Here is a 60,085-nt window from a genome sequence, read left to right on the forward strand (position 1 = left end):
TGCCTTTAATATACACATTTACTGAATTCCATAATGCACCAAAAACATGATGACGTTATTTGTTCTACCAAAGATGAGGAGATTAAAAAAAGGGGCCACACAAAATCGCAGTTTAGGTATTTTACGGAACCCCCCGTGTTTAGGGGTACTCGGTCGATTGGTCGCCGGTCTTTTGGTCCCCCGGAAGTTTATTGATAATTACCATTTAAATCGTTGCTCAAATTCCCTAAATACAAACTGCGAATTACTATTTAGTCATACTTAATGCCCTAGTAATTATTAGGCTAAAGAAAAGCTCAAAATTTCCCGGACTTTTATTGTTTTTTGTTGGAGAACTTGTTAAGACCCTGACTGACGTAGCTTCTTAAAGGGACAACGCATGTACATACAAACTCTTATACACTCACACGTTGGCTCAGTGAAACTGCTCATGCTTTTATTGATGCATAGACCGTGTTGTTTTACCTTGTTTTGTCGTCGGTCTTTTGGTCGTCGGTCTTTTGGTCGCCCGTTGTCGCGGTCCGGGCGACCAAAACACCGCGACCAAAAGACCGGCGACCAAAAGACGGCGACCAAAAGACCGGCGACCAAAAGACCGGCAACCAATCGACGGCACACGTATTTAGGGAACCCCCCATATTTACTGCTCTACGTGACAGACTGAGAGAAACACGCAATCTTGTACTTCAGGATTGCATTTTGGCTCAGATGGATAAAATGTGCACGGTTGTGTTGACTGGGAAAACATGCTAACCGAAATGGCATCAATCCAAACAAGTCATTGAAAATGCCTACAAAGACTCGACACTAACAGGCTAAACCTCTCAAATTGCAAATGCTTATTAAATAAACTCGCTAATTTTTCACCCATGCAATTTTGTCAGAATTGTTAATAAAAGTCTTTACTTTTGCCCAATAAAAAAATCATTATTTTCACTTTTTACTTGGGAAGGCCTTTAAAAAATGAGGTAATCACTAAATGTGCAGTGCACAAAATCCTACCCGGGTCCGGGCACAAAGTGCACGTAGTCTCTTCTCCATGCGTGCCACACAAACTGAATGCACGTCTTCTGATGAAAAGCCAATAAAGCCTCAATAATTACTAAGCGCTCTGCATTTGCTGTGGAGACAAAAAAATGTTTGTTGATGTCGCAATTGGAATCTTACTGTAAATACATTGACACTCTTTACGTCTAAAGTTTACTACTGAGCTCCCGAAGGGCTATGGAAACAAAAATTGGATTTAGCTATCACATTTCCAAAGGTTTAATCATACTGTCGATAACTTGACATTCTATTCTCACAATAGAAAAGTTTACTTTCTCTACAATAGCAAATGTTCGATACTGTTAAAAACTATTTAAAAAAAAACAAAATCCACCCCACTTTACTTATGAATCATTGAACTTTGGGCACGTGAAATTTCTGTTCCAGGATGACTGTTTCCCATTACACAAAGAATGATTCATAAAAGCATAATGGAATGAGTTAGAGCAAAAGGAGTTCTACTTTTTACTACTCTCCACTCACAATCCATTTAATTTCCCAACTTTGTGAAAACTTTTTAAAGAGGAATATGTTACTTACTGAAATGAGAGGACAAACGGACAGGCACGATGACTTTTTTCCCGTATTTAGGCCATTTGCATCCTATGTATGTGCACGGGACAGCATTTCTTTGTGAATTTGGGACAATGTCACCGTGTGTCAGAAACATTGCTGTCAAAGAAGAAATGGAAGAAACATGTATAGTGATTACATCAAGTACATTCATTCATTTTCCGTGTCACTTATTACAATCGCAGGGCATAAGGAGACCCAAACACTTGTACCTAGGGGGAATTTAGAATGTTCAACCAATCTATCTTGCGTGTTCAATCAAGTACATATGGTTTGAATTTTGGATAGGGCTTTTACGTGAGGTTAATTACGGAGTTACGGATGCTGAACACCCGAATTAAAGAATAATTCACTCATTCAAGCTATTATGATTGCTCACACTGGCAAAGGATGTGTCTAGTTTTAATATATGAATTAGAAAATTCCTGAATCTATTGACAAAAAGTAGGCGTTCTCGTACTTGAGTTGACGTTTGCCGCTGTAATATTGTCAGTGATGCCAGGGTTGCCTAGAAATACTGAGGAAAAAAAAAGCACTGAATACCGATAATTGACATTAAAATGCCAATGTCTGTGTATTGGAGACATCTACTAATTTCTACATATATTTACATACCTGAGCCATTTATAGCTCTCGTAGCAGTCTGAAACACAGAGTATTATGTGTTAGTATTAGTTTTCAGTAAAAAATACAGAAGGCATAAAAAATATTGGTCTTACTGGACATACACCCATTAGCGACAATAGGATGATAGATAAAATTGAAGTCATGATTGCGTTAATCCTTCTTTCTAGGGGGGAAAAGCAAGCATAGTTAGTTTGGAATGAGTGTATACAAGGTACTCATAGAAAAATGGTTTACCTTTCCTAGTCAGGCTCCAAATTCTTGTTTGATGTGGCTTTGCAGTTTTCTCTTACCCTATTTATTTGCTTCATAAAAGGGTGTGTTTGATTGTTTAATCAAAATCTGCTTCATATCAATGGCAGCTCAATTATTTTCTTTTGATCCTTGGCCACAAAGTTTTTTTTTCACTTTCTAAAAATCATGTAAGTGTAAAAAAAACTTTAAACTGAAATACAATGACGCTGTTTATCTTTAATATAAAAATAAAAACTAGCATCCTTTTACTCAAACATATTTACTTACAGCTGTTTATTATTACCATACTAGGAAGAAGCATTGGAACAAAGACAATGAAATAGCTCAAATGCCAGAAAGTAATCATTGTAGTATTCGTTATTTAATTAGGGCTCAATTTCCTGAAATCTTTCACATTATAATTCATCATCCATTCAGAGGAAAGGTATTTCAAACACTTTAAACTGCCTTTTAGGGCTAATTAACTATGATAGTTAATATACCAAAATTATACAAATATTGTTTGTTGTTGAGAATCAAGTTTCGAGACAATGATCTCAACTTTTAAACACTTTGATCGCATAACTCTCTCTCTGTAATGGAAATCTGTGTGGCAACATATTGTTCATGTGAACAAAAATAAAATGGGTCCTGGTGCACTCAAAAAAATTGATTTAATGTAGAGTCAATAAAGATAGATAATTTGGGCATTTCCCTGGCAGTTTTATGGAATGTGATGAACAGCTGATGTCAAACTGATTCATATCCATCTATTTAAATTATACTTAAATCAGAAACACACGTGTTGTAGTTATTAAAATTTGACATTGCGGTCTTTTTTAACAATATCAGCTGCCTAGATTTATTTTTATAGCAATCCATCATCACACACAATAAACAAAAAACAACAACAAAATTAATTCATTCATTTTCCGTAGCGCTTATCCTTCCAGGGGTAACTCAAGGTACTGGATCCTAACCGTGCAAACTTTGAGCACCAGGCGGGACACCCTGAATTGGTGGCCAGCCAATTGCACAGCACAAGGAAACAACCATATATGCTCACACTCATACCAGTTAGAGTGTTCAACCGGCCTATATGTGTTAGTTTTGGTACTCGGACGTTTTGTCGAAAGACGTTTAGTCCCCGGACGTTTGGTCCCCGGACGTTTGGTCCCCGGACGTTTGGTCCCCGGACGTTTGGTCCCCGGACGTTTGGTCGACCGGACGTTTGGTAGAACGGACGGTTGGTTGCCGGGTTGTTACTGTTGAAACCAGCTCTCAAAATTATAATCATGAGAGAGAGAGAGACAGAGAGAGAGAGAGAGTTTAATATCGAAATATCTAATATCAAAATATCAACAGTAAACTCTGTCATAATTTGACAGCGAGCGAACCCGGCGACCAAACGTCCGTTCTACCAAACATCCGGTCGACCAAACGTCTGGGGACCAAACGTCCGGGGACCAAACGTCTTTCGACGAAACGTCCGGTCACGGTTAGTTTTAGTTGGGGGTTTGGGTGGATGTGTGTGCGTTCCCCTTATATGTTGTCCGAGTAATGTTATATGCGTTTCGCCTATTATGTCCCTCATGGCTTCCTTTCCCGTTTGTGATTAGGTGTGTGTATTTTGTAACCAACCCCTGTCTTTCTGTTTATACCCTGTGTGTTTGGCAGTCTTAGTTGGATCGTCTGCTTGTCTGCGTGACTCTGTGTCATGCCATGTTCCAGGTTCCTCGTTTCCCCATATCTTCCCCGTCAGGTTTGGTTAATTTGTTATTTTCTTGATGCCCCTGTCATGTTTTTTATTATTAAAAGTTTTGTTAGAGCACTCCATGCCCTTGTCCTTAATTGCTCCCCCGGATTCGGGTCCTTTATTCATCCCGCATCCGGAAAATTCAGTTGATAACAGTAACAAGCACAGACACAGGAAAGACAATGTAGACCTAGATAAAACTGGAACCACACACAGGAAGCCCACACAAGGTTGGGAGTTACAAACTTTATTCAAAGGCAATCAAATTAAATGAAAACAGAACATAGAACAATAACATAAATTAAAATACACAGAGACAGAACTTTTAGACAATACAGACCAGTCTGGGCCCCCTCTCTCTGTCCGCCCTTCAGTGGTTTTCGGGTTAGAGAGAGGTCCCGCTCCTAAGACACGTCCACTTTTAAGACTAGTATAAGCAAATGAACAAGTGGCTGTCACTCAAGTCATGTCGTGTAGCAACGAGATGGGTTGAGAACAAAGGGTGCAATCCTCCCTTGCCTATCTTAACAGTCAGGAATAAAGCCACCAATCTTTCCTTTTGGGCCCCCCTGCCTAAGTACTTGAATTAGTTATGTAAAAAAATGTGTTTTACCGACGCATACAATAGAGCAACGTAAATTACACAGAGTTCCTGACTACAAACTAAATGATATGTATAAAAAAACAAATTTCAGGTAAACATTATTTTAAAGCAATGAAATAACGTGTTTATAAGAAATATTTCTATCCAACTTCTTAAACCAATTTACATGGAAGAAATCACCCTGTTTGAGTAAACACACATTGACACAATTTTTAGCTTTTAACAATGTATTGATTTATTGTCTTCTCCTATCACCATTCATATCACCAAAGCAAAGGAGGAAAAATAAAATCAAATGAAAAGCTGACCCTCATCTCTCTTTTCTGGTTATGAAAATATATTTGACGTTACTAAAACTTTAAGTCAGGGCGGCCCGGTGAGTGGTTAGCGCCCGGGCCTCACAGCTCTAGGGTCCTGGGTTCAAATCCAGGTCATGTCCATTTGTGTGGAGTTTGCATATTCTCCCCGGGCCTGCGTGGGTTTCCTCCGGGTACTCCGGTTTCCTCCCACATTCCAAAAACATAGGCTAATTGGACACTCTAAATTGCCCCTAGGTATGGGTGTGAGTGTGCCCTGCGATCGGCTGGCCACCGATTCAGGGTGTTCCCCGCCTTTGCCCCGGAGACAGCTGGGATTGGCTCCAGCACCCCCTGTGACCCTAGAGAGGATAAAGCGGTTGAGAAAATGAGATGAGAAAACTTTAAGCTATGGGTTCAATATTTATTTGTCCATCTTCAAATCCCCCAGAACAGAAAACGGGCAAATTGCCTTATAGGTACGAGGTCAAGACACAACGCTAGCACAACCGATTTCGGTTCATGGTATCCCCTGCCTGGTCCCCGTATTTCGCTGGGATAGGCTCCAGAACCCCCTGCAACCCTTTTGAAGATATGCGGTTCAGAAAATGAATGAATGTATTTGTAATTTTTGAACACGTCATCAACAAGACCAAAGTACAGATCTACCAGCAACAAAACATATTTCTAAACATCACATTGATAGAGAGCATTGATGCGTGCAATGTCATTGGCTGTCATCTCTGTTGAAAGACCAAAAAGGCGGTCAGGATCCGTTTTAGAAACGATGGTTGGTTCTCCATTTTTGGAAAAAGCAAATCTAAAAGAAAAATCACATTATGAATAAAAAAGACTGTGTAATAATGTTAGAGAAATAAGGCCTCAAGACGTTATTCAATTTTAGATTGTTCAAAACACTCACTTGCTATAATGCATGATTGAGTCAAAGTCATACGGAGTATTTAGGTTGTTTGTGTTGACCTTCTGAAAGTTACTTTCCACTCCTGTGCATGAAATAAAAACAAGAGTATTTTTTTTTATCCGCCCAATCGAATGGGCAGTGCATGATCAGGATCTTTGATGTGCACGTCACAATCTCTGATGGGTAAATTCCCTTTGATGAGCTTCAACATTGGCTTGTAGGAGGTTATCCAAGGTGCCCTCACCTGCAATTATGTTCTCAAACAAAATGTTGATATGATCATCTCTGTCTGACCGAACTTGCTCATGGTGAAATCCAAGAGCGTGAAGAACTTCGTGTTGCACAATGCCATGGCGCACACAACCATTTTTCTGCAAAGAGATTGGCTGTCCTCTCGATTGACGCCCAAGGTATGACCAACACCTATCACATACATATGGGGTTTCAAAGATGTAGGAATGGGTAGGAATCTGGTTTAAGCAGTTATGCAACAATAGGTTCTTGGCACTAACACACAACACAAAGTCACATTTTTTTATTTATGCAAATTTGGCAGGTTTGATAAGTTTTTCTTTCTGCCCAATCAAGCAATCTGTTGGTTTTTTTGTTTGGTTTTTTAAATTTTTATTTATTTATTTATTTTACTTTGAAATCATAGTGCCATTAAAACATAATGTAGATGTCATCAATCGTAAATATACAGTGTGAAAAATCTTACCCGGATCCAGGGAAAAAGTGTACATAGTTTCTTTGCCTGCGCCTCCACATAAAGCGAATACACGTGCTCTGATGAAAGCTGACTAAAGCAAGAATTATTGTATTGCGCTCTGCACGGGCTGTGGAGACAAAAAAGGGTCTGTTGACATAGGAACTGGGTTTAATCATACTGTAGATAAATTGACATTCTGTGCGCCTAATTACAAAGTTTACTTTCTCTACAATAGCAGATAGGCTAACTTAAAAACAAAAACAAAAATCCCATCCTAATTTATTTCTGAATCATTTCATCTAGTTAGATGTTGGACTATGGTTTTGTATTTTGTATTGCTAAATTTGTGGGCAGATGTATTTGTCTGTCTCCCATGATACAAAGAATGGTAATGTAAAGCTACTGCTGAAGAATTTCCACTAAACCTTGACCCGAACACTACTCTCTAATTACAATTCCTTTGATTTCCAAACTTTGCACACCATCCATATAGCCTCTGTAAACATTTGTAAAGAAGGATATGTTACTTACTGAAGTCACGGGACATAGTGACAGGCACATAGACGTATGCTCCTTGTTTAGGCCATTTGCATCCACTGATTGTGCAAGGATCTGCATTTCTTAGTAAATTTGAGACAATATCCCCATGGGTCAGAAACGTTGCTGTCAAAGAAGAAATTGAATTAACATGTACGTACATATGGTTTTATTTTTTTTATATTGGGTATGTTTTTTTTCTTGAAGTAAATTACGGAGTTACGGACGATGAACACCCGAATGAATCCATCATTCACATATTCTAACTATCATGATAGATCGCACTGTTAGATGATGTGTCTATAGTTTAAATATGTGAATCGGAAAATCCCTGAATTAATTGAGCAAAACCAGGTGTTGTCGTACTTGTGTCGAGGTTTGCCGTTGCAATGTCGTCACTGACGCCAAGGGTGCCTAGTAAAATAAAAACAAAAGGGCAGTAATTACAGGTAGTTAACATTTAATTCCCACTTGTCTCTATATTCAATACTAATTTCTACATTCATTAACTTACCTGTGTAATTTTTACCCTGTGCCACAATCTGGAACACAATGCGTTATGTTATATTATTATTCAGTCAAAAATAGAGAAGGCATAAAAAAATAGAGATCTTACTGGACAAACACCCATTAGTGACAATACTAGGATGATAGAAACCATTGCAGTCATGATTGTGTTAATCTTCCTTTCTACGGGAGAAAAAAAAGCTACTGTAATCAATTTGTAAGTATATACACGAGGTACTCGTGGGAACTAGGTTTACCTTAGTCAGGCTCCAATTCTTGTATGATGTTGCTTTGCAGTTTTCTTCCGCTTAAATGCATTTTTCTCCTGAAGGGTGTGTGTGTCTGACTTGTTAATCTGCATATGCTCGATGTAAGTGTCAGGGCAATTATTTTCTTTATCATTTTCCATACGCCTTATACTCAGAAGAGTTGCAGCTGGTGCCGTAGCCTATCCCAGCCAACAATGGGCACCAGATGTGGGACACCCTGAATTGGTGTCCTGTTCACCTCAGCTAAATGCTGCCCTTATTAATGATTGCAATACCCCTTATTAAGCGTATTTAAAGATGTAGAAATGCAATGCGGCACATATTTTCACACATAGAGCACATATTTCCTCACATAGGGCACACGTAATAGTCTAAAATTTACTTTTACTCATTTTAAGAAATTAATTAATCATTTTCTTACAATTTTCTCTTGCCGCGACTCGAATTTGGATAAAGCGGGAGATGAGATGAGAGATAATTTTCTCTCATTTTTGTCTTTCTCACATCTCTCATACAAAATTGGGACACTTTGACCAATTTTAAAGGCTTTAGTTGGTAGTTGTGTGAGGACTGTGGAACGAATGAGAGAATTTACATGTAAAGTACTGCTTTACTTCCGAAATTTTCAAGTTACGAAAAAGATTTTGCAAACAATTAATTTCGTAAGTAGAGGTACGACTATACTAGAAAGAAGCATTGCCACAAAGAACAGAAAGAAAAAAAAACATACACACCAGAAAGTAATCATTTTATTACTCATTAATTACCGTAATTACTCGAATATAACACGCATATTTTTGCTATATAATTAATTCCAATAGTTGGGGGTGCGTGTTATAATCAATAACTAAAATAAATTACAAATTTTCGATCGAAAAAAGCATTGTCAAACTCACTTTGACGCACGGACATTGTGCAATTTCCAACTTTGAATTCAAAATACACGCATATTAAAGATCGTCAAGCCTCACAAACATCACAATCCTGCATTAATAAGCTGGAAAGTAGAATACTACATTGTAGTGTAGTACGTACTTGTATTTAGAAATATGTCCAGCGGGGGGCAGTACATTCCCTTGTTACATGTGATAGTCTTTTCCATTGTGCATATCTTCAAATCATTTATTTATTCAATTTGTATGTTCCTTTTCTTGTTTGAGAATGACAATAGATATTTGAATTAAAACATGGTATTGTCAATTGAAATGTAGTCAATGTTCAAGGAAGTCTAAAAGGTATTGCAACATAACATGTCTACATGATATGTTTGTCCACTCTGTGTATCATCTATTGCCCTAAAATTCAAACGCATAACTCCACGACACTCGACACGCTCGTACCTGAAGATTTCTCTATCCGGTTTTGAACAAAACAATCGTGAAACGAAGAAAAAAAGGTAAGATTTCTGATTTTCGTCAGCGGGAAATTTTAGGTGCGCACTATATTCGAGTACTGCGTTTTTCCAGATTTTTTTGGCCCAAAATTACCTGCGTGTTATTTTCGAGTGCGCGTTATATTCGAGTAATTACGGTAATTAAGAATCCTAATCCTGACTACGGTGCGGGCAAGGGTGGGCTCGATTCCCGCTGGTGGCGGTACAATTGTGAGTGTGGATGGTCGTTTGTCTCTGTGTGCACTACCGCTGAATGGCGACCGGTCTAGGGTGAAGTCTGCCTTTTGCCCGGAGTCAGCTGGGCTGGGCTCGGCTCCGGCAACCCCCGCTACCCTTACGAGGATTTACGGTACGGAAGATGAATGAATGAATATGTTGGAAATTTGAACAGTAGATTAACTTTCCGTAATTGTTTGAGATCAGAGCTTCCTCAATCTTAGGGGAATGTTGTATGACAGCATATTATTCCATTCGTGTGAAGCAGGTCCGGAAGCACTGCACAAAAAATCTGGAAGCCGGTAACAATTACTCAAGGGAATGTGTATTTTCAGCAACAATATTTCATGTTAACAAAGTGAGACTGATTTAATAATGATGTTTATACTTAATGATGAACAATCTAAGACTCGCTACATTTGATCATAGTGATATAACAACGTTAACCTGTCCATCCAACTAAATGCAATTGTCTCACAAATTCTCATGAGAATTAACGTCCGGTAGCACTTAATGAAGATAAACAAAGATAATTGTTGTCATTTCCGTGGCATTGGCATGGAAAATGGTAAACAGGTAAGGCCGGACCTAATCATAGTGTTGTATTTAAAGCATTCTAAAATATTAAACATGCATTCATTGTAGTTCTTAACATATAACAGGGATGTTTTTCCCAACAATATTAACTGCCTCTTATTATTTTTAAGCAGAAATTCATCACTATATTCGAACTGCCTCAGTATTTACCAAAACACACACACACACATGGTTAGCTTGTCCGCCTCACAGCTCTGGGGTCCTTTGTTCAAATCAAGGTCGGTCCACCTGTGTGGAGTTTGCATGTTCTCCCCGGCCCTGCGTGGGTTTTCTCTGGGTACTCCGGTTTCCTCCCACATTCCAAAAACGTGCATGGTAGGCTGATTGGACACTCTAAATTGCCCCTAGGCAGTATTGTTAGCAGGGGCTGGAAAATATTAATTTGCGTCAGAAATATATTTGTCTCGCAAAATAAATATATTTTAATCCAGGCCGCAGAAAATAAATATATTGAGATTTTTGCTGCAGGAAAACAACAATTGAAAATTATTGAAATATTTTTCTAAATCCATTTTTAATATTCACATCACAGAGTCAAAGCTTCTCTCAGTCAATGGGAGGCCAACGGACAATTTCAACGACATGTTCAAAATCATATAATGTATATAGGAAAAGTATTTAGATTTCATAGACCTTTATGATTTCGTAACTTGGATTGTTTTTTTTCGTATTTTGGGACAGCATAATTTCGATCAACTGACTTTGAGTGATAGGTAGACTACACCCAAGAACAAAGGTGTGCAAAACATGCATACTTTAAAAGGAGCCAATCTCCTACCATCTTCCTTTATTTTCAGGCCACCGACAAACCTCAGTTTTGTATGTTTTTATACCTCGCAACATTGTATGAGCTAATACAGTGATCCCTCAATACTTTGCGAGCCACGTTTAGTGAATTCAGTGCATTGTGGGGTATTCATCAAATAAAAAAAATATGTATAAAAGTTCTGAAAATTTTATTTTTGATTGCCGATTGAAAATTGAAAAAATAAATGAAACATGGATTCAACATGTATAAAAGAATACACATGATTGTACAATGTACAGTCACTAAAATAGCTTTTAGAAACCTGCAGTCCTCACGTCAAGCTTGACATCTGTATCGGAATAAAATGTTCTTCGTACCACAGGATTGCAGCATAACGACATGTTGTTCTCTTCCCATTCAATAATTACGGTACTTTTTGGAATAAACAGTATGTGCAACACGTGGGTAGATGATGTTAGGTTTCCATGTGTCATGTTTTGTTGGGAGCAGTTCGGCGGGTAAATTTTTAGCGCGTCGGCCTCAAAGCTCTGGGCTCATGGGTTCAATCCCAGGTCAGTCCTCACTATGTGACGTTTGCATGTTCTCCCCGAGCTTGCGTGTGTTTTCTCCGGGTACTCCGGTTTTCTCCCACACAATGTTCCCTCTATTTTTTTGTTTGTCTGGGCAGAAAGACAACCTCCCTGAGCACACTGAATACCAGTGTGAGCAACATCATCATTGCTCGCTATGGGCACACACCAGTATCACACCTGCCATAAGCAGGTGCATGTCTACTACACATAAATTATTTAGTAATAATAAAATGTAATGATTAATATCTATGAATGGGCGGCCCGGCGGAGCGAGTGGTTCGCGTGTTGGCCTCACAGCTCTGGGGTCCTGGGTTCAAATCCAGGTCGGTCCACCTGTGTTGAATTTGCATATTCTCCCTGGGCCTGCGTGGGTTTTCTCTGAGTACAGACGCTCCCCTACTTACGAACATTCAACTTACGAACAACGGTACATACGAACATGTCTGCAAATTGCGTTTAAGTCCAAAAATGTTCGCAAGTCCAATTTTGTATTTCGCCCCTTTTTCGGAGTAGTACTTCTTTCCGCCGCTAATACCGACGCCTGGCGCTGTGAGAGCTCAGCTCACCCAGCATCTACCTTCTTCTTTGTTGCAATGCGGTAGTGCGTGAATGTATCTCCAGTGTGCAAAGAACCTTTTTCATTTGTATCATTAAATATCTCATGCATCCAATATTGAATATGGTTGGTAAAAAGCTAAAGGCTTCTATTGAGGGAGTTGCAAGGAAGAGGCAAGCCATTTCATTTGAAACGAGTGGCAATAATAACGAAGCTTGATGCGTGTGAGAGTGGTGAGCGTTGCACATTCAGTACCATTTATAAACAGAAAGATCGAGCAGCAGGACCCAAATATTGAATGTTGCACAAAGTTTGCAAATCAATTGAATGATGCCATACAGTGCTACCTCATCATTTATGATGAAAAAAAGAAGAAAACTGTGCAATCGTCATTAGGTCGCTTCTTTTGGCCAGTTTCTAATACATAAATCTCTCTCTCTACAGTACTGTACATATTCTCTCCATTTTATTAAATGTTTTTTTTTCAGTAAAAACCAATGCGTGTTACTTATACAAGCCTTAAACATACAAATGCACTTGTATAAACCTTCAATATACTTATATCGGCCTTAAACATAAATTATAATACAAAATATAGCACTAAATCAACTTACAAACAAATTCAACTTATGAACAATCGCTCGGAACCAATTGCGTTCGTAAGTAGGGGAGCGTCTGTACTCCGTTTTCCTCCCACATGCCAAAAATGTACATTGTAAGATGATTGGACACTCTAAAATTTCCCCTAGGTATGGGTCTGAGTGTGCAGGGCTGTCCGTCTCCTTGTGCCCTGCGATCGTCTGGCCACCGATACAGGGTGTCCCCCGCCCCTGGCCCTAAGTCAGCAGGGATAGGCTCCAGCACCCCCCACGAGTGATAAAGTGGATAAAGCGGTTCAGAAAATGAATTAAAAAATATCTATGAATAAAACATCTTCATAAATGTCATTAGAATATGCACAAATTCGACTTAAATTTTACCTTATTTTACACATCTGTCCTTCTCACTTCTCATTCTCGTTCAAATGACTTTTCTGCTGAACGTGTCACTTGAGATAGTCAAGTTTCCATTTATATGCAATATTTTTCCATGATTTTGCTTTGATTTATTTAATAAGGGATAGCACATATTAATGAACATATTTATATTCATGTTAATGAACATATATATGTAAGATTGTAGCCGAGGGCTAATTTCCATTTACTATAGTCCATTGTGTAGGTTGAAGACAAACGATCAGACATACTAGACACACGCACGCACGCACACACAACCACACACACAGTAGATATAGACAGTTCTCACTCGATTTGATAAAAGGGCTGTAAAACATGAAAAACATGAGTGGACAGAGCTACTGCCACTGGCTGCCGCGTAAACGGCGCCATCATGGGGAAAGGGGTAAAAAAAAGTTTGGATTTTATTTACTGCACGCCATATGATTGCTGCTGCGCGAAGAAGACGAGAGTAGTGCGCAATTGCGCACGCGCACAGCTTAGAGGGGACATTGCTCCCACATCCCCAAAACATGCATTGTAGGCTTGTCGAACACTCTAAATTGCCCCTTGGTATGATTGGCTGGCCGCCGATTCAGGGTGTTGTCCCCCGCCTGGTGCCCATAGTTAGCTGAGATAGTGTCCAGCACCCTCTGCGAGGAACTGTGAGGCCTATGCACTAAGCACTCGTCCACTATGTTTTATATATGCAAAGAAATTGTGTGTGCTATAATAAATAACTCATCTCATCTCATTTTCTGAACCGCTTTATCCTCATTAGGGTTGCTGGGGGTGCTGGAGCCTATCCCAGCTGACTCCGGGCCAGAGGCGGGGGACTCCCTGGTTCGGCGGCCAGCCGATCACAGGGCACAAGGAGGCGGACAACCATGCACTCTCACACTCGTACCCAGGGGCAATTTAGAGTGTCCAATCAGCTTACCATGCATGATTTTGGAATGTGGGAGGAAACCGGAGTACCCGGAGGAAACCCACGCAGGCCCCGGGAAAACAATCAAACTCCACACAGGTGGAGTTGAAATGGATTTGAACCCAGGATCCCAGAGCTGTGAGGCCGACGCGCCAACCACTCGCTCCACCGGGCCCCGCTATAATTACTATTCATACACCTGTTTGTCAGTGTTTTTTTTCTATATTTTACAAGGAGACGACAAAAGAGGAATCAATCACTCTGTTCTAAATACATAGGCACTGTCTCGTTTGTAAACTGAAAGGTGTAACAGAGTGCAGCTCAAGCTTCTTGTGCGGTCCATATTTGGTTACATTCTCATACTTTGCTGCAGGGCAATAAAAAGTAGTTTCAACACCCTTGTTCTAGTAGACAATACATCACCGGGCTGCTCCATTATAGTATTACATCACAAAATTAAACTATGAAGAATCCGTTTTATATTTAGAACGATTTTACTCCTTCGATGTGAAATTGAGGATTTAGCGTCTTCTAGTGTTGACTTCTGGAACAAATAGGGAAAGGAGGGGTTGGGGTTTCCGTAAGAGACCTGATGACTGATCAGGTGACAGTCACGTGGTTGTGTCAGCTGATGCTAATGCTAATGCTAAACTGCTAGTCAGACGGTTCTGCTTAGAGGAAAATCTGGACGGCCAGACAGGATGCCTTTCTCGGAGCTTTATTTCAATGTCGATAACGGGTATCTCGAGGGTTTGGTCAGGGGATTCAAAGCTGGGATACTCTCACAAGCCGATTATTTAAACCTCGTACAATGTGAGACTCTCGAAGGTGAGTTTCATCTGATCATTTATCACTGGCCGCTCGAGATTACTAACTAGTACAAGCAATGCTAGCTCTCCTTTGGGAAGCACAAATGATCAAAAATGAAAAGTCGACCTCAAAAAGTACTCTGGTTGATGTGTGGTATTCGTCAGTCGTCAAATGGGAGCAACAGTGTCATTTTTTGTTCGTTCAAAGGCTAGTTAGCAAAATCCTGGCCTCGATTGCCATACTGTAATGACAAAGTCGTACCTTGGCATTCTTGAAAGTTAAGTTTTAAAATGTCAAAGATAATTTTCCTTTTTGATCAATTCGTTCCGAACATTCATCACATTTCTATTAACGGTTGACATGTACAACAATTATAAACTGCTGAATTCCTATGACATTATTATAGAAAGCTATGGTCTCTATGGTTCTTTTATGCTTGAGACTTTTCTGCCATAGCCGCGAGAAAATAGAAATAGTTTTACTGGTCCACGGTGAGAAAAAGGTTGGGGACCGCTGGTGTAAAGATAATCACTCAGCTTTCATGCAGGACTACTGAAATGTATAAATATTTTTCCAAAGATTTTTGACAAATTTGAGTTGAAGAAGGCCAGTAAACAACCGAGTGGGAAAATAGTTAGAAAAATACATAGTAGATTGTTTTTTAATGGCTGATATTTGCGCCTGTAATTTTAGATCTCTCACACTAAAAAGTATACTTGTCATTTCCATGCCCCAGTTTTATTTTTGCTTCTCATGAATTTATTTCATGTTTCATCCATTTTTCTACCCCTTCCAGACCTAAAGCTTCATCTGCAAAGCACTGACTATGGAAGCTTCCTAGCTAACGAGGCTTCACCTCTGACGGTGTCTGTCATTGATGACAAGCTGAAGGAGAAAATGGTCGTGGAGTTTCGCCACATGAGGAACCAGTCTTATGAACCACTGGCCAGCTTCATGGATTTCATCACGTGAGAATCTGTGTAGTAAACCAATTGTTACACAATGTAATGTGGTTCAGAACAACAATAAGAATGAAATACAGCAATATGTGCCTGAGTGTGAGACCAATAAAAAGAGATTCCATTATTAAGTTAGCTAGCCTGGTTTTCATTTGGATTAAAAATTCATATTTATCGTGGAAAATCATGACTGGTGCCTTTTGTTTCTCCGACGGTGTTACAACAGGTACAGTTACATGATCGACAACGTCATTCTGCTCATCACGGGAACTCTTCACCAGCGTGCCATCTCTGAGCTGGTGCCAAAGTGTCACCCGCTGGGAAGCTTTGAGCAGATGGAGGCAGTCAATATCGCTCAGACTCCAGCTGAACTGTACAACGCCATCCTGGTGGACACGCCACTTGGTAATTGTCTCATTTCCTTTAGTCAAGTGGACGCTAAATCATTTGTAGAAAAAAAGCTTGTAAAATCATGAGAAATGATTTTTAAACAATCTTACTAATTTGCTTTCAGCTGCCTTTTTCCAGGATTGTATATCAGAACAGGACCTGGACGAAATGAATATTGAAATCATCCGTAACACCCTCTACAAGGTAAAACAATGTCATGGTGGCCTTCGCTACTATGCGTCCATACAAAAGCTTTTATCAAACAAATGTAGATACAGGGAGTCCTTGAGTTACGATGTCCTTCACTTACGACGTTTCGAGCTAACGTCCGTACCTTGTCGGCCATTTAATCCCCAGCACCATAGTTTCTATTTAGCTAGTACAGAGTGCCTCCGTGTATTTGTGTGCCAGGAGTGTCTTTGCCTTTTACACCCTTCTTTTTTCACACTATTGTCACAAAAAAAGGAAGCTGATACAGCCAAAAGAAAAACTCAAGTCAGCGGATATTCGTGTTCTAGAATGATGCACTGCACGTTATGGGAAATGCACGAAAAACATCCCAAATGAGTGGAAAGGCAGTTGACTTCTGTGTGCTTGCATAATTTAAAAATAAAATAAAGTGCCCAATCCTGAAACTGTTACATCTGCATGCGTGTTACGTGCACATTATATACAAAATTATGTGAATCCCCTGATCAGTGAATCGTCTGTTATTCGAAACTATGTAAGTACAGTTGCAAAGAATATCACAGTTTGCCTACACAAAGTTGCACATGTCGTCACATCCCACTCTCCAGCAATATTGTTTTTATTTTAATATATTTTACTTGTATCAAGTACAGTGGTACCTCGACATACGAGCACCCCGACATACGAGCAATTCGAGATGAGTAAAATTTCGAGCAAATAATTATCTCTAGATACGAGAAAGCCAGGTGGCCAAGACATGAGAGGCTGTTTATGATTTTAGCGCACTGTCTTTTTTGCCGCATCTCTTTCGTGTATAACAGATATCTACGAGCACTGGGCGGAGCGTTGCATTTTTTTCAGTGTTTTTTTCCCCTTCACTCACGTGAATGGCGGAGCGATTGCCAATACGAGGTGTATATATTACTTCTCGTTGGCAAGTGGTCGTGCGTTATTCTATTGTGAGGACATTTGTGTGCATCATTTTCGGAATATTTTGAAGGGAATACAAAAGCAAACAGCCCATCAATAGTGAAAGTCAGGGTGGAGGCAGGGCAAACATAGCTAACCCGGCCGGGAGAAAAAAGTAGTATAAAAATGTAAAACAAAATTACAATTAAGTTTAGTGTAAGGTTAGATTTAACTTATTTTTGAGTGTGTCTGCATCGTAATCCAAGTTCATTTAAATTTGTTTATGTTATGAAACGAGTGTGTTGCCGTGCAAAAAGCGCCCCCCTCTCTCTGTCCGTCTCTCTCTCTCTTCCCCCTATTAAACACATTTTAGTAATATTAAACCACTAGTTATGTGCTACTTTGTTAATAGATGGCGAATTAGAAGAAATAAAACATTTTTTCCAATCAAATATCCTGTTTTTGGTGTTTTTTCAGAGGTTTGGAAGAAATTAATTTGTTTTTATTTCATTTCAATGGGAAACGTTCGTTCGAGTTACGAGAATATCGACATACGAGCGCAGTCCCGGAACGAATTAAGATCGTATCTCGAGGTACCACTGTACTTTGACATTAGCAGTGATATCTGACGGTAATTTGGGTTACGTCGCCAGGATCGAAACGCACTTGTTCGTAACTTGAGGACTCGATGTGTTATAGAGAGCTTTCCAATTCAATACTGTACCCTGTGGCAATGATTTCATTTGCTACCTTTTTTGTTGTTTTTCTCAGGCTTATCTTGAAGCATTCTATAAATTCTGTTCCAATCTGGGAGGAACTACAGCAGATACCATGTGTCCAATCTTGGAGGTGAGGTTTTTGTATGACTTGTAAATTCAAAATAACAACGCGACAGAATCTCAAGCCCATTTTTTTGAGCGTGTGCTTTTTTTAAATGTATTTTTGTATAAGCTAATTTGTTCAGGAAGTTGTTTCGTAACTTGAATTTTTCGTAGATAGCCGCATTTTACATGTAAATGCCCTAATGTGTTGCAAGGTCTACAATACTACCCCCTAAACCAGGGTTCATCAACTCCGGTCCTCAAGGGCACCTACCCAGTTTGTTTTCCACGTCTGCTTCCTCCTATTCACCTGAATCAAATAAACAGGATATTTATAAGGTCTCTGGACAGCTTGTTGATGAGTATATCATTGATTCAAGTGTGGTAGAGGAGGGAGATTTGGAAAACAGGGTTAGGGGCCCTTGAGGACCAGAGTTGGTGACCCCTGCCCTCAACCCTAAAAAAAATATACAAGTATACAAATTTCCAGAGGGCGGCCCGGCGGCTGAATGGGTAGCGCGTCGACCTCACAGTGGGACACCTGGGTTCAAATCCAGGTCGGTCCATCTGTATGGAGTTTGCATGTTCTTCCTGGCCTGTGTGGGTTTTCTCTGGGTACTCCGGTTTGCTCCCACATTCCAAAGACATGCATGGTAGGCTGATTGGACACTCTAAATTGCCCTTAGGTATGAGTGTGACTATGAATGGTTGTTTGTCTCCCCTGCCTCTGGTCCGCAGTCAGCTGGGATAGGCTCCAGCACCCCCCGCGACCCTAGTAAGGATAAAGCGGTTCAGAAAATGAGATGAGACCAATTTCCAAATCTGTCCTCACGGGCCGCCGTGGGTTCTGATTTTTGTTCCAGCCAAACGAGCACAGACAGTTTATCAATGAGGCATCTGCTAAAACAAGCAGTACCTGACAGCAAATTGCTTAGTGAAAAGGTGTCTTTATGTTTGGTTGGACTGAAATCCTGCACCCACCAGCATGTGTGGAATAATTTGGGGACCCCTGCGTTAACCTTTCTGTCCTTGCTGCAGTTTGAGGCTGATCGAAGAGCCTTCATCATCACCATCAATTCATTTGGCACAGAGCTTTCTAAGGAAGACCGTGCCAAGCTCTTTCCCCATTGCGGCAAGCTTTACCCAGAAGGCCTCGCTCAGCTAGCCCGCGCAGACGACTATGAGCAGGTCAAGGCGGTGGCTGATTACTATCCTGTAAGTTCTCAAGTTTTTAAAACTAAATTTTCTAAAATGTCTAAATCCCTCTATTTCCTTCCCTTTTTCCTATTGTGTTTATGCTTGCTGAGCATCTAACTGTTATGAAATGTATTTGTGTATTTCTTCAGGAGTATAAGCTGTTGTTTGAGGGTGCTGGCAGTAACCCAGGCGACAAAACGCTGGAGGATCGCTTCTTTGAACATGAGGTGAAGAAAATAAACACACATCAGGGTGATTTAAAAAAATAAAAATACTAGCTTGATGTGGTCCTTGCTCTCGCCAAGCCAGTTTTATGTTTTTGACATTGCGTGATGATTTTAACACACTCCTATTAAATCACAATGGATGAGACCGCCACTTGCTGATTAGTGTGACACAATAAGGTCTTTTCTTTCCTTCGTTTTATTTTCTCTGCCAAATTCTGATGTTTCACTGTTCCAATGCATCTTCCTGTTCTTTCCCTCCTTCTGGCAGGTCAAGTTGAATAAACTGGCTTTCCTCAACCAGTTCCATTTTAGTGTTTTCTACGCCTACGTCAAGCTGAAGGAGCAGGAGTGCAGGAATATTGTCTGGATTGCCGAGTGTATCGCCCAGAGGCACCGTGCCAAGATTGACAACTACATTCCTATCTTTTGAGATCCACCCTAAACTTTCTCTCCCACCGTGGTGTTAAAGCATCTGTTGCTGCCATGCTAAACATCCTTCATTCTTTAGGTGTTTGTGTGAATTGGTTGTCAAGAAGCAAACTATTTTAAGACCCTTTTAAACAAGTGGTCATGCAATGGTTATTGACAAAGCCCCAGGTTTAACCTTTGAAATGAATTGCTTCTGATTAATATCATTATACAGATTGTGACGGTGACTATTTAATTTCCCTTTTGGTTTAAACACACCATCAAATTTAACTCACCGGGATAATGAGTGAGTACCAAAACAAACACAACTGGGACATATTTGTTGTTTATTCTGCAACACTTTTAGATGAGCCCTTATTGATAAAACAAAACCATTCATGAAAACATTAAATGTACTTAAGACTGATTACTGTTTTGCAGTTTTGAAACAATATTTGCAAGAGCTGGTCAGTAAAAACAATCATAATCCAGTCAGATATTCCCATGTTGCTCTAAATAAAAAAATAATTGGGATCAGAACTGAAAATGAACATATTTGACATGTGTTTTATTGATAAAGATAAATTGATCCCTTTTTGAGGCGCTTTTCAAATCCAGGTTCGCCAACAAAAAAAAACTACCCTGTTGCATACAATTTTTTTTTCTGGTTTATAGTCTCCTCAATGAGTAAAATGAAACCAAGGAGTACCCTGATGATATATTTCCCTGAAGAAAACATTCCATTCCACGATGCTAGTTGTCCGTTTTTTTGCTGTGGAGAACGACTTAAAGGAATGTTTTGTTGTATTCCCCTGAACAAAACTAGTCAAATGTCTTGTGTTCCTCTGAGCAAAGCTGTAGAGTGAAATGTTTTTGTCAGCTCAACTCGTATTGCCTTTAGGATGTGTACTCTAGAATCCTGCACGTTGTTGTAAATGTATGAAAGATGGAACTATATTAAAAATATAGCTATTTAAATGTATATTTAACAATTTGTTTGTGTTTTCTCATGCTGTATAAATTGCTTTATATCCTGGTTGATGTTTCCTGTGAAGTTGTTCAAAATGTGAGCAAAACAAAATAAATTTTCCTCTCCACAATGTGTTGGTGTTAGACTCAATACTCATGCATTTGTTATGGTATACAGTGGAAAAGTTTATCTCAATTTTTTATTATTTACAAAATAACTAACATCCTTTTTAGAAAAAAAATCAAGTTATGATTTGAACCTCTGCTTGTAGTATTTTGACTTTGGGTCACTAGGGAAATTCCTTTAAACCTTTATATTGACTTTTGGCCTATTACAAAAACAACGTCTAATATTAGCTAGCAATTGTTATTGATTGATTTTCATTGTATTGATACATTTAGTGTTATAATATAAGTGGTGGACTGATGGCTTGAGTGGTTAGCATGTTGGCCTCACAGCTCTGGGGTCCTGGGTTCAAATCTGGGTTGGTCACAGTACTACAAGGGCCTGGCATCCACTTATGATGTGAACATAATTTTTCTCAAAAGCTACATCATGTAAAAAGACAATTCTTTGTTTTACATTCATCAGGTCACAATTAGCCTAAATATGTGAGATAAAATAAAAATGCATGCCTTGCAAGAGACTGGTTCTTAGGAGGTTAAAATGGGCGCACTGGATGTGAATACTCATGTTTCAATGCCATTAACGGTACTGGACGTCCAAAACTATTTTTATTGGGAAGGCAGAATGAACATTGGAAAATTTAATGTACATTTATTCACCCTTCCAATTAAAATATTTTGTACGTCTAGCACTGTCAATGGCATCTAATGGGTGGCGTGCAAGGGTATAAAATAAATAATGTATTCATGAAAGGGGTACTGAACATGCTTCAGTCCCATTAGAGTTGTTTTTGTGTGTGCTTTATTTATTGAGTTTTTTGTCTCTTTTATGTCCCAAATGAGTTTTAAAACATTTATTGTGAAATGATTAATTGCACAGCTGTGAGGCAAATGTATTTGTAAAGATTGCTGCATGAGGCTAAACTCTTTCATGGTTTAATTAATAACAATGAGCCCCAGCTGCAACAGCATGATTACCCAGGTTTGTCTGAATTCAAAAATCCAAAGGCAGAAGGGAGTGTTCTTTTCAAAGTTTTGACATGACCTTAAAGCTTCAAACTCCAGCTCATTTCCTTAACCTACACTGTTCTGTAGGTTTGATAGACTGGGACATGGACCAGGAGCTGAATCTGGTAACAACAACTGACCAGTTCTGCCATGGTGACTACTATTTAGTTTCCCCTTTGGGTCAAACACACTATAAAATTTAGCTCACCAGGAAAATGAATGAGTGAATGAATTTGTAATTGCTCCTTTTTAGATTGATTGTTAGTATAGCTTAAACTATAACTGAACATTAAAAAAAATAAAATATATATATATATATATATTTATATATATATATATATATATATTTATATATATATATATATTTATATTTATATATATATATTTATATTTATATATATATATTTATATATTTATATATATATATATATATATATTTATATATATATATTTATATATATATTTATATATATATATATTTATATATATATATATATATATATATATATATATATATATATATATATTTATATATATATATTTATATATATATATATATATATATATATATATATTTATATATATATATATATATATATTTATATATATATATTTATATATATATATATATATATATTTATATATATATATATATATATATATATATATATATATATATATATTTATATATATATATATATATATATATATATATATATATATATATATTTATATATATATATATATATATTTATATATATATTTATATATTCAGTTTTAGTAGAAGTTTGCTAAGTGCTGTAATTTGTGCTTTCATTACTGGGATCATCGCAACGCTCAGGCACCAAATGCTACATGTCGTGACTATTAGTGGAGAATGGGTGAACACTACACTAGAGTTTAGCGTATCATTATGCATATGTATGATAGGCTGATTGGACACTCTAAATTTCCCTTAGGTATGACTGTGGGCGTGATTGGTTGTCCGTCTCTAGCCTAGATTGGCAGGGTGTCCCCCACCTGTGGCCTGAAGTCAGCTGGGATAGGCTCCAGCACCCCTCCCCCCCCCCGTGACCCTTGTGAGGATAAAGCGGTTCAGAAAATGAATGAATGAATAAATATTTGTTCATATGAGCCTCCAAGTCTAAATGGATGGATATCTATCTACCTCTTTCAAAGGCAGCCACTGACTTAAGAAAAAAATAATCATGCATGAATGGGTAATTTAGTTTTCAATTTCACACTCCCCCTGAAGTTGACAAATGGGAATTTTACAGCCGAGTCTGTTTTCTCCCATAGATGATAAACTTGGTCAATATGTAGCATACAGACCTTCAGCAAGGCCCTCGGAAAGAAAAGATGAGTTAATTTGGTATGACAAAACATCAGGTGAGTGCAACAAATGGACATTTTTTTTAAAGGTTTACTCAAACACTTAAATTAGAGATTTTTGCCTTTTTTTTGCCAAAACTGCCTAAAACCTCAGAGTAACTAATGTAATAGGCCCATCAGCTATGTTCTCAAAATACAGTAGACAGTAGTATACAGTAGACTTTTTTTAATCTTATTTTTACATTTTATTATTTTTTTTAATACTTGACTTGATACTTTACATTATATTTCCTACTCCATACTTGAATGTATTACGACTTTACTTTCAAGACTCGACTTCAAGACTCAAGTTGTGCGAGAGGCAGTCTTTGTTCTATTAGTTTTATTTTATTTCTGTTAATTTGTTTGCATTTGAAAATATTGCATTTAAGGATTAACATTCAGAAGTGGGAAAAATACAGATTGTGTGGCATTTTACCTCCCTTGGTTAATTAAAAAAAATAGCATTAAGTTATTGGTCGCAATTTTTCCCCATTTGCACATTAGTTTCTACCTTTATCAACTGTGTGCCTGTTGTTAGTGTTTTGAGTCCAATGTAAACATTATTGTTGAAGAAAGAGAGCTCTTTCTTCCTCCATGGATTGAATTAATTTCAGGTAGTGAATAAGACATTTCATAATCTTATCTGATATGAAATGTCCTTAAAATAATGTCCTTTTTTTTTGTCAGACACTTTTGTAAAGCCAAACCTGTGGCTCCTCGTCAATCCTAACATTGCCTGTCCGATCCTCTACGACAAACCTGCAGCAGATCGGCAAATTGCCCACATTAACCTTGCAGAGGAAATCCAAAAGCCACTGACTTTGTGTCCACAAGGCACAATACAGAATGCCTACTCTCCACAAAGGGAAAGCATGCATGTTCTCCCCTCCTCCAGTGGCCACATGGTAAACAGCCACACGATACACCAAGGACAAACATGACTTGACATTATGTCACATGATCCACAATGCATGCATTGATCAACTGTATAACTTTATATATACGTATGTATATGTGCTTTCTAGAGAACCATCAAGGCAATTCCTCAGTTAGCGGCTCGCGGCAACTCGATGATGCTACAAGCATTATAATACTATTCTTCTTCTAAAGTGTAGTTTTCTTAGTTATTTTTTTTATTTTTTTGTTAATAATCTTACCGCCCATCCATTCTTGAACCCAATTGCTTTAACGCATGGGCATTATTATGCATGCCTTAATTACTTCTTGCCTGACTCTTCAGTCACCATCTTAAGCAGTGCAAATGACATTATTGTTAACTACTTATTGTTTAACTGAGAAAATATTGCATTTGTTAAGAAGAGCAAAGTTCCAAGTCGGAACGGACAGGCCAGTTTTGTTTGATTAGACCTTGCCTAGGGAAAATTGACATTCTTGATTCACATGGGCTGTTCTTGTCACTAGTTAATATAATACAAACATTCTAAGTAGTTTTAGTGTGAAAGAAATGGTCTGAATCGGATATTATTCAATTAAAAGATGTATTACGTTTTTATCTTTCACACCAAAAAGGAAGACTGCGCTTTCCAGACAACACATCGGAGACGCAAGGGGAGACCCATCAAAATGGGGGTAAAAAATAAATAAAAATACTCCCCAAACTAATACATATGATATTGACTGATTTTTTTTCATTGGTACAATGTTCTTTTATATTGATCCCAAAATGGACTCAAAATAATTTCAGCTTGTTTTTAGGACGATAAAGGCTTGAAGCCAGGATGTTGGCCTCGTCCGCCTGTAAATTATTGCCTCCTCATTGCTCTTGCACTTAAAAGCAGCCACAATGGGAGCCTCAAAGTGCAGCAGATTTACAGCTTTACAAGGTCAGAAAATGACTGTGGCATAGCAGGTACAAGATGGAAAGTTTTCCAGCACAAGTTTCCTTTTCACTCACAACTGACACATATATTCATATATATATACATATATGAAGTTTTTTTTTTCATCCCTCGAATGGGAATCGCTCTCAAGACACGCATTGCTGCCTAACTGTAAGTCATTTTTTCCACCTTCTTCAGAGAACACTTCCCTTTCTTTCGGACGGCCCCTGATGGCTGGAAAAACACAATAAGACACAATCTGTGCTTCAACAGCAGCTTCCGCAAAACCTGCAACCAGATGTGCAGGGATGGTAAGAGGAAGTCCTGCTTTTGGCACCTGACTTTCGATGGACACTGCCGATTGAGGGATGAGATAGGCATGCTAACGGGGGAATCTTTAAAGCAGTTGGAGAGAAGCATGTCCAGCCCAGGTGTGTGTGATCGACATTAGTTGGTCTGTTGGAAACTATTTTCCCACCAATTGGATGAATATTTGATGATTAATTTTTCTATTCTTTCTATTACAGGAATTATTGCAAAGTTGGTAGGGGTGTGATTGCAATTATCCAAGCCAAGAAAGAATGGATGGATTCAAAAAAACAAGTGTTTTTTGTTTTTTGTTTTTTCAATGTTTGTTACTTTTTTATTTATTTATTTCATATTTCAATGAAATTTGCAAAGTATTGTTTAAAATTGTAGTCTTGCTTTTCTGCAAATATACTTTTGGGCCATTTGGGTAAGCCAGAAAAAGCTAATTTATGTTGTTTCTGCACAATGTTTTATGGCAGTAATCTGATGCCTTGCTCAAAGGCACCAAGGATACTTGGATGAGCCCAGGGCTTTCCAACCATGGGGTTAAGGATTTGAAGGAATTTATTTTATTTTATTTTTATTTTCCTAATTGAAGAGATTGTTTGATCTAATTTGGATGGCAAATGGTTGGATGAGCTAATCACATCTGTTTATGCACTAGAGCAATTTTTCACTGCTGTCTCATTCTCACTGCTGGAGGAAATTATATCATTTGGCTAGATATTCAACAAATGTTTGTAAAATATCCAACCTGGAACAATGACTGTGAAGGTGATCATATGTTGTGTTATTATTAATGTCAATGTATATTCAGCAACAATGTAACACTTCTAGTTTCAACTTATTTTGCATTTGAATACCAGAACCATTGATCTTGCTTGGACAACTACAGAGTGTGAGCATGTACTATTTTGATCAATTATTTACAACCAAAATGTTTACTCATGGAGCAATATTGTAGATCTAATATTTGTATTTAATTTAGTCACTTCATATAACTCATCTGAATAAAAAATGTGTGAAATACATAGAAATCTCCTTTGCATTTTAAAATCTAATATGAAGACTAAAATATAAGTTATAATGTCAATGTCAATTGTAATAAATTGGTCATTCTGTCTTCTTAGGAGAGTCACATGACCAGTCGATTAAGGGAGGTTGGGCTCAGTCAACACTTCCATGAAAACCTTGTGAAGGGAGGGCTGAGCTTGAGCTGAATATAAAGTCCATGATGGGTTGCAGACACAAAATTGAAAGAAGAAAGGAGCAACACTAGGAATAATACAGCACTTCTTAACCTCAACTGGAAAACAAACTGGAAGATCCATTCAGAACAGGACCAGGCCAGTCCAATATGTCAGATCCCATCCGTAGAAGAAGCTCCAGCAGACAGCTCCTCCAGGACCTCATTCAGTAAGAAAGAAAACAAAAGAATCAACCTTTTGTTCTGCTTGAATGACGTGAAAATGGCTTTGTATTTAAATCTACAAATCGGGAATTTATTTGGTGGATACAAGTATCATTTAATGTTGTGACAATTCACTCAATATTTTTTTTAACAAAGTTGAGAGTGATTGACATTAATATTGACAGCTGATTAACATCAATTCCAACTGCTTGAATGATGTGTGTGTGTGTGTGTGTGAATTCCATTTCCAAAACCAAATATTTCGCCCTCAAAAATGATTTCGTAGTTTTGACCAATTTTCCAAACTGCAAGAGTTTTTGATATCAAATTCGAATTAGCAAAGAAACTTTATATTTTGCTACACATTTCAGGGAACACTAAACCATATGAAGGAAAACATGTGTTCATCTTGCAAAAATCCTTCGCAACCATGCATTATGTCACCTCACTGATGTTGCTGCACTGTGCACTGAATTTGTCGGAGTAAAATGGGTTTGATGCACAACAATTCAGGATTGTTCACCTTCAACATGCACACCCTGTGTTAACCCAACACATCAAAATACAATTAAATTATCCCAATAAAAACGTCATGCATATGTTTGGATAAAACCACAAACTTCACACTCATCCTTCATGGAAAACAAGCTGCCCAAGATATTGCATTTAGCAGCTCAATATGGTAAAAGCTGATCAAAAACTAACAACTTTGGGGTGTTGACTTAAGGTGTTCTGTTTTCTCTGTGGTTATGTGCGGTCTTCTAAGAAATACAGACTCATTTTTGCGTTGAAAAGCATTAAGTGAATGTTTCTGCTGTTTTAGTTCATTATAGAATCATTATAAAAATACAACATGAAATAAATTGGTTTAAACTACACATATGGAATCTAGAGGAGGTCTTATCTTCATTTCTTTTTCTAGTCAGTCTCATGGTTTTGTTCCTGCAAAAAAATTGAAGGTCCTAACAAATGAATATTAAACACTCAATCCATGAGAAAGAAAGGCAAAACATTTTGTCTGTCATGGATATTATTTTGAAATGTAGGACTTTTTTTTTTCTCTGCTCTACGTTCAGAAATCTGGTTTGACGACTTTTGAAATCTGATCAATTCTTTTATGTTATAAATTACTATCATTAGTACAACAGGCTGAACTTCTGGCAAGGTGCCACTTGGATTGGATTGGATTGGATTGGATTGGATAACTTTATTCATCCCGTATTCGGGAAATTTCGTTGTTCCAGTGGCAAGAGGGTGAGGATGCAGGAATAGCAAAGGCATTTTAGACATGAATAGATAGGTAATAAGTAGGTCAAGAAATAAATACATGAATAAATATATAATTAAATAAGCGTGTTGCTTAGCACATATATACATACATACATACACATAAATGTAGATGCATGCATACGGTAGGTCTTAACACACAGCCATTTTTTTGTTAAAGAGCCTGACAGCTGATGGGAGGAAGGATCTGCGGAAGCGCTCCTTCCTGCAATGAGGGTGCCGCAGTCTATTGCTAAAGGAGCTTCGGAGGGACTCCACTGACTCATGCAGGGGGTGGGAGGTGCTGTCCATGATGGACATCATCCTGGTCAGCATCCTCCGCTCTCCCACTTCCTCCACAGAGTCCAAAGGACAGCCCAGAACAGAGCTGGCCCTCCTGACCAGCTTATTCAGCCTGTTCCTGTCCCTCTCCGTGCTCCCGCATCCCCAACAAAGCACTGCATAAAACACTGTAGATGCCACCACAGTGTCGTAGAAAGTTCTCAGCAGTGTCCTGCACACTCCAAAGGACCGTAGACTCCTCAGTAGGTAGAGGCGGCTCTGGCCCCTTTTGTACAGGGCATCTGTGTTTGTGGACCAGTCTAGTTTGTTGTTGAGGTGAACACCCAGGTACTTAAAATTCTCCACGATTTCAATGTCTGTACAATGGATGTTCACCTGAGTGGTCTGTTGAGGATTCCTCCGAAAATCGATGACCATTTCCTTTGTCTTACTGGTGTTGATGTAGAGGTGGTTTTGCCTACACCAGTCAACAAAGGCTGTGATGACTCCCCTGTACTCCAGGTCGTTCCCGTCCGTCACTCGTCCAACAATAGCGGTGTCGTCAGAGAACTTCTGGAGGTGGCAGGTGTCTGTATTATGTTTAAAGTCCGATGTGTAGAGGGAGAAGAGGAGTGGAGAGAGCACTGTGCCTTGTGGGGCCCCCGTGCTGCAAGCTACCACATCAGACGTACAGTCCTGGAGTCTCACATATTGTGGTCTGTCAGTGAGGAAGTCGATGATCCATGCGGCTAGGTGGTTCCTTACTCCAGCCTCTTCCAGTTTCCCTTTCAGTAGAACCGGCTGAATGGTGTTGAACGCACTGGAGAGGTCAAAAAACATCATTCTCAGCGTGCTTCCCGCGTTCTCCAGGTGTGAAAGAGACCTGTGCATCAGGTAGGTGGTAGCATCTTCCACACCAATGCCTGGACGATAGGCGAACTGCAGAGGGTCCAGCTCTGCATTCATCAGGGGGCTGAGGTGATTGAGGATGATTCTCTCCAATGTCTTGATCAGGTGAGAGGTTAATGCTACCGGCCTGAAGTGGTTTGGCTCCCTGGGGTACGCAGTCTTAGGAACTGGGACCACGCAGGAAGTTTTCCACAAGGTGGGGACCTTCTGCAGACTGAGGCTGAGGTTGAAAATATGCAGAATCACTATACCAAGCTGATCCGCACACTCTCTCAGTAGTCTGGAGCTGAGGCCGTCTGGACCGGTAGCCTTCCTTGCCTCGATCTTCTTGAGCTGTTTTATCACCTGATCGACAGTAATGCAGAGACCGGTGGAAGAGGGGGAGGAAGAGGAGGAGGAGGAGAACGAGGGGGGAGCGTTGCTTCTGGTCTGGGGGGTCAGGGGAGTGGGGGCAGGACTGAATCTGTTAAAGAACTGATTCAGTTCATTGGCCCACTCCCTGCCACCGGACTCCGGGTCTCTCTCGCTGTTGCCTCCATGGCCCGAAATGGTCCTCAAGCTCCTCCAGACCTCTTTGGTGTTGCCTCTCTGGAGTTGGTTCTCCAGCTTCCTCCTGTAGATGGTCTTTCCCTTCCTTATCTCTCTCTTCAGCTCCTTCTGGACCATTTTCAGGCTCTCTTTCTCCCCAGACCTAAAAGCCCTCTTCTTCTTGTTCAGGAGGGCCCTTAGATCCCTGGTGACCCACGGCTTATTGTTGGAGAAACAACGGACCTTCTTGGAGGGTACAATGTTCTCAACACAGAAGTTAATATAGTCTGTGATGCAGTCGGTCAAGCTGTCAATGTCATTAGCATGTGAATTGCACAGCACCTCCCAGTCAGTGGTCTCAAAACAGTCCCTCAGTACCATGCTGGTCTCCTCGGTCCATCTTTGTATGATCCTCGTGGTAGGTTTTATTTTCCTCACCATAGGGATGTAGGTGGGGATCAGATGGACCAGGTTGTGGTCTGAGCGGCCCAGTGGGGGGAGGGGGACTGAGCTGTATGCCTCCTTTGTGTTGGCATACAGCAGGTCCAGAGTTTTTTGTTCCCTGGTGTGGCACTTCACAAACTGAGTGAAGGTGGGGAGAGTAGAAGCCAAGGGAGCATGGTTAAAATCACCAGAGATAAGAAGGAGAGACTGGGGGTGTGACGTTTGCAGCCGGGACACAGTGGCGTGAAGCAGCTCGCGGGCGACTGTCGCATCGGCCGAGGGACGTATATACGCAGTTATTATGATAACGTGCGAGAACTCCCGGGGGATGTAAAACGGCCTGATGCTAACAGCTACTAGCTCGATATCTCGAGTGCAGAGTCGCTCCTTCACAGTAATGTGCCCGGGGCTGCACCATCTACTATTAATAAAAACAGCTAGTCCCCCCCCTTTCTTCCTACCGCTCTCCTCAGCATCTCTGTCCGCCCTCACCTGCTGAAAACCGTCCAAGGAGACGAGAGAGTCCGGAATTAGTTCATTCAGCCAGGTCTCCGTGAAGCACATAATGCAGATATTCCGATATTGTCGTTGTTTGGTCAGCGCCGTTAGCTCTTCCATCTTATTGGGGAGAGATCTTACGTTCCCCATAATAATAGATGGAATGCTGGGTCTGAAGCGTCGCTTTCTCTCCCGACATTTTCGTCCAGCTCTGCATCCTCTTCTCTTCCTCTTTAACTCCGCGGGGAGGTCCAGGTCCAGGTCCAGGGGAATCCAGGTGTTGCGTAGCGCTAACAGCTGATCCTTTGTGTAAGACAGCGGAGGCATGGCTGAGTGGGTCAAAATATAATGTCCAGAATTCCCAAAAGATAAACTAAAGTAATAGCTCAAAGACTGCCTCTCGCACAACTTGAGTCTCGGAGTAGAGTCTTGAAAGTAAAGTTTTAAAACATTAAAGTTTGGAATATAATATATAAAGCAAAGTAACAAGTAAAATCTTAAGAGACAATAAAATGTTAAAATAAAGGATAAAAAAGCTCTAAAAAAGCCCTAAAAACACAGAATACGAGGGAGGGTTTAGGGAGCCACTGCAACTAGCAGCCGCTTTTAACGGCGCCTATGATGTAATGAGTAGAATTTCTTTTTATTGCTCTTTTCTGAATTTCTTTTGTTTTGAAGTGTATGTTTATGAGGATTGATTAATTAATTGTGGATGTATAAGTGCCTGTGTTGCTTATAAGTTATGAGTTACCCAAGTAAAGGGGGCATGAACGTGGAGCCTTCAGCATGTAGTATACTAGCATTCACGTGCTCATGATTATTTATTTCTGAGATATTTACAGCATAAGCAAAACCCTAACTTTTGAATCACTGTATAAATTAATACATTGAACGCAAAATTGATATTTTCACCTTTGTTATATTTTTAAAAATTATTCAATTGGCGGGCGAGTGGATGGGACGTTCCCCTCACAGTTCGAGGATCTTGTTGTGTGGAGTTTTGCTTGCATGGTAGGCTGGTTGGATACTCTAAATTGCCACTTGTTATGAGGGTAAGCAGTGTGAATGATCTCCATCTCCTTGTGCCCTGCGATTGGCTGACAACAAGTCCAATAAAATAATAAAATAATAAAAAGATGTCTTTCCATTGTAATATCCTGTTTTTAGTGTTTTTTTCAGAGGGTGGGAACGGATTAATTTGTATTTAGTTCATTTCTATGGGAAAAATTGATTTGAGATCCAAGTAAATTGACACACGAGCTCGGTCCCGGAATGCATTAAACTCATATCTCAAGGTATATTACTTTACATGCAAGTACAGACGAGCTAGGCCGGGGCCTGAGTTTGCAACCTTTATCTCGTAACTATGAGACAGACGTGCTAATCATTCAATGCCACCCCTGTATTAGGACTTACAGTGAAATTATGGAACTACTTGCAACTGTATTGTTTATGATGGTCTATTGAAAAAAGGGGGCCCCATGTTTTTCATTATCAGTGAGGACTTTTGGTGTTCAAGTTACTGGTGGAAAATGTGTGACTTCACTCTTTTCTCTGCTCAATAGTCTTTTATACTAGCAAATTCCCTTATGGCAATGACATCATTTGGCACAATCCCTGAACTCCTTCCCTGCTCAGCTGCAGTCAACTTCCAGCACCCACGCATGACATATTTTGACTAATGGAAAAAAAATCTCCTTGTAATATAAGTGGGATTATGAGTTCTTTCAGGTTAATGAACTAATTAAAACTAGCCCTCACAAGCAGACCATTTAAAATAATTTCCATATTACGTCAATGGGGGGAAATTGTGATGCACTGAATATCAAAGAGTTGCGTTTCATTGTTTCTTAATATGTATTTCTCATACTTGCGGCAATTACAGATGATCTACTACACATTTGGCGGTCCGGCGGCCAAGTGGTTAATGCGTAGACCAAGTGATTTAGTGCGTCACCCTCACAGTTCTAAGATCAATGGCTCGATCCCAAGTCCAGACCATCCTGTGTTGAATTAGTATGTTCTCCCCAGGCTTGTGTGAGTTTTCTCTAGGTACTGCCATCTCTACCCACATCCCAAAAACATGCAGCGTAGGGTGGTTGAACACTCTAAATTGCCCCAAAGTGAGTGTGGGGATGAATAGTTGTCCATCTGCTTGCCCTGCAATTGGCTGGCCACCAATTCAGGGTGTTCCCCGCCTGGTGCCTGAACCAGCTGGGCTAGGCTCCACCACCCCCTATGACCCTTGTGAGGTTAGGGAGTACAGAAAATCGATGAATGAATACTAAACTTTCCTGAAGCAAGGCACATGAATACGGTAAAGTTCTTGCTGAAATTGCAAACTGGGTGGAGCAGCATCATTAGGGCCCAAAACAATCGGATTAACCCAAACCCCTCCATCCATTCTTCACCGTGCCTCAGATTGGGAGTTAGACATGGACTTGAAGAAGAAACTTTTCTTCCCGCAGGACGTGGCGATGACTTTACTTTGATCCGACAGGGTTCTATTGTCCAGGAGCACAAAAACCACTGAGCTGTTAAGCTCAAGGTCCTGTGGGAAGAGCAGCTGGACATGTCACACCAACTAAAGAAATCGCTATACGAGTACTTAGTTGATGAAGCAGCCCTTAAATCCTGGCATGCGTCATTATTCCCCATCGAAGTCGACTATCGCAGGTTCCCAGGAATTTCAGTGTGCAATTTCCTCCAGAGGAAAGGACTGGAGTCAAAACAGCCAAAGAAAGCCACAGGGGACGTAGCCGAAACAGCCGAGTCCAGCTCAAGATGTTTGTGGCTCAAGAGAGCTCACCGTTGGAACCCTTCTGCAGGTGTAGCCTAGTCAGTCTTCACTGCCCCACTCAGGCGAGGTGTACAGGTTAAAGGGTGAAACACGTGACCCTGAGATGCCTAATGACGATGCAGAAGGGTTTCCCTAAAATTTTGCTGCCCAAGTATTACGTCTCCCATTATAACAGCCGCAGTGGGAACTATTTCAGCGGCGCAGGGCACATTTTCACCTGGATTTTTGGCCATTATATTCATTTTAAGACATTGATAAATCATTTTCTTTTTTTCTTTCAATTTTGTGTTTCTCACATCTTTCTTACAAAATTGGGACATTTTGAGCAATTTTAAAGGGTTTAGTTGGCAGTTGTGTGAGGACCGTGGAACGGATTAGAGAATTTACATAGAAAGTACTGCTCTCCTTAAGACATTTTCAAGTTAGAAAAAAGTTCTGGAACCAATTAATTTTGTAAGTAGAGGGTATGCTTCTTTTCAGGGTTAAGGCCAAAATATATTTTCAGCCTGTATCGATGCAAAAATTCTAGTTATTTTTTGTATTATTATTATTATTTGAAATACTAATTAGGTCCGGAAAGTCCAATTGCTATTTGGAATGTTTCCTTCTGCCAATACACAACAACAACTGACAGAAATCAAATTAAATTACAGTCAATTCATGTTTGTTGTAAATATGTTCTCCACTTGCAGCTTTTTTGAGTTTTATTATATCTGGACAAAATGACCACATCATATTTTACTCACTAAGCTTGTTATGAAAGACCACATGAGTGGAAGATGATTAAGTTAGCATGCAGGAAATAGTCTATCAATGATTTCATATCCTTTTACTGATATTATGATCCGTGTTTAAACAAAGGCTGCTACTTTTGAATAGAATACCTATATGATATGTTAGAGTGCATCAAATACAGAAACGAGAGAGGAAATATTATGTTGAGTCTAAAATGAAGGGAGAAATAAATTACACTGATATTCTTATCAATAGGGCTTCAAAAAAGGGAAGTGACACTGAAGAATGAGTCATATGCTGAGCTGAAAGCTTCCAATGTTCTCATAACTTCCATTGCGAACCCCGCTCGCTTTAAACTTCTTTATCCTTTCCCATAGTTCTTTTGACATCTGTTGATAGCTTGTAAAACAGATGTTGCCAAGTAAACATCTGCAACTTGCATTCCTAACAAAGCTGTCCTTTTCTGATGTGACTATTTCATCACTAGATGGAAAGTAGACAAAGTGTAACCTCTGTTTTTCCAGAGGTTCTGTTTGGATCCCTGCCCAGGCCTTTTTTTGTGGCGTATGCCTGCCAGATCTGTTCTGTTATTGTAATATTATATAAGATTTCAGACATTTACAGGAGCTCACCATTTCTTTTACTTTAAAACTGCGCACCCTTAAATCCACATGGCACTGCAGATGGTTCGCACTTTGGCAGATGTGCTATAAAAAGTTATTTATATGACATTCTTCCTATTGGAACTTACACTTCCCAAAAGTTATTGGTCCAGACTGTTTTATCTGATCCGTCATTAAGTACACGTATTAAATGACTTCAATTAAAATGATTTGAGAGCAATACATGATTTTGTACTGCCTGAGTTAAAACAAGTTATCAAAAGCAATGGTTGAATTACAAGGCTTAGTGCAAATTACTCGGACACTTTATTAGTTTATTCACAGTTGTGTGTCGTGAAATTAAGCAATGGCACAGGAAAGATAAATCCCAACAATCTAACCCTCTAATCAAAGTGTCATGTCAGTTTAATGTCAACTGTGTAATCCTATTTTGCTGCTTGCAGGGTGACGGCCCAGCGGAGCCTTGAGGATGCAGAGGAAATGGAGCGAGAGCGCAGAAGGAGAAGCAGGGAGAGGCAAAGAGAAGAGGGGAGTTCTTGTTCACTGGCCTCTCAGCAAAATAAAATGCCATTTACAGGACGGTAAAGTCATTTTTTCCGGACCCTCCTCCTGATTGTTGTTGATTCATATATTACATTTCACTTTCAAGGATAACTGCGATGCCATACTGGACAGTAAAATTTGTAATTTTGGTGATATATTGCATCATTACATTGCACGATTCTCGAATTGATTAAAAATCCACCTGATTCAATTTTTTATCTTTGTGTTTTTGGTGGTAATAAACACTAGGTGTCTCCACTTTCACTGTGTCCACTAGTCAGCAGCAGTCAGCTGCTGTGCCCTGTCATCTAGTATGTAAACATCTACAGTAATCCCTCGTCACTACACGGCTCAAATTTTTTGGCTTCAGTGTTTTGCGGTATTTTTCCTTAATATCCAAAAGTTATCATTCATTCATCTTTCGTGCCGTGGATCCTCGTCTGGGTTGCGGGGGTTGCCGGAGCCTATCTCAGCTGACTTCGGGCAGACTACAACCCAAGACTGGTCATCAGACAGCCGTAGGGTACACAGAGAGACTAATTACCATTAGAACTCAGAATTTTACTGCCTGCCCGAACGAAGACAGGCGAGGGAACGCCCACACCAGGGGTTGGGAACCTTTTTGACGAAAAGAGCCATAAACAATTCATATTTTCAAAAATTATTCCTTGAGAGCCATACTCAGAATTTAAAAGTAAAAATAGATGAAAATGTGTGCATTTATAAATCATTTCATCACTTTGAAAGTTAAAAAAAGTCTGAATTCTTTTGAGAACATTTCACTGTTGCTAATCAATGAGTATCAATGAGAGTATGCATGCAGAAGAGTCTAATGTAGAAAAATTATGATTAAAAAGGCGCTAGAGATGGTGTCGGCACCACAGTGACGCTTCCATTGGTGCGTTCGGGACTTAAGTCTCTCAACAGCGGTTCCCATATTTTACTACAGGTTAGCGGAGAGCCATATACACCCATCAAAGGAGACACATATGGCTCCCATGCCATAGGTCCCCTACCTCTGGTCTACACTATCAAGTGGCTGTATAAAAAATAAATCTAAGTTTGCACTGATATATATATATATATATATACTGATAATGAGATGTGTCTTGGGTGTCTTCCCACAGAACTCAGTCTTAAAGTGTAGTACCAGTATCAATAACGATTGAATTGAATCGTGACCCTTAAGTCATGATACGAATCCTATTACCAGATAGGAGGCAATACACACTCCTATTGGACAGCCATTACCTACTCACGTGGTGATATTTTGTTCAATTTAAATGAATTATAAATAACAAATAGTTCTTAGGAATAAGTTCAATTTTGATGATTTTTTTATGCTGTTCCAAAGGTCGAGAAAGGAAGTGGGACCTGGTTGCTGCCTCTTTCAGGAAGAGGATGAGGGGTTCAGTGACTGGAGCCAAAAGCTGGAGAACCGTAGTGACGCTGAGCACTACAATGTCAAGGCAGAGGAACCTTCAATATTGCTGAGGAAAGCAGGCCGAAATGATGAGAATAAACATGATGATGAAGAGCAGAAGCAATGTCAGCCCCAAGGAAGGAGTAACAGAAGCCCTTCGGTACATGGGGGTTTAAGTTAAATTGTCAATCCACCATTCTTCAACTTATCATTTTTTTTGTCCAAGTTGCCTCTAAGACTCATGCATTTTTACTGAACGTGCATATAATTTCTTTTTTTGTCAATTTTAGATAAAAGGAGTAACTCAGTTGTCCTGCTCAAAAGTCGTGCGATCACATGATGCAAAACAACAGAAAGTCACCGAAGCACCAACTGACACGTTGCTCCACTTGTCGTCTGGAAACATGAGGTTACAATTTGTACTGTCTTTAAAATGTTGTTATTTTGTATGAAGTGCTTATACAAATGGGAGCAATCTTTTTCTGAGCTAGTGCATTGATTTTATTTATTTGGAGAAAATGTTTCAAATATATTTTAGCTCATTTGTTTATGAGAGAGGCGGCCCAATGGCAGAATGCTTAGTGCGTTAGACTCACAGTTCTGGGGTCGAGGGTTTGATCCCAGCTGGGTCCTCACAATGTGGAGATTGCATGTTCTCCCTGGGCTTGAGTGTTCAGAAAATGAATGAATGAATGAGAGAGGTATTAACTTCCTGACTATGTAATCTGTGGGCACCTAGTCATTAAGCTTTGGCCTAACTACCTAGCATGGAAAACAATCATAAAATAGGCGGAGGACACCCTGAATCGGTGGCCGGCCGATCGCAGGGCACAATGAGACGGATAACCATTCACGCTCATACTCATACCTAGGGGCAATTTAGAGTGCTCAATCAGTCTATTGTTTTTGGAATGTGGGAGGAAACCGGAGTACCCAGAGAAAACCCACGGAGGCCCAGGGAGAACATGCAAATTCCACACAGATGGACATGACCTGGATTTGAACCCAGGACCCCAGAGCCGTGAGGCTGACGCACTAACCACTTGAGCCACTGGGCCGCCAAAACACAATGTAGATAAGACCAACTTGAATGAAACCCTTGGTTTCCTTTTAACAGTGATGGTGTGTGCATGGCGAAGGAAGAAGGGGTGCAGCAAATTGTGTACACAAGCAGTAAAAGGCCCACACATGGAAATGATCAAGAGGAAGAAGATGTCAATTTAACTCATGAGGAGATGGAGATTGATGATTTTCAGGTACAATATAAATAGATACACATGGAAGAGAAACTCTGAAACTGCTGCCAAGCCTTTATCATGGCGAAACGACCGGGCTGTGGCAGAGCCACTCAACAAGCCAAAGTAAAAAAAAAAGAAATGTGGTTTCTTTTAAAATAGATTGGCTGTCGGAGTATGTGCAAATAGAAGAACAAACGGTGAAATTGGGTGACAAAGGTCTCTGCAAAACATGCAGCAAAGCTAAAGTTGTAAGTGAGTTTTCCAATGGAAAATTATTGCATATGAATGGAAGCTTGACTATCTCAAGTGACACATTAAGCAGAAAAGTCATTTGAATGAGAAGTGAGAAGGGAAGCTCCTTTAATCTTCACTCCATCATCAAATATTTTCCTTTTTATAATGTTACTAGAGTATACAATATGTTTTATAAAAGGTACATGCTATTACCAAACATGTTCTTAAGCATAGGACACTTTTTGACTATATGGTATTTTTTTAGAAATAATAATATACTGTAGTAAATATACAAATGATTATTAATAAGGATTCATATGCTTGTCATTATTGATAATTCTAATCAGTACATATTATTAAAATCTGTCTGAACATGTTTACCACAAGGATGACAGATGTTGTATATACATATACCACTAATTGCAAACGAGCTGAATCGTGAGGACAAAAAGCTTTTTCTCAACTTTTCCACACTATGAACGTGGAGAATAAATTTTTCCCTACATAAATAAAGCAATTGTCCATAGGTAAGAGTCTTTGTTAATTTTCTAGTGCCCTGCGATTGGCTGGCAACCAATTCAGGGTATTCCCTACCTACTGCCACTAGTTGGTATAGATAGGATCTGAAAATGAATAAATGAATGTATTCTTATTATACTATTACAGTATAGCTAACTTAATGTGCCTTTAAATTAAGAGTAATAAATGAGAGAAATGCCACTCTGGTCTCGGTGAAAAAAAGGGAATGTGCCTTGGCAAATGCTTCAAAGACACATTTAATGTGAAACAACCACTAGCATCTTTTCACGTTTTCTTTATTGGCTTTTAAACAATGTTTGAGAGCACATTGTAAAACAGCAACCCATTTGGAGGCATATTTAAAGAGTGCACATGCAAAGGTGTGTACATAAGGTACGAAATTTACCACATGGGGTGTGGGAAAAGGGAATGACAGGTTCAATTGCTTTATTTATTTATTTTAACCTAAAACAATAAACCTGTAAGAAACCTACCAATCTTATCCATGATTTAATAATGTAATTTCTGACTAATAATTTGGTGGTTTTACATTTTGGATTTGTTGTAGAAGTCTGAGAAAGAAGGATACAGGACTGGCGAATCCACAAACAGGCAGCCTAACCTTTCTTGCAACAGTGACGAAGATGAGACATTGAAATGCTATGGAGCCATGAGCCCGACATTTAAGGTATGGATGGAGAAAAGTAGAAACAGTCATAACGACCACTATAGCGTAGTGGAGCGTAGTTTTTGACTAATAACGAAAACTACGCTCCACCTGCAAGAAGCCTGACATGAAGCAAACACACAAGAACAAGTGTTCGTTATTCACTGTTATGATTTATTTTTCTAAGACTCATGCTGCCCCTATACCGAGGCGGGAATAACCAACGATCCTTAAAATTGTCCCTGGACTCCCATGTGTAGAGTCAATTTAGGTTTTTAACATTTTAACAAGGGCGGCCCGGCCCGATGGAGCGTTTGGTTAGCGTGTCGGTCTCACAGCTCTGGGGTCCTGGGTTCAAGTCCTGGTCGCTCCACCTGTGTGGAGTTTGCATGTTCTCCTGGGTGGGTTTCTTCCAGGTACTCTGATTTCCTCCCATATTCCATAAACATGCATTGTAGGCTGATTGACCACCGATTCAGTGTCCCCCGCCTCTGGCCCGGAGACAACTGGGTTTGGCTCCAGCACCCCCCGTGACCCTAATGAGGATAAAGCAGTTCAGAAAATGAGATGAGATGAGACATTTTAACAAGCCTTTTATTTGAAAACTCAAATCGGACTAATTCTTGACCAGCAGGGGGCGACACCAGTGTTTGAGAGGACTGTGTGTTGATGTACACCATAAAATGATTATCTATTGTTTAATTACTATACAATACGTCAAAATGTTTGGGATATATTTATTTCAATTAATTTAAAAACATTACAGGACCAATAGTACAGTTTTTGCCCTTGGGCAAATTTTGGACATGTTAACATATAGATGACCAATATTAAACTGATTATCATCGTTATATATTTAAATGCAGTAAAAAAAAACATATTTAAAGAACTCAGACATTTTAACTTTAGATTAGTTCATATTTTTTTCTTAATCAAAGTTTGTAAATTCTTGGTTCTGTTAGGGAAGATTTTTGAGTAAATTTGTGTATAATGCATCATATATAATTACATAAACACACTATGTATCGCCATGTAAGTACATGACAGGTAGTGCTGTTGTCCATGTTCATGTTAACCATGACAAAATTGCTCTCTCTTGTTGCTTCTTCCAACAGAAACTCCTCATTCAGTTTTACCCAGTAAGTTCCCTTTTTTCCTTTGTGTGATGATGAATGAATAAAACTAAAGACAATAATTTCTAAGTAGTGAATTGGGTTTTGAAATGGAAGTTGCCCTCCGGTTGCATGACAGCATATTGCAGCACCTTTAATTAACATGAAACATCCCATTTAACAGTTTGTTCAGATGTTACAGCCATATGTGTTTAGATGAAACTAAATTCTGTAAACATCTGCCTGAGTGAAAACAGATGTCAGGTGTTTTTAATCTGGAATTGTTTTACATAAACAAATAATGTCCAATATATCTGTAAAATATTTGTAATACAGACTTCTACACACGTATTTGATTTTTTTGTTTGATTTCCTCAGCTTTTTTTCACTTGTTACAATTAGTTTTTACATTACTTTTGTTTTAATTTTTAACATTCATTTAGTTATATTTAGAATTATTTATACTTTTGATTACTCACACATTTTTGCACATTTCACTTAAAGTTGATTTATTACTAAAAAAACAAATATATATATATATATATATATATATACATAAATACATATATATATATATATATATACACACATATATATATACACACATTTAAACTTTTTTTAAATAGTTCATTTATTCAGTGTCATACTACCTTTGAATATCAAATAGGCAATTGTTTCTGAGCCATAACTTTGACAGCCATATTCCGTATGATAGTATATAAACATTTTGAGATAAAAAAATACATATATATATAATTCATATGTGAAAGGGTTGAATAATAGTTAATAGTAATAGTAGTTCAACAAATCCTTTCATTATGAGAGCAACCTTAACTCCACTTCTAAAGAGGAATATTTACATTAAATAGTCTAAAGTCATATAACTTGTAATAATTAAATGGTGCTATCAATGCTATGGAATAAATGAAAGGTGCAACAGAGTCCAAGTGTCTAGAGTAACAGGATGCATAAATAATAATATATAAAATGCATGTATGAAAGGATTGAATAATACTTAATAATAGTTTAATAAATCCTTTTATTTTGAGAGTAACCTTATCTCCACTTCTGTGCATTCCCGTAAAGAGGGATATTGACATTAAATAGTCTTAAGTCATACAACTAGTAGTAGTAATTATTAAATGGTGCTATTAATGCTATGGAATAAATGAAAGGTGCAACAAAGTCCAAGTGTCTAGAGTACAGGATACATAAATAGGCACCACTTGATTTGTTGCCACAACAAAAACAAATAGTGCAACTGAGCTAAACATGGATATGTATCTCAGCACACTCTTTCTCTGTATAGGATGAGTTGAAGAGCAGAGCACCAACAGAGGGCAAATGTGTGGTAAGGGTTAATAGAGAACATTTACTTAATGCCGTTTTACAGTGCACTAATAGTTCTCACATTTCACTTGCCTTCAGATCACAGAACGAACCGAATCGCTGAGAAAAAGGTGGGTTGTCTGTACATATTGTGATTTTACAGTATGGAAAATCATCCTTGTTAATCGGGAGGTCAAAAACTTTTAATTTCTGCAAATAAATTGACATTTTATATGATTCATATGACGCAACTCAGACTTGAGTTTGCTCTAAATAAAATTTTACAGATACAACTTGTTTCCAAAGGCACAACAAAAAATACTATTTGAAAAGCAGACTGTACAATATGATTTTGACTGTTTCTCTTGTTAAGCAAGACTTGCTCAATTTGATCACAGTTCTCCGACTATGTCCATGATGGGCCAATGGGAGCCCGACCGGGGCTGCTGAGTCCCCAGGGCTCAGAGGTGCGTATGGGTAGCCCAGTGGTTTACCATGAAACGTTTCGTCCCAGTCCATCACGTTCTGTTGGGATCCTTTAGGCTTCTCACATTCTCTCAAGGCTTTCTACGGCTAAAATCTGGATGCCATGCAGCTCTGGATAACGTTTGTGGCCTTAGCTGTATCAAATGAAGCTCCCCTAGCAGATCCAACTCCAGAAGAGTTGTCAGTGAAAAATATGGTTTAAATTAAAACCTTGACTTGTCTGTCAATTATTAAACAGCTTAGGCATTTCTGGGAGACCAACAACAACAACATTAACACAGTTTTTCAAATACAATATAAACAATATGCTCACCTTTTTTAAAAACATGTAGTGTTAGACTGTAATAGAATACCTGAGGGCATGTCAACCACCACACATGGAAAGAATTTCACCTTTGAGTTTTGATGCACTCAATTTCAGACTGTTAGACTTATGTAGTTGTGTTTTATTACATCTGGCTAGTTTTCTCTTGTGAACTTGGTTTGTGTATTAACATAGCATAAAACAACTCGATTAAAGGGATTCAGTCTTCCCTCGATTATTGCGACTTCACTTATCGCGAATTGACTTCTTCGTGATTTTTTCTGCTATTAATTATTTATATATATATATATATATATATATATATATATATATATATATATATATATATATATATATATATTTAAGTACATAAAATGTGAAAATTCACACTGAAACTCGTAAGCCGAAGCCACTCCCGGTCTTCTGCTTGCTAATATGACTCAGCAATGAAGAGAAAAAAAGGTACCGTATTCACGACTATCTGGCGCACCGCATTTAAAGGCGCAGTCTCAGTAACAAGTGCTATTTCTGTATTTGACACACACACAAGACGCACCGCACTAATAAACGTAGCCAGGCATGGCAAAACATACACCATCTTAAACATACACCAGCTTAAACATACGGACACACGCAAAAAACACGCTTTTAAAAAGGCAACAGAAGCAAAACTGAGTTCCGTTGTACTTTATTTAGCCATTTTACAATGTACTCACGTTTTTTGATGAATCATCACCCACAAATCCGTCAAAGTCCTCATTTTCTGTGTCCGAATTGAAGAATTGTCCTGTCTATTTTGGAGAAAATTTAAGACTTTTTAGTGTGCCTTATGGTCGTGAAAATACGGTAGTTATAATACGGGTGATCTACTTCACGATTTTTTGGTTATCGCGGTCATGTCTAGTCTACATTAACCGCGATATTCGAGGGATTACTGCAATTGATATTTTTTGAAAGACCCAAAACTCTTATTACTCTATGTTTTAGACACAACAATAAGGCAAGTATATACTTAAACATGATGTAATGTTTCCTCCTTCTTTCAAAGCTCCAATGTGAAAAAAACGATGAACCATCCTCTTTCCGTTTCCAAAATTGACAAGAAACTGCAGCAGTACACACATGCTCTTGAGGTAACTATGCCTGACCAGTGATGATTTAAGGCGCACTTTTGAGAAAATTGAAGTATTTTACTTGCATCTTATTAGTGGAGAAAATAGGTATTCTATATTTTCAGATTTTCAGTTCATATTCCCAAAAACAATGTAATCCTTCACAGGTTTCTAAAGAAGGCAAATCAGTTAGTCCAGGCCTGGTGGATGTGAGGAGTCCGATCACCTCCAAAAAGAATCTATTTGAGGAAGGGGTGGCATCAAACCAAAGCACTTTAACGAACACACAATTGAAGGTCCAAAGGAGAAGTATTTTCTGACTTGATTGTGGGCAACGTGAGAGTTTTACAACAGCTGTACATGCTAGTACTCTGTTTCAGTGTCTGCATGGTTACATAAAATCTGCTATACTACTTTCCTTTGTATATTATCTTAATTTTACTCTTTTATCAGCAAAGAAGAATGACACTAATTTCAATCCATTTGCTCGTCCAACACCTTCGTATACACAGTACATACATGAGATACCACGGATATAAAATAAGGGTGGGTCATCCTGAAAGGTCACTTTCTGATGATTCCCCCATTGTTACCTTTGGCCTCACAGTTACACTTGGATAATATTTAATAAATAAAAAATAGGTGGATCTACTGTATGTATGTATATTTCCTGCCACCCAAGTCATAAAGTAGATTTCAATGTAGCAAGTTGTTGATGTGATTTCTTTAAATTTCAGGAAATCAAACTTGGTGGTGTTTTAAACAAGAAAAATGCCTGGGAGAAATTAAGTGATATTGGTTCTTCTGGAAAGGAAAGCAAGGTCAGTTTTCATGCAGTAGAGTAAATGAATTTTAGTCATTTACTCTCTTCTTTGATGAGAGGCAGTATACAAATGTTTATAATTATATTACAAGTGTTTACACACCCAGCTGATGCTGTGGAAAGACAGTAAAAATCTTCAACTCCCTATGCCAGTAGTTAATAGCATTTATTTAATGCAAAAAATACATTTGAAACATTTTTTTTTAAAAGTCGAAGAATAATTATCATTGTTTATAATAATGATTGTATTTTTTAATTACTATGTCAATGTGTTTGTTGCATGTGCTTGTATTTTTTTTATCAATGTGAACACCAAATGCTTCTTAACTAAGAAACCTTGAATACATGGGGATTCAAAATATGAAGTAACATTAATTAAGTACCGGGTAACATGAAATTTCAACATGCAATGTGTCATATACTCAGTTTTTTTCTCTTTTTAACCCGCTCATATTTCATTAAATAGCATTTTGTTCTAAGATGGGTGGATGCATTGATCAATTCACAGTTTTTTCATTATGCTTTATTTACATAATCAGAGCTTAATTTGTGCTTTTGGTCTGGGACATTTTGGGGCACTTCACCACCTTATTAATCATTGACTTTGGGCGAGAGACGGGCTACAGCTACACCCTAAAGTTGTCGCAAGTCACTCATAGAATACAGAGACACCCAATCATTCAGACTCACAATCACATCATCGCTCATCCGATTCCACACTGCCTGCACCGAATTAGGCAAATGTACCACTACACCATCAGTGACCTAATTGAATATTGCATCCAAAAGCAATTGTTGTTGGCTGTATTATGTAGATATTCTCATATTTGTAAATATGTGTGTCGCTTAACATATGACATATGCGGAAAATAATAGTCAGTCTGGTGGCAGCACTTGGTTTGCAGATGTCATGGTATTTTGAATTGAATTGAATGCTTTTATAGTCATTATACAAGTATAATGATATTTAAAACTGTCACCACATAGTGCACAAATAACAACAACAAACAGACAATTAAATAATCAATAAATAATAAATAAATAAGTAGTCCAAGTGAGGTCAGCAGAGCGGCACGGGCTTGTTCCATCTGAAGTCCAAGATGAGTTCCATGGTTTTGGAGACGTTCCGCGCCAAGTTGTTGAGACTTCCAGTTAACCATTAGTGAATCATAAATACAAACATAATGCAGTGTGAGCATGTTTATTAAGACAGTTAATAATACGCTTTTAAATTCAAAAGGATGCCGCCATCACACAGTGAACACATTTTAAACATCAATGTAATTAACAGAGATGGCTTATTTGGAAAAAAAGACTAAAAAATAAAACAATCATCTGGTTTCACTTTAAGACCTAAAAGCGACATTCAAGAGTGAAATCCTTTTAGTGTGACAGCAAAAATGACCTATATGAAACACTCATGTAATACAGATTTTTACTTTCTCTTCATTCTCATTATTAGTCCAAAGACCTAAGCAACATAACATAATCATGATTAATTTCCAAATTTCCACCTCAGCTCCACTTTAATGCTGTTTCCATTTGTAGTCCCACAGAATATAGAGAATGTTGTTACCTGATTCACAATTCTGTCCTAAACATTTAGATTGAACAGCTAATTCGTTCATTCATTCATCTTCCATACAGCCCGTCCTCGAAATGGTTGCGGGGGTTGCTGGAGCCTAACCCAGCTGTCCTTGGGGGACAGGCATGTACAGCTAATTATATAGCATGTTCGGCTTTTGTTCTGTGGCTTGGTTGACTGCCAAAACATTGACTGTCCATCCAATATTCATTTTGAAATGAAATGCATCGTCTTAGCTGATTGAGGAATGTCAATATTAGTTATATATTTATTACAAATATTAATGGCAGCAGGTCACACTTACTTTATCATAATGCATATTCACAGACATCACTCTCCCCTAGCAATTTACATATTTAAGACTATAAAGTAAATGTTTCCATCTCCAGGTGAATGCCTGAGTTGACAGTACTTCAAAGAGATGATTGATGACAAAACCATACCATAATTTTCCTACACTTAATGTTAATATAATTTGAATAAGGCCAAACTTGAAGAGATTAGTGTCAAAGTTCTCCTACAAGGTAAAAAAAACACTCCTACCTAATATCTATTTCATAATAATAATCGGACATAGGCCCTGACGACAGGGCCTATGTCCGATTATTATTATGTCCGATTATAATGAAGAATTCCAAATGTGAATTAATAAACCACAAACGCATCTGTTCAAGTTACATTTCTTTTGTTTAAGTCGGTCCAAATCCTCTGGCAATTCTATTGAAGTCCTTGCGTTCATCCTCCTGAGTTTTTCGTTTCAGGAGTCCCCTTTCAAAGACCGTTGCTATTTTTGTCAATGGCTTCACTGCTGCCTGTTTTAATTTCCTAGCATCAAATCGAGGACTGTACAGCAAAATTGGTAGGCGATTGACAAATGACGGAACATCTTCCTGGGTTCCTTTGTTGGCCTTTTTCTCTTCTGGATCTCTTTTGGCGGTGTTGATCTGATGCATAATTCGGTCTTTAGTAGAGAACATCTGAAAGAGGAGAGCATCCCACATCTTTAGGGCCCTGGGAACCTCTTTTTGCTTGATCATTTCTTGATTATCACATTGGTCTTCTGATAACTTGTCCTTACAATCACGATCTGACTCAATTTGGGATTTGGCCTGCGGCTCTGGAAAGACAGGTTCCTCTGATTGTACCACCATGTGCTTCTTGAGTCGTGTCCATCCACTCATTTTTTCCTTCAGGCTTTTAGGCTTTGGTTTGGCTTTGGGCTCAGTGGGGGAAGGATGTGTTCCAGGCCCAGCTGCTTTTTTCTCAGCAATTGAAGATGCAGTTGATGTCACTGACTTCGTGGAGCATTCGATTGCTGGTCTCTCTTCTGGTGTGTCTTTCATCTTCTTTTCTATAAGACCAGTGATTTGTTGAGATCGTGGTGACATTCCTTTCTTTGAAGATGGAGTTGTGACTGTGACTGAGTCCTGAGGCAGAGAGGCATGACTTGTAGAATCAATCATGGCAGCTTTAACTATGGATGAATTCATGACAGTACCTCTTGCTGGCTTTGCAGGGAATATGTTCTCAACTGGCTGCTCTGTCAAATGTTGGTCCTTACTGGCAGAACGGTTTTCCTGCACTTGATTGTGGGTGCTTACAACAGAATGATTTCTTTCTACACTGACTGATTGATTGATTTCAACCTGCTTAGAAGGATGTATTCTTGGACTGCCTATGCGGGTCAAATTATGGAGAAGAGGGCTAGTTTTGGTTTCCATATTGAATCTTGAATCTGTTTTATAAGTATTTGATTTGCAAAACATTGTGTTGAGAGAAATGTCTTCTGTTTTATTAAGTACTGGAGTGGGGGTAATGTTGACAGGGGACCGGCAGGTCTGGGGTAAAATTAAATTACTTGCATGTGTTGGCATATTACAGGATCTTGTTTTTTGTAACGAAAAGGCTCGTGGCACAACCATAGATTTTGTTTGCATTGTCGGGCTCAGTGGGGTGAGAACAGATTGGGGGATTTTTGCTAAAGAAAGAATATTATTTCCGTTATGAATACCACGTTCCAAAGGGATACTGCCTACTTTGTTGAACTGACTATCCTCTTCCATTTTAATTACTGCTAAATTTACAGAATTTTGATCATGCTCATCTGTCATTGGGTTTTGACAATGTTCTATGTTGTTCCCCTGTATTTCATGGGTTTCATGAACACGGTCAGATTTGTTTAACTTTACTGTTTCTGGAACACCCTTGTTGTTGTTAACACCAACCATTTCCCTAGGGGAAACAATATTTGTAATTGTCTTGCTCAAAGGCAAAGATCCTCTATATTGTGACTCGGATGTTTTATCTGAAATGTCAAGAATCTTCAAAAATGTTTTTGCATTTGATGTATTAGAAATACTTTTGGAATTAGTTAATGTCTTCTTTCTGTCTTCTGCCATTACAGATATGTCAGGAAGGGAATCCTTTTGTAACTTTTCAGCAACAAAATCAACGCCATTGGTTGCCAAGGAAGGCACATTTGGATTGAGTCTTGGGCATTTCATATTTGAAAATGTCAGTTGTACACTATTTTTAGCATGGTCATCTTCAAATGCTAGTGGTCTGTCTATGAAGGGTTTGCTGGAGTTAATGCAACTTTCTTCCTTCCTAACTTTACGTTGAAAACTGGAGTCAAGAAGTCTATTATCACTTGTTTTCTGAAGGATCGCAGTTTCTATATTTGGTTGCTGGTCTCTCTCCAAAGGGAAAATATTTGGGGATTTGGTCGTTATCATTGGCATTTCTGCTAGCTTGACATCTAGCATATGGTTAGTGATTGAGAAAGTATTGACACTAGTGGGACACATTTTCAAATCACAACTGTCTCCAAAGTAACGCATTTTGCAATCTACTGTTTTAGTGAGTATGTGATTATCATCACAACAAACAGAATCTGCCATTGGCTCACGTTGAATCATTGATTCTGTTCTCATAGCTGGGTTTTCAAATTCACTTTTCAATTGGGAGTCTCTGTTTGAATTTTCATTGATATTGTTAGTAATGGACACAGCAGAGGATGAAATACTATCAATGTTAATGCCATTAGTAGGTAGAACAAACTCATTTCTTACTTTCATTTCTTTTTTAAACTCTTTTCTTTGGCTGAGTAAAGCCTGATTTTCCATTTGGATAAAATACTTTTTATTTTCAAATGTGTCGCGATTCTTGCCTGTGAATGACTCGGTAACAAAAACATTTTCTAGCTTTTGCTCGGATTTTGGGACATTGGATTGTTCAAAATTGTTCCCTGATTTAAAAATACTGTATTTTCCATCTTTTTTTGCACAATTCTCTCCACCAATCACTTTTATAATATGTTCTATATTTGAATCTTGATTTACCAGCTTTGGGATTGAATTAAAAACATTCCTGCTATTGTTCAGGCATGAGGTTATACTTAAATCTGAATCCATGGGAATCATTGTCGCAGTCGATGTGTGCACCTCACCTGCTTTAGGAATTGGCATTGGAACCTCAGAGTATGAGGCCTTTCGTGGAGATACATCACTTGTGGAATGACCGTTATGTTTCTGTATCAAACCCAGAGGTAGCTCAGGTCTTTTTCCCTCCAAACCAAATGTTTTAAATGAAGTTTTTTCCACATGCTGTGTTTTGGCTTGGTGACTTTTCTCAAAGACATTGTTATCTGTTACAGTTTGTACTGCTTGAAATTTTGAATCCTTTGACATTGTACGTGGTTGCAAAGTCACCTCACTATCCAATGGCCGTAGCTTTTCATGCCCACTAAAGTGTTGTGTTGAATCCACTTTTGCGACATAAACATCCTCTGATTGTGCTCCGGTAAAAGAGGAAACTTGAGTTCTGTGGGTTGCAAGGCTTTGGTATGATCTTAGAGTCTGAATACCACCATGAGCAGTGTACTGAAGAGGACTAAGTCCATAATATGTTGAGTGTGCCTTGGTTTTGGAAGTGGCCATCGATATTTGGTTTTCCAGTAGTGATGATAAAGAGTTGCGTGCCTCAACAACTGGATGGTGATAGTTTGGCGACAAGTAGCTCAAACTATTGGATCCTTGAGGATAAATCAACATTTCCGGAGCCTTTGGTTCAGTGCAGAGAAATGATGGGACCTTTGGCAAACGTGCATTTTCTCTTTCTGAAATTTGGTCTTTTAATGCATGTGATGTCACTGTTTCTCTACAAATAACAGTGTCAGTGGGAATGCTTAAATCCAGAGTACTCCTACAGGTATTTTGAACAGCTCCAGAATTGCAATTTTTCACATTCTGCTGTACTTCTTTTTTAGCAGCACATGTTTTGCTACCGATAGACTCCGTGGATAATGAGGGTCCAAACTTATTTTGGCAGGACTTTAAAGCTGTACTTACAAATAATATAGAACCCGTTTTGGATATTTCACAAGATGGAGTGGAAACTCTTGACTGCGTGCCAGACACAGTTTGGGGTTTCCCACATAAAAGTTTATGCACAGCTGACTTTAGATCCTTTGTTTCCTCAGCCCTTTTTTTCTTCATGTATGTCATTGATAATGACTCAGCCGTTGGGCTTATTGCTGTCAGCTGCTGACTGCAGGAACTCTTAGAGATCTCATCCAATGTTGCTTTTGACATAACCGTCAAATTTTTGGGAGGTTCATGTGTAGTTTTTTGGGTTAACTTCCTTATTAAGTTACCATTACTGTTAGGTCTATAGATCTGAGACATTGGTGTAGTATGTAGGAGAGTAAGTTCTTTTGAAACAGTGCTTGTTTCTACACAGTTTGGAGAAAAACAATTGTTTCGTGTGTTTGAAACCGATAACAGATGTAGTTCAGGAGGTAGATCTCTACAAAGGGAAGATGTTGGGTCTGGACTGATGTTGAGAATGGTTGAGGATGGTGTTAGGTTCTGAATTGATATTTCAGGATTGGACTCTGACACAGTGAGATGATCGACGGGTGTGACAGACCTAGGGGAATTCGGTAACACTAAATCGAAAGTAGCTTGAAGTGAGGATAGTGGAGCCTGCTCCATTCCTGTAGAATTTTTGGACTGCATCATACTAGGTGGCAATTCATCAAACAAGAATGTAGAGCATTCATATAATGGTGCCACCTGCTCTGCAGAACTCCTAACATGTGGCACTAAAGTGTCAATTTGTTTGAAGGAACTGCCTTCAAGGTGAGGAAAACCAGATGCAGATTGTTCAAAGGAATTCAGTGAAAAAGATGACCTCAAGGATTCCACAGTGCAGACTAAATCTGGTGTCTTTGGTGGGCTGGAGAGATCACTGTGCTCAAGATCTGGGCTGGCCTCATTGACAGGGGACAAGCAGGAACGAAATGGGATAGGTGTCAGAGAGAGACTGCCCCTTTTCTTGACCCGCTTCTTTTTTAGTTTCTGTAGCGTCACATTGTCTTTGGAAGGTTTTGGGAGTAAGGGTGGGGGATACTGTTGGGGAAGGCCAGATTCCAATCCGTTGCTTACTTCCATCATACAGCTGTCAAGTCCTGCAAAAGTTACAGGACAGATATATTAATCAGCTGGCTTTGTTTTACATACAAAATATGAAATTATATACAGTGGTACCTCGACATACAAGCACCCCGACATACGAGCATTTCGAGATATGAGTAAAAATTCGAGCAAATAATTATCTCTAGATACGAGACAAATTTGGAGATACGAGAAAGCCAGGTGGCCAAGACATGAGAGGCTGTTTATGATTTCAGCGCACTGTCTTTTTTGCCGCATCTCTTTCGTGTATAACAGATATCTACGAGCACTGGGCAGAGCGTTGCATTTTTTTCAGTGTTTTTTTTTCCGTCACTCAGCGCGAATGGCGTAGCGATCGTTAGTACGAGGAGTATATATTACTTCTCATTGGCAAGTGGTCGTGTGTTATCCTATTGTGAGGACATTTGTGTGCATCATTTTGGGAATATTTTGAAGGGAATACAAAAGCAAACAGCCCATCGATAGTGAAAGTCAGGGTGGAGGTGGGGCAAACAGCCAACCCGGCCGGGAGAAGGAAGGTATAAAAATGTAAAACAAAATTAGAATTAAGTTTAGTGTAAGGTTAGATTAAACTTATTTTTGAGTGTGTCTGCATTGTAATCCAAGTTCATTTAAATTTGTATATGTTATATTACGATTCACCGGTGCAAAAAGCACATTGTTCTTTTCAACTCTGAAATTCAATGGAGCCTTCCTTCCAATACCTCAAGACTGACCGAAATTAGAACACACCCTCCCATCCCCCTTTTTTAAAATGAGGATCTCGACCTCAGTCTGCCAATCAAGAAACACTATCCCCAATGCCCATGTGATGTTGCAAAGCCGGGTCAACAAGGACAGTGCTACAGCATCCAATGACGTTCAAAGCTCCAGGCGGCTCATTCACCCCGAGGGACATCCCATTGAGGAGATTTTTAACCACTTCAATGGCTTCTACACAAGTGAAAACAGAGTTCACCTCAGAATCTCCAGACTTTTTTCATGACAAGGCGTGGTGGCAGAATTGAGCAATTCATTGACATATATGGCCTACTTACTCAGGGCATCCTTAATCAAGGACAACAGCCCCTATCTCTACTATAGATTGTGTTGATGGTGCACAGCATTCCCCTGGTAACATGCATTATGGTGGACCATTTTAAATAAAAATAACAAGAACTGCAACTTATTGTCCATTTAAGTCTGGTAGATTGGACCGGCATCTTACTCAAACTTCAAAGCCAATTCACCATCATTAGGTGATCAGTCAATCTTTGAACCGCTGCCTGCATTACCCCGGTGCCAAGTGCACACTTAGAACTCAGTCCATATATCAATTGGGAAAATGCTTTTCATTCAAATGTCTGAAATGGTTCAGCATCAAAATGATCAAAAACATACAAATTGCCTTGGGATTTTTTGTTGCTTTAAATAAAGTAGGTATAACTGATTAATTTAAACATGTACAGAATACCTTCATAAATCTATGGAGGTTCTTTGAATGAAATCGAATTGTGGCAAATATCTTAAATATTGCATTGCTTTCCAAAGAATAGATATGGTATCATTATAAAATTGGTGATTTGAATTCCTAACATGAAAACCCTTATGTTTGAAAATGGTATTCATTATGGAAAGTCTATGACAAGCATAGAATTCTAATAATAGCTTCAAATATTCTTTCTATGATTGGTTCTAACTTTTTGGTAAGACTTGTGTGTTGTGTGTATTTTTGGAACCAAAATATGTTAACACTATTTGTCTCAAATAGTTTTATTTGACACAATGCAGGTCAGCAGCATGATGGAAAACGGGTTAGCACACCCGCCCCACAGTTCTGAAATGCAGGGGTCAATTCCTGCTGGGTTCCAACCTTCCTGTGTGGAGTTTGAATGTGCTGCCCATGCCTGTGTGGGTTTTCTCTGGGTACTCCAATTTCCTCCTAGAGCCCCAAAACATGTGTGCGAGGCTGTTTGAACACTAAATTGTCCTTAGCTTTGAACACGAGGGTGATTGGTTGTTTATCTCATTCTCCCCTGCAATTGGCTGGGAAACAGGCACCCCCGCGAACCTTGTGAGGATAAGTGGAACTGAAAATGAATGAATTAATGACACGAAGCTCATAGAAGCACTGAGTTTTCATTCAACTATATTAATAACAGTTTAATGACCACTGCTCTTTCATTCTTTTACAGCCTAGAGAACAACATCCATAGGACCTTTCCATATGGGATTTAAAAAAGATTGTCTTCTGGTGCTAAAGGTGAAAATGATTAACTGTATATAGTTTGTCATTTAAAATAAAACATTTACTCAGCTCTTCTAAAGATTATATATATATATATATATATATATATATATATATATATATATATATATATATATATATATATGTATATATATATATATATATATATATATATATATATATATATATATAATTTTTGGGACAAAAATAGGTCATCAGCATGTTTTTTAAGACAGGTATTCATCAATTTAATAAAACAATTGTAACGTTTTTATTAATCTTGTGTGGTTTGTTCTGATGGATTTTCATGGGTCCTGCTCAAGTTGCATGTGTCGTGAACTTGTCCATCATGTTCTACACTGAATTCCTATTGCCTGCTCTGACACTGTATAAGATGGGTTCATGTCTCAGAGCTAAATCTGTAGCTTAAATTAGAACACGAGCTCTCATCACTGACTCATTTTCACATTTGGAAAGTCTTAATTGGGTCCTGAAGATGATGCCTTTCTACCTAAGGCAATGCTATTAGAAATAGAAAGGCATGTAAAGCTGTTACTTACGTCAAGGATGCATTGAAATCATGACAAGCGCCTCATGAAAATAGTCTTTCATGGAGGCGGTCAAATATGAGTATGACCTTGGCATGAAATTAAAGTGATACATGCAGAAGAAGGTAAAGAGGTGCAAGTATGCAGAATGCACAGGAAGAGCCAGTGAGGAGGCAGTGCCCCCAAAACTAATGTATTAGCTAAAGAAAACAAGCCAAGACAGGTGAAAGGAATACATGGACCATTGACTGAGTATAACAGTCCCATGCAATAGAATAGGGTGCATTAATAATTGCATTTAGATTAGATTAGATAACTTTATTCATCCCGTATTCAGGAAAATTCATTGTCACAGTAGCTAGAGGGTGAGAATGCAGACACAGGAAAAGACATTTTAGACATAAATAGATAGGTAATAAATAAGTTAATAAACAAAAAAAAAAAAAAATATATATATATATATATATATATATATATATATATATAAATACATAAATATATAAATAAATAAATTTATATAAATAACATTTGGATACGTAAGTTTGCTTTTTTCCTAACTGTCAATAGATAGTCTCGTTTCAGTGTGATTTGTATATTCGGTTGTCACTAGAAAGGGCCTGCAGTCTAAATTTAGCCTGAGGGAAATAAGAGCAAGCATTCTGACAGTGAACACCTGCTGCCTGATGTCCTACGCTCACAGAAACAACATCAGTCTGTTGAAAATAAATATAAGGCATTAAATCCTCCCAGAGCTTCTATAAGCTTACACATGTCTCTCTGAAAGTTTATTGGAGTCACATTCACGGACTGAGTAAATTTCCAAATCACACAAATTGTTCATGTAAAATACTCAACAGTGAAAGAAAAAAAAAGGAAAATACCCATGTTCAACCTTTGAAAGGAACACCTTATATCAGTTTTTAAGTAAGCATGCAATACATTTGTCTAGTCAAAGCCACTCCAATGGCAAGGAGGTGAGTTGACACTCGAGTAGTTCCTTTTTAAGGATCCGTGGTTGGGCGTCTTCGCTTACATCGAAGCAGCTCATAAGTGGACAGTGAAAGATTATCTCAGATAAAACTTGACCATGACCTCAATGAATGTATCTTTAAATAGCGCAATTGAACAAAATTCAAACTGAGCTCTTTTCTCATATATGTGTCTTCATTGTCTGGTTGGAAATCAAACAAACTATAGCTAATTATATCAACATCTGCTGCCCTGGTTTTGTTCTGAATCCTGTAGATAAAACAACAGCTTGATATTACAGGGGGAGTGAAGACAATCGTTTAATATTATGCACGAAGTTAACGAAGAGATGGCTCATGTACGCCTAATGTTGTGCATGGTTGACTTACTTTTGCTCAGGGCACAAAACAATGCAGAAACAAAGTAACCCCTTGTTTCCCTCCCTTGGACCAATAGTGTTATAGGTATCATGCATTTAAGATGTCCAGCTGCCCACATGCTGCTAACAAGCCCAATGCACCGGATAGAGGTAAACATTTGGCACATAGCCAGAAGAGGATCGAAATATCAGCAGCTTGTCAATCAAGCAACACAGTTTGACTGGTTTACCTTTGGCGAGCGGATGTTGGGACAAACTGCTCTCTGGTTGTTAATCCCAGCTCAGAGTGTCACTAGACCGTCTCATCCTCTAGTGAACTGGAGCCTTAAGGAAAGAGGTGCAGGAGCAGTGGGCACTCCAAAAATAAAGCACTTGCCTGCAGTGAATGTTGCTAGCAAACATGTTTTTTTTTTCTCAGGCTGTCTGGCATGATCAAGGTGCAGCCCCTACAGGCAGCAAATAGTGACATTACCTGCAGAAAGGCAACATTATATTCACAGATGATCAAGTGCTACAGTGGAAGTTACAATTTATAAACAATAACTCTAAAATTGCACAGTGTATGCCCATTTTAGTGGCAACTTTTCATAAAAAGTAAAAAGCAGCACAGTGTCCTAATGGTTAGGCCATCAGCCTTACAGTTGTGCAGTTCAGGTTTCAAATCTTGCTGTCTGGTTCATCTGAGGGTAGGCCACACAAGGACATTCACATAATTATCCCACAGCCATTCACCGCCATCTAAGGACCCGTTTACCCAATAACGGTCTGAAGCAATTAATACAAAATGGCGTTGGCGCTTCAACGACCGATTTATGTGGGTAAATTCACAGAGATGCCCAAATGGATGAAACTTCCAATTTGTTGATCTAGTATCAATGCCCACTCTGTAGGCATTGCACTACAAAAACTTTATCCCTGTGTGTAACTGCAATTATTATCTTTCTCTGCCATTTCCTGTTCCATTTTTTTGTCACGGATATGCGGAAAAAAAAACATTTTTTTACTCCAAATAAACAGCATGATAAGTATTGTCATCCGTCACGTTTACTTAAGGAAGCCATTAATCCGTAATATCTATTTCATACATTATAAACAATGCACAAGTTTCAAGAGTTCAATAAACAGTACAATAAATGAAGCTCTCAGATAGAGCTCATCCAACAATTTGTGTGAATCAGCATCTGCATTTTATATGTAATAGATACAAACATGTAGCGTGGTACTCCAGTTTCCTCCCACATCCTAAAAAAACATGCATGATAGGCTGGTTGACCATTCTTAATTGCCCCTAGGTATGAGTGTGATTGGTTGATTTTTCATTCAGTCTGTTGGAAAAGTAAATAGTTATTTTAAGATTCTATTCAGATTATTTTCATTTTTCGATCATATAGCCTAGAGCGCCAACTGATGGTGAAGTGGTTCATTCGCCTGATTTTGGTGTGAACAAGCGTGAGCTCAATTCACGCTTGGTGGCGGTGTGATTGTGGGTGTGAATGGTTGTCTGTCTCTACGTCTGCCCTAAGATTGACTGGCAGTCAGTCTAGGGTGCAGTCTGACTTTTCCTCTAAATCTGCTGGGAAAGCCTTGTGAGGATAATCCTTACGGATGATGAATGAATAGCCTAGAACACTGAGGCACAGAAGAAGGGGGAGAACATCCACCTCCAACTTCTACATTATGTGTACAGTATGCTTAAATACTCATTCATTCATTTCTGAACTACTAATCCTCATAAGGGTCGCAGGGGGTGCTGGAAGCAATCCCAGCTGTCCTTCGCGCACAAGGCGGGGGACACCCTGAATCTTTTTCCAGTTGATCGCAGGGCACGCGGAGATGTATTACCATTTGCGCTCACACTCATACCAAGGGGCAATTTAGAGTCTCCAAACAGCCTACCATGCATGTTTTTGGAATGTGGGAGGAAACCGGAGTACCCAGTGACAACCCATGTAGGCCCGGGGAGAACATACAAACTCCGACTTGGATTTGAACCCAGGACCCCAGAACTGTGAGGCTGACGTGCTAACCACTCAGCTGCCAGGCCGCTATGTCTAAATAGTTCAATAAAAATAGGAGGCACAGAGACTTCTTTTACAACTGATTTACTCTTTACTTTCATGTGCAGGTTTTGCTCTTTGAGACACAGAAAATGTATGACCTCAATGAGGGTAATGAGGATGCATTAAAAACAACAGGTGCAAACTCAAAGACAGGATTCAATTGTTATTATCTGGATAACATGCCGGGATACTCATACCATTTTAATACCGGTTGTAAAGTGGATCTTTGACTCTCATGTGCTGGAGTGAACCTGGATGCTTTGCAAATTCATAAAATACCTGAACAGAATGATAATAAAAAAAGAACATAAACCATTGTCTTATTTTGCTATTGGCATATGTTCATTATTTTTACATGGTAGTACATGATAGAATTATGGAAGAATTTATTTAATACATTCCAAACAACTAACTTGACGTCAACGATCCATAATAGTACTGCCCTAAAATCTTTACAAACATACTTCCCACCTGTACTCTGTGCAAATGTGTACTCAGGGTGTCAAGGCTTTTGTGACCGGGAAATATAGTCCTGAAATACTAATACAGGGAGACCCAAAAAAAGGGCATTTTTGAAATTCGTGTTGACAGAGAGGAGCGAGCGACACCACTGCAAGACAGCGACCTTAAGCAAGTAAACATTCCACGATGAATTCAGGGTGAATTTCACAGTATCCCGGCTGAAATGTTGCAGCAGTCAATGAAGAATCTCAATATCAGATTTTTAAAAAAGCATTTGTGCAGGAATACGCCATCTGAAGGAGGTTATTTTAAACAAATTAAAATTCTGCCGCCTCACGATATAGAGGTTCACTCGCCCTATGGCTGACCAGTTGGGTGCAGTCTGCCTTTCAGCCAAAAAACAACAGGGATAGGCTCGTATGAAGATGAATGAATGAATGAAAGAAAATTCCATTGGTATTTCAGTCATAGGCGGGGGACACTCTGAAACACATGGCCAGCCAATCGCAGGCCACAAGGAGACGGACAACCATTCACACTCCTACTTATATCTAGGGGTAATTTAGATTGTTCAACCAGCCTACCCTGCATGTTTTGGTGGGAAGAAACCGGCGTACCCGGGGAAAACATGCAAATTCCACACAGGAAGGTCCGGACCTGCGATCAAACCTTCAATCTCAGTAGTATGAGGCCATCGCGCAAACCACTCGAGCACACTGTATAATATTACATACTATGTTATTATGATCTTATGCATCTTAATTTATTTAGGAGTAAAAGTGTACCATTCATCCACACAACTGTCACTTGAACCGGATGCATCCACAAGGAGAGAGACTCATTTCGATGGTGGTCAAATATTACCATTTACCAAATCCCAAAACACATGAGGCCTGGGCTGCACCAACACAAAAATACATTTGCATCACATTTTATGCCATAGCACACGGACATTCTCTCTGAAAGCAGGGCCCAAATTATCAGTCATGTTGGGACTACAGCGGTTTAATCTTGGATTTAAAAAAAAGGTCTTTTCCCACCTTTTTTTAAATAATGATTTCCAATCCATGTGAAAGGTACATCTACATCACTCAATATGTTCTATAAACTGTAGAATGCATTTGCAATGTCTTACTGGTTGTGGTAATTCAACTCAAGTTTTCTATACAGACGCTCCCCTACTTACGAACATTCAACTTACGAACAACGGTACATACGAACATGTCTGCAAATTGCGTTTAAGTCCAAAAATGTTCGCAAGTCCAATTTTGTATTTCGCGCCTTTTTCGGAGTAGTACTTCTTTCCGCCGCTAATACCGACGCCTGGCCCTGTGAGAGCTCAGCTCACCCAGCATCTACCTTCTTCTTCGTTGCAATGCGGAAGTGCGTGAATGTATCTCCATTGTGCAGAGAACCTTTTTCATTTGTATCATTAAATATCTCATGCATCC

At 38.9% G+C, this 60,085-nt stretch overlaps 6 protein-coding genes across 10 annotated transcripts in view; 3 read left to right on the forward strand and 3 right to left on the reverse strand.

The window, feature by feature from the left end:
- LOC144064181 (hatching enzyme 1.2-like) overlaps nucleotides 1-2,354 on the reverse strand; it is a 5,033-nt gene extending 2,679 nt beyond the window's left edge. Inside the window, exons 1-4 of the mRNA XM_077586463.1 lie at nucleotides 2,340-2,354; nucleotides 2,236-2,263; nucleotides 2,081-2,137; nucleotides 1,003-1,120 (exon numbers count right to left, since the gene is read on the reverse strand). Coding sequence (XP_077442589.1) covers nucleotides 1,003-1,120; nucleotides 2,081-2,137; nucleotides 2,236-2,263; nucleotides 2,340-2,354 — 218 coding nt within the window. The remainder of the gene's footprint in view (nucleotides 1-1,002; nucleotides 1,121-2,080; nucleotides 2,138-2,235; nucleotides 2,264-2,339) is intronic.
- A 3,190-nt stretch (nucleotides 2,355-5,544) lies between these two features.
- Nucleotides 5,545-7,988, reverse strand: LOC144067314 (high choriolytic enzyme 1-like). The gene is made up of 8 exons (XM_077590936.1): nucleotides 7,919-7,988; nucleotides 7,817-7,844; nucleotides 7,669-7,716; nucleotides 7,297-7,428; nucleotides 6,775-6,892; nucleotides 6,301-6,479; nucleotides 6,057-6,138; nucleotides 5,545-5,954 (listed from the first exon to the last, which is right to left on the reverse strand). The coding sequence occupies exons 1-8, from the start codon at nucleotides 7,970-7,972 to the stop codon at nucleotides 5,822-5,824; spliced, it is 774 nt and encodes a 257-aa protein (XP_077447062.1). The 5' UTR covers nucleotides 7,973-7,988; the 3' UTR covers nucleotides 5,545-5,821.
- A 6,697-nt stretch (nucleotides 7,989-14,685) lies between these two features.
- Nucleotides 14,686-21,114, forward strand: atp6v0d1 (ATPase H+ transporting V0 subunit d1). The gene is made up of 8 exons (XM_077590925.1): nucleotides 14,686-14,932; nucleotides 15,711-15,882; nucleotides 16,100-16,278; nucleotides 16,388-16,467; nucleotides 18,133-18,210; nucleotides 19,221-19,397; nucleotides 19,529-19,606; nucleotides 19,875-21,114. The coding sequence occupies exons 1-8, from the start codon at nucleotides 14,806-14,808 to the stop codon at nucleotides 20,034-20,036; spliced, it is 1,053 nt and encodes a 350-aa protein (XP_077447051.1). The 5' UTR covers nucleotides 14,686-14,805; the 3' UTR covers nucleotides 20,037-21,114.
- Nucleotides 21,115-22,103: 989 nt separating this feature from the next.
- Nucleotides 22,104-26,736, forward strand: foxr1 (forkhead box R1). Of its 4 annotated transcripts, none has more exons than XM_077595068.1 (7): nucleotides 22,104-22,270; nucleotides 23,417-23,506; nucleotides 24,179-24,396; nucleotides 25,022-25,081; nucleotides 25,208-25,335; nucleotides 25,531-25,763; nucleotides 25,860-26,736. In XM_077595068.1, the coding sequence occupies exons 1-7, from the start codon at nucleotides 22,150-22,152 to the stop codon at nucleotides 25,886-25,888; spliced, it is 879 nt and encodes a 292-aa protein (XP_077451194.1). In that variant the 5' UTR covers nucleotides 22,104-22,149; the 3' UTR covers nucleotides 25,889-26,736. The 4 variants fall into 4 exon arrangements, with proteins under 4 accessions (XP_077451194.1, XP_077451195.1, XP_077451196.1 ...); XM_077595071.1 differs by having other exon boundaries at nucleotides 22,202-22,336; XM_077595069.1 differs by lacking the exon at nucleotides 25,022-25,081.
- Nucleotides 26,737-26,773: 37 nt separating this feature from the next.
- LOC144070665 (uncharacterized) lies at nucleotides 26,774-54,286 on the forward strand. Of its 2 annotated transcripts, none has more exons than XR_013299426.1 (13): nucleotides 26,774-27,057; nucleotides 35,581-35,718; nucleotides 37,035-37,263; nucleotides 37,394-37,512; nucleotides 38,221-38,359; nucleotides 39,663-39,782; nucleotides 40,877-40,900; nucleotides 42,183-42,224; nucleotides 42,302-42,333; nucleotides 44,041-44,125; nucleotides 44,272-44,440; nucleotides 44,842-44,925; nucleotides 54,164-54,192. XR_013299426.1 is itself a non-coding variant. In XM_077595067.1 (13 exons), the coding sequence occupies exons 1-13, from the start codon at nucleotides 26,999-27,001 to the stop codon at nucleotides 54,182-54,184; spliced, it is 1,221 nt and encodes a 406-aa protein (XP_077451193.1). In that variant the 5' UTR covers nucleotides 26,774-26,998; the 3' UTR covers nucleotides 54,185-54,286. The 2 variants fall into 2 exon arrangements, 1 of the variants encoding a protein (XP_077451193.1); XM_077595067.1 differs by having other exon boundaries at nucleotides 44,272-44,400; nucleotides 54,164-54,286.
- Nucleotides 47,146-56,454, reverse strand: LOC144070664 (uncharacterized). Its single transcript, XM_077595066.1, has 2 exons — nucleotides 56,343-56,454; nucleotides 47,146-51,982 (listed from the first exon to the last, which is right to left on the reverse strand). The coding sequence occupies exon 2, from the start codon at nucleotides 51,966-51,968 to the stop codon at nucleotides 47,202-47,204; it is 4,767 nt and encodes a 1,588-aa protein (XP_077451192.1). The 5' UTR covers nucleotides 51,969-51,982; nucleotides 56,343-56,454; the 3' UTR covers nucleotides 47,146-47,201.
- Between the last annotated feature and the right edge of the window lie 3,631 nt (nucleotides 56,455-60,085).

This window comes from Stigmatopora argus, chromosome 2 (genome assembly GCF_051989625.1).
Source record: "Stigmatopora argus isolate UIUO_Sarg chromosome 2, RoL_Sarg_1.0, whole genome shotgun sequence".
Taxonomy (NCBI): Eukaryota; Metazoa; Chordata; class Actinopteri; order Syngnathiformes; family Syngnathidae; genus Stigmatopora; species Stigmatopora argus.

Coding starts and splice junctions, on each gene's coding strand:
- LOC144067314 (XM_077590936.1), bottom strand. CDS start 7,972: ATGACTGCAATGGTTTCTATCATCCTAGTATTGTCACTAATGGGTGTT. Junction 7,429..7,668: donor AACGGCAAACCTCGACACAA/GTACGACAACAC, acceptor CTTCTTTGACAG/CAACGTTTCTGACCCATGGG. Junction 6,893..7,296: donor CACTATGTCCCGTGACTTCA/GTAAGTAACATA, acceptor TTGTCTCCACAG/CCCGTGCAGAGCGCAATACA.
- atp6v0d1 (XM_077590925.1), top strand. CDS start 14,806: ATGCCTTTCTCGGAGCTTTATTTCAATGTCGATAACGGGTATCTCGAG. Junction 15,883..16,099: donor AGCTTCATGGATTTCATCAC/GTGAGAATCTGT, acceptor GTGTTACAACAG/GTACAGTTACATGATCGACA. Junction 19,398..19,528: donor CGGTGGCTGATTACTATCCT/GTAAGTTCTCAA, acceptor GTATTTCTTCAG/GAGTATAAGCTGTTGTTTGA.
- foxr1 (XM_077595068.1), top strand. CDS start 22,150: ATGACCTTAAAGCTTCAAACTCCAGCTCATTTCCTTAACCTACACTGT. Junction 24,397..25,021: donor CCTCCTCCAGTGGCCACATG/GTAAACAGCCAC, acceptor CACACCAAAAAG/GAAGACTGCGCTTTCCAGAC. Junction 25,082..25,207: donor GGAGACCCATCAAAATGGGG/GTAAAAAATAAA, acceptor GCTTGTTTTTAG/GACGATAAAGGCTTGAAGCC.
- LOC144070665 (XM_077595067.1), top strand. CDS start 26,999: ATGTCAGATCCCATCCGTAGAAGAAGCTCCAGCAGACAGCTCCTCCAG. Junction 35,719..37,034: donor AAAATGCCATTTACAGGACG/GTAAAGTCATTT, acceptor GCTGTTCCAAAG/GTCGAGAAAGGAAGTGGGAC. Junction 37,264..37,393: donor GGAGTAACAGAAGCCCTTCG/GTACATGGGGGT, acceptor TGTCAATTTTAG/ATAAAAGGAGTAACTCAGTT.
- LOC144070664 (XM_077595066.1), bottom strand. CDS start 51,968: ATGATGGAAGTAAGCAACGGATTGGAATCTGGCCTTCCCCAACAGTAT.